Consider the following 72,089-nt stretch of genomic DNA (forward strand, 5'->3'; position numbering starts at 1 on the left):
CGGAGCCCGAGGACACAGGTCCACCACGAGGATGCCGACGCCGCCACGCCATCCATGCTTGAACAGACTGGTTTCCAAATCCATCCCCAACCATAGGACTGATGGCCTCGTCGGGGAAGGATCCAAAGAATCTTTATTCAGCGTTGTCATCGTTGCCGCCGAAGCAACAACAATGAACAACCTAAAAACCTAGACTACGAGGGAGTAAAAAGTAATTCACGCGCGTGGATCCGGCGACCCCCCTCACCACCGACGACCGGGGTCGCCGACGGAGGGGAGCCACTGGAGAACGGCGTTGGAAGATCGGCTTCCCTGACGGCGGCTAGGGTTCTAGCCGCACGGACGAGAGGAAAACCCCTACAAGTTTGGAACCTCAATGTCCGCCTAGTTTCAATAATGTCTTGTATCATTCAAAAAAAATCAACCTGTATCAGCAAATGTTCCACGTATATATGAAAAACGTACAATAAGCATTGAAAAAAGTAGACACGTGCTGAAAAAGGAAAGAAAACCGATGAAGAAACAAACCGGAGAAAATCAATGAGAGGAGCACATAAACCACCCAAAAAACAAAGCAAAAAACCTTTCAAAAACCCCGCACAAAAAACGGCTTTTTATCATTTATGTCACTTCTTGTGTCTCATTACTCAGTTTTGCCACTCGGAACGTCAATTGCTCAAAAATGTCATCGCTTCTTTAGGCGCTTACTCAAAAATGCAATTGGCCACCATCACTGTCAGCTCAAAACTCCTTGTGATTTACCTGTTCCTATTAATGTGATTGTATAAATAAATGTTTATCAAATTCTGTTTGTGATTTGCCTTATATTTTGATGAGAAGTTTAGATTGAAGTGGAACTAGTTCAAAAGATAAGTAAATTAAGGTGACTGGTTATCATACAAGAAGGTTGGACGAAGGGGTGCTTGAAAGAAAAATGAAACATGGAACCTTACGTTCTTTTTAATTATACTAGAACAATGCCCGTGCGTTGCAACGTGATATAAATATTGTAATACGTTAGCTTGTGATTTACCTATCAATAATAATGCGATTGTGTAAATAAATGTCCATTAAATTCTGACCGTGAATTACCTTATATTTTGATTAGAAGTTTGGTAAGTAAATTAAAGTGAAATTGATTCAGAATGTAAGTAAATTAAGGTGATTGGTTATCATATACATGAAAGGTTGTACAAATGGGTGGTGGGAAGAAAGGTGAAATGTGAACCTTACGTTCTTTTTAAATAGTAGTAGTATAGATGTAGATATAGATAGATTATAGAGAGTTCCTCAAAAAAAAATCAAGAAAGTATAGTTTTCTCCTTAAAACCCTTCTGATGGATCAATATCCCCTGAACTCTAAGACGGGATCATTTACACCTTGAACTTATACAAAAACTGGATCAATGTGGCCCTCGGCAGTTTTGGGAAGAACTAAAGGTGGTTTCATTGTAATGATGTTGACTGAGCACGCTGAGTTAGCCAAAAGTGTTTCAGGTTGTTTCAGGCTGCTTCTTCGTCTAAGGAAAGTTATCGTTGTTGCTTCCTCATCGCCCCTTCGTCGTCATCGCGGGGAAGGAAGGATCCTCCGTCTTTGATGTTGCCTCCTCCGCTGTGTTGCCATCTCATCCGTTGGACTTGGCTGAAGAATTGCATCTTGCATCTAAGCAAAGGCATTGATAAAAAAAGCAAAATAATAACCAAGAAACCCAGATAGCATTTACCTAAGTATCACCTGCACATTAAGATGGGGGAATGCATGCAACGCTACATACTCCCTTTGTGTTGTTGCAAGAGAACCAAGACCAGTTAGATACCAGGTGCTTTGAGGTTGCAGTTTCCCCAGAACATTAGTCTCGCTGCTGCAAAGACGCCATAAAAAGAATAATAAGACGACTGAAAGTACAGGATTCAGTTAACAAATGTACAGTATAAAACAATAGATGAACAATCAAGTATAGATTTCCTAAAATCAAGCAATGTTAGCATAGAATATGAGTTGAACCTATCAGCCTAACAGCTAAAACCTACAAAAATAAATATGCCCATGATTACGACAAAGCCTGTTAAGATAAGAGATGTTTAGTTGGAATGTAGCTTAAATTCATCCAATAATGCAATAGGCTGCTATAGTTGTCACTTTATCAGCATCAAGTACAAATTAGGAAGCTACAATGAGTTGCAGAGCAAACATTGCATGCATGTCCAACTGTTCAATTTAACTGTGATTGGAAAAAATAAAAACTGTGTTGTTTGCAAAACGTAACCATTGATACAAAAAATACAGAAAATCTCATTTAGTGTTAACACTATATGCAAGCATGGTAGGAGCAGAGTGAAGTCTTAATGAGCAAACAACATCAGCGACAGTATTAACTTTCAGAGTGACATAATCTTAGAAAATGAGAATTCACAATAATAAATCCATTTGCAAAGAACTAGCAGCAAGGTTCCAATAAAACCAAGTTCATCAAATGCTAGTTCAAATGCATCCAAAACGTGGTTTTATCAGTGCAAGCCAGCTAACAATCAAATGGCAAAGATATCGTGAACATCAGATTGCCAGCTAGAATCGGATGAATTCCCAACATAAAACGGATAACTGCTCCAATGGGATCACGCGTAGCATTAGGCATATGGTAACGGACTCTACCAACAAGCCATCCACACTCTGACTCGGCATCTTCATTTGAACCGACAGTCTTCCTATTAGTATTACTTGAGTGTGCAGCTAAAAAGCAAAGAAATGGGTACATAAGTGCAGCTCTCAGAATACTCTAGGGAGCAGCCCGGTGCACGTAGGTACTGCTTGCGCAGGGTCCGGGGAAGGGTCCGACACTTTGGTCTCAGAATACTTTCCTGAGAGTAAAAAAATCTGCACACTTAATACACAACTAAACGAGGAATACAGTAGAGCTACCTGAACCAGGCCGAGGGAATGACAAAATTGCGACCTATCCTTTAAAAATCTAGTTATATCCATGTGCTGGTAGAACAACACCATACCATCCTGAACACATCAACCATAATTTGGTCAGGCAATTGGATCGGGGAACGAGAGCGCGCCATTTCTTATTATGTTTACTACAGAGCATGCCATCCATAAAAAAGTGTATGTCTTTCATGCAATCATGCCTATCCACGGTTCCAACGCACACCATTACATGTGCATCCCTTGATACAGCCACAAGAGACTCCTCATAGGAACTGTATAGCTGAGCTCTGCATTCCTCAAAAAGCAAAAGCTCAAAAACTCTAATGTACTCACAGATTCAAAGCTTCCAGGAACAAACTGAAGTTCAGACTCTTCTGCTTAGATGAACATAAAATGCGCTTTGTCAAATTAAGGGCACAAGCGCAAACAGTGGTCTTTCCATCGATAATGAAATAGTGAAGACACAATCATCAGGTACAAGACATGCAATCAAATAAGTTAGTGCCAGAGTATCAAGACGAAACAGACTAAACTCTACTTTGAGCAAACTATAACAACTTTGAATACAGAGCACAAAGCAGCGAGCTGTATAATTTTTCAGATTAAGCAAGCACATCAAACACGATTCGTTTTCTCATCATAGATTATATAATTTTCCAGATTAAGCGTTGTGTTACTGCTATGGTGTTACTTAAAACTAAAGAGATCCAAAAGAAACATGGATAATGTATGAGAATTAACCTGGATTGTGCCAGAACTTATCACTTGTCACTTCCTGTAGAAGTGGTTCAATAGATGTGTCATGATACTGTGTATTAGTTACTGAAGCTTGTCTCTTGGAAACAAAGAGACCTCCTGTTGGCTCGTTTCTCATCTGCAGTGCTCAGTCCTGTTACATCTGCTCTCTGATAAGAGACTGGTCAGACCATCATCTGTTTGACAACACCATTGCATTCATCATTTTGGTCACTCGGGCCGGCACTTCATTCTGAACCCATCATTTCAAATTGCCGCTGGTCCCTGATGACCAGCTGGTTTTGTGTTTCTGCATCTCCTTCACCAGCACCACGAGACTCTCCTGGGGTGTTGATGTAGTCATTATGCCAGCTTGCTTTGCGTCCTCATCATTAATTACCACAGTTTGCCTGGCTCGCTTTTTACCCAGCATTGCTACTTCGTATTCATCCAACTTAAATCTCTTTGGAGGGTTGTCCGCAAGCTTCAAAGCATAACTGGCTTCTACTCCTCTAATATCCTTTGATCTATTTTGCAGGTAAAGTATCCCCAGGTTGATTTCCTTCGCATTTCAAAGTTTTGATGGTTACTTGTTCTGCCAGACACAATGTTTTGATTGCAGCCAGCATATTCTTCAGTAAGATGCAAAGATCTGAAAACCTTACACTTCAGTCATAAATTGATCGCTATCACACGATAATATGTTATACTCCTTGCATAAGAGATACATAAAGTAATCAAAGACAGGGCAAACTAAAATGAAAAGGAGCCAAAATGTTTGATTGCTGACACTATATTCTCCAGTGACTCTCCTTACACAGAAATTCATATTAAGCATGATCAGGGTTCATAACATATTACTGGCATTAAAAAGAAGGGTGGATTGCTCATAATTTGGGCATTGTTCCTCACCCTCACCTTCAGTCTGAAATTAAGCTAGAGAATTATAAACTATATATTGATCTGAGAGGTATGAGACAGATATTTTGGTCAAACTTGATCATGACCACAACAATCTGACATTATGCAGAACGGAAAGTGAGCAATCTGAAAATGGTTCATACCACCCCTTGACCGTGGTGAAATCCAGCTCAGTCCCCAGTACATGCCGCCCCCCGCTTGCGCAGGGTCCGGGGAAGGGTCCGACCACTTTGGGTCTATTGTACGCAGTCTTTCCCTACATTTCTGCAGGAGGGCCTCCAGTTTCTTGTTTGCCTATGGCAGCAAAACATGGTCGCAGGGAAGTGTCTCCCCATAGGTACAGGAGAAACAGAGGACAAATCATTATATAATTCTTTCTTACCCTTAATTCGATGATTCAGTCACCCTGTGTGAAGGGGTTACAGCTAAACATAGATACCCTAACTGATTTAGTCTCGCTAGCAGTGAAAATGTGATTAATTTAATCTACTCTATAAGTTGTGTTTAACTCGATGTCCTAAAACTCGGGTCCCCTCTCTCCAAGACATTTTTCTTTCAAAATTCTTTTGGAGCACCCACGCAAAGCAACAGTATACAATGCCAACATTTTTTGCTGGGATTCAACTGGACATGACACTCAATTTCTGTATTTTCTTGATATTTATACAACTTTAATCTCCTTTTTGCCAAACATGCCCTTAATCGGCAAGGGAAATGGATCCTAGTCTTAGCAATGGCCGCCAGCCATTACTGCCTCATTGGGGCGGACAGCCTGGGTCGCTTGCAGTATAGTTATGGCCCCACATTAGGATACCTGGGTTGACGTGTTTATAACTAGTCATAAATACCTAGACTTATATGTATGTGTTTTTGACTTACTCTCCTTCCTATTGAAGAGATTTTTGCAGCAAAGAAACTGTAAATATTTTCGTATAAGTAACACACTTGCCTTTGCATCCTCGAAGTAGAGCATGAAGCTTTATATCTTCAGTTCGATGAATCCGCTGCAGAATGGAAGAGCACCCACTGTAAAGTTATGCTCACCTAACATAAAGAATGTGACTTCCTATTCTCTACCAAATTTTTCTTAATCTGCAAATCTTATTAGTAATTACCTGCTGGCAATCTGATAATTACGTGTTAAACCACTCTCCTTGCTTATATGACACAAGCTCGGGTGAGGTCTGACCAATTAAGCATTTGACACATGATTAGAAAATTATGAAAGCAAATTGCACATTGCAGTACTGTTCTATAAAAGTAACATGTATATATTCCATGGATAAGCCTACTTGATCCATGCAAAACAGAGCTCCACATCAGGAATAAAGTTCAAGGTCCACTAACACAATGGTCCCTTGGTGCACGAAACAAGAAACATAATTCAGCCAAGTCATGTTACAGGGTTTCTGCTTGCAATGCGCCATCTTTCAAAGTTCCACTGTAACCTGAACACAGTAACCTGAAATCTGCTCAAGTTCGACGTGCCTACTACCAGGCACGTCTAGTGAATCTAGTGAGTATGATTTACAGGCCAAGTGTCAAATATCTGTGTATCTCAGTCTCATAGCAGCCACTTCATCCTTCATTGCCTGACAGTATTTTTCTGCAGCTTCTACTTCCTTCTCCAAGCTGGCTAGATTGATTCCTTCACTCAATTCATTATGCACAGATGCACTATGATCTTGCTTATTTCCATCCAAATGCCTCTCCATTGTTAGTATATTGTGTTTCAGCTTACTCAAATGGTTTGAAAGTGATTTAACACCTTCCGATTCTTGTGCTTTAGTCCGGGCATACTCAAGCCTTGCCCTGGAATTCTGAAGCCTTCTAAGTCGGGTCTGTGGCTCCTTCAGACGGGCAATGAAGTGCTTCACATTGAACCCATTTTGTTCCAATTCCCGAGCTTTTTTCAGCAAATATGCAACTTCCAGAGCATCAGTGTCACATGATGTCTTGAGCACCTCCCTTGCCAAGCCAACCAATAATAACCACATCCCACTGCAGGCCAGATCTCGTAGAGCGTCATCGTTGTTCACCAACCCTCTGTAATGTGGTCTCTGGGGAATGAGCTCAAAGAACACACGGTACTCTCTCATGGCTGCTTCAGCATAAGGGTCATTGTTGCTATTCTTCAGTGATTCTTGCTTCCTTCCACCCACTTCATCTTCATCAGAGCTTTCCTCCCATTGTGAGAAAAGCCCAGAGCGCACAAACTCTTCTAGCTCCAGGACAAGTTGCCTATCATGATCTTCAGGATCAAGGAAACTCTCTTCCTGATCATCATCGAGGTTTATTACTTCACATTTCTCACCATGTGATTCAAGAACAACACATTCATCGTCACTCTCAAGCTGTGCAACACGTTTATTAATGTGAGAATTTGGATCTTTTTGGAGGCCACAGTACTTCCGGCCTTCAAGCCCATCATCACATGCCTGGAGACCTTCATGGCCACCAAACACCTTGTTTCTCTTATTCCAGTCACCATTTCCAGAGAGTTTATCTAACCTTTTCTTCTTCTCAATTTTTCCTTTCACCGCAGTTGCACTGCAGTCTGTATCACTTGAACTAAGGTCTAGGACAACCACCTCCGTTTCGTTCTCCTGAGGTAGCAGATCTTCTACGCTGCATTTTCTGCTATCTGGCATGGTACTTTCTCTACATTTATCACCTGCCGTATCTGCAACATTTCTGTTAGGTGAATTCGGTGGAGATGAACTAGCACTGTTTTCCTGGTGTGCAATTTCTGACCTACCATATTGCTCAGCATCCTGGTGCCCCACAAAGTGCCCATTCAACCATGCAAGATATTCCTTGCTGGCCACCCCGCGTCTGCAGATACCAGGTATCCACACCTCGATTCCCTTGGAGTCAAACCCATGGACAATAGGAAAAGGAACGTCCTGATCATAACCGAGCTGCCTTGCGACAATGTGGGGATTGTACATTGTCGAGTTATACATGCCATCACCGCACAATCCAGTCAACGCCGCTTGCCTTATAATTGCAAGGTAATCCTCCAACCACTCGGGCTTATGCTTACCTCTAGAGCTCACCAAGACGGTTTCCTTGCTGAACCACTCAGGTTCAGTCCAGTTGAGAGAGTTGTGCAGGTAAGGCCTCCACTCGAAGCAATTATCCTCTTTCTGCAAAACCCGTAAAGACTCCTCATGTGTGGTCTTCCTCCTCCTCCGAGCCCAAAAGAGCACGCGCACATTCGAGACAGGGAACTCTGGTGCTCTCAGCTCTGGCGGCCGCAGGCGGTCGTAGCGCTCCCACATCCACGCCTGCAGCAGCCAGAGCGGCGCCCAAACGTCCTCGCGGCCACCCGCCACCCCGGAAGTAACAATCCTGTCCATCTCCGCATAGAGATTAGCCACCAACGCCGGGCCGAGGGCAATGCGCTCGCCAAGACAAAGCCGGGCGGCGAGTGCAAAGAGGCACTCCGGTAGCTCCCAGCCCTTGCGCCGTAGGCGTGGGGTGACAAAGAAGGCCAGCCAGTAGGCGAGGAACCCGAGGTGGCGCAGCTCGTCGTCCTCCCCGGGCCGGATTCTGCTGTCGAACCACTCGAGCCAGAGCTCCGCGGACACCCGCCGGGCTTTACGGGCGCACGGGTGGAGCTCCCTGATCTTCTCCTTCTCCACCACCAGACGGATGCGGAGGTCCTCCTCGGCGGGAGTGAGGGGCCGGTCCAAGGGGGCGCCGGAGGGGGGCAGGCCGGCGAGGAGGAGCGCGTCCTCGAGCGAGAAGGTGGCGGGCCCGGCGGCGAGGCGGAAGGTGTGGGAGCCCGGATGCCAGAGGGAGAGGAGCGCGGAGAGGGCGTGGCGGTCGGGGATGACGGCGGCCGTGGAGGCGGCGACGGCGTCGGAGATGGCGGCGGAGCGGAGGGCGGGAGCGAACCCGGGGTCGGAGAGGGCCGCGGTGACCCAGGCGGACCAGCGCGCGCAGGGCGAGAGGTGGCGGAAGGAGAGCGGCGGGACGGGCCGGGGCGGGGAGGAGGGGCTGCTGGGCTGCGGGGTTGGGGCGTGTGGGGGGAGATGGATGGGGAGGACGGAGGGGACTTGGACGCCGCCGTGGCGGCTGTCGCAGCCGTCGGGTGCGGGCATCCTGTGGCCGCACGTCAGGTTTCTTGTCGCCGCCGGGGTGTGAGGGGGACGGGGAAATCTTGAGGTTCGTTCGGGGGTTTCGGGAGAACAAAACAACTCATGCGTATTTCAAAACTTAATCCAAATTAGTCTTTTTTTTGCTATTCATCAAACATCACACCTAACGACAACTATAAGCACTAGAGCGAATCGAAGAGGCGCCGCGTCCCTTTGTCACCGTAGCCGAGACAAACCTTATTGTAGAAGAAATCGTTATGCTAAACCCCAAAGGACCAACGCTTAGAACAGCACATTCCACTGATGAATGGAAGCGTAAATCAAAAGAACCCAATCCGAAGACACAAAGAAACAGACGAACGAAGACTGGATCTATACAAAAATTGAAATTGAAAACATGTACATAACAAAAATTGAAAACGAGTATGTTTTTTAAAATTACTGAACATGTTTTAAAACACGAACATTTTTTTCAAATTGTGAACAAAATTTGAAAACATGAATATTTTATGAGATTTCTAAAAAGACTTTTTGAAATACAAACATTCTTTGAAATTCTGAAGAATTTTTTGAAAACAAGAACATTTTTTTGAAATTACTGAACATTTTGCAAAATAGGAACATTTTTTAAATTGCGAGTAATTTGAAAACAAGAACATTTTATGAAATGCCACCTCGGTTAATTTAAACTATCGGCGGTGAAAAAAGTAACTTTTTTTTGAAATTTCGAACTTGGTTATCTTTTTTCTAAAATTAAATATATTTGAAAAAACAAACATTTTCAAAATTTGATAACAAACTTTTCAAAACACGATTTTTTTTTTGCAAAACCTAACATTTTTGTAAAACGTGAACAATTTTTAAACAAAATAAATATTTTTTGACATTGTGAATATTTTCGAAAATAAAAACATTTTCTAAAGTTGCTAAACATTTTTTTTTGTAACACAAACATTTTTCTGAAATTGTAACAAATTTTCAAAAGACGAACATATTTTGACATTCCTGTACATTTTCTGAAACATGAACATCTTATGAATAAAATTCTGAACAGGTTTTTAGAAAGAGAACATTTTTTGAAATTCCTAAACATTTTATGAAAACATGAACATAACAAAAATTGAAAACGAGGAAGTTTTTTTGAAATTACTGAACATTTTGCAAAACACAAACAATTGTTGAAAATGTGAAGAAATTTTGAAAGCAAGAACATTTTATGAAATTTCTAAAAAATGACATTTTGAAACACGGACATTTTTTTAAATTCCGAACACATTTTGAAAAGGAGAACAATTGTTTGAAATTACTGAACATTTTGCAAAACATAAACATTTTTTGAAAATGTGAACAAAATTTGAAAACAAGAACATTTTATGAAATTTCTAAAAAGGTTTTTTAAACACGACCATTTTTTGAAATTCTGAAAGAAACTTGAAAACGAGAACTTTTTTTAAATTACTGAACAATTTTCGAAACACGGACATTTTTTTAAAATTGTGAACAAAATTTCAAAAGGACATTTGATGAAATTAAAAAAAAGATTTCTTCAAACATGAACATTTTCTGAAATTCTGAACAAAATTTGAAAACAAGAACATTTTTCTGAAATTACTGAACATTTTTTAAAACACAATTTTTTAAAAAAAACTCTAAACAAAATTTGAAAAAATTAATATTTTATTAAATTTATAAAAAGAGTTTTTGAAACACAAACATTTTTTGATATTCTGAACATAATTTGAAATGAGAACATTTTGTTATATTTCTGTTTTTTTTAATTTAGGAGCAAATTTTGAGAACGAGAACATGTTATAAAATTCTAAATAAATATTTGAAGCTTTCAAATAAACGAAACATGAAAAATAAAAAAAATAAAGTGCTATGAAAAGAAAAGAAGATAGAAAAGCAAAAATTAAAACGCAAAAAGAAAGAAACAAAAAAAGAAAGACAAAAGGAAAAGGGGAAATAGAAAAGCCAGTTCAGGAACCTTCTAGAAGGTTCCCAAAACGAGGAAAAAAATGGCTGAAAACCACCTAGAAGATTCCCCAAAACCGGAATCGCTCAATTGTTTGAACAGGCCGGCCCTTTCCAACGCTCCTCGATGTGCCCCTGTGCGTTGCCTAGACTACTTGCCGCAACGAGCGGCAAATAGAAAATTTTGCCTAGACTACTTGCCGCAACGAGCGGCAAATAGAAATTTCCCACCCGAACATCAACCGCCCACCGATGAAGAGAAATGTAGATTGAAAGGATCCAATGTAAAGATACACGAACGAAGACTGGATTCACGAAAATCTGTTGAAGACCAACACCGATAGAATACCACGTGATCTATCAGGGAGACACCCCAACACGCCCTTTGACAACACTAGACACGCTGTTAGGACGTGATCGAGATGAGGAGGATTATATTCCATCTTCAGGTAGCCGTCACCGCCTCGTCTTTCTAAGCAGAACACCAATCCAAATCGACCTAAAAAACTAAAAAGCAGAAAAGAGAAACCACCCGCCGGCAAGGGCCGAGATCCACTGCGCCTCCGTGGCCTTGATAACACCAGACGAGGCGGATCGACGGTGGTGCGGACGGGAGGCAAAGAAATCCGGGTTTCCCCGGCAGTTGCGAGAGAGGCCAAGGGGTACGCTGCTCTTGATAGTACTGTCAATTCTCGCAATTCTTATTAATGATGAAAAGCCAGAGGTCTGGTCGGTTGCTAAAATAAAACAAATATGGACACGGAATTTTTGGTCAACTTGAGAATTTTAACCTGAGGAATCATGCTCTAGTATAAATTAGGTATAAAGAATTGCTGGGCGTTTCTGCACCCGAACGAGGTCCAGTGCTCCCTTGTCGTTGAGCTTGTTGCTCTGCTGGTGTTCCATGTAGTCCCTGTACTTGACCCCCCTGAACTCGAGGCCGAGACCCAGGGGTGGCACGGCCAGCTCCGGCACTGGCTCGACGACGGCGTCCAGGCACGGCCCGATGAGGCTCACGCACGACATCCTCGCCTGCTCGCGGTCGACCAATGCGCGGTGGAGCACGCCCTTATACCTTCCATTGCTCACAATCTGCATGCGCCGATGGATGGACGTGTAAGAGCAACGCATGAACCAACATGCAGACTCAGATTTTTCTTGACATCTTCTCATAATAAGATCCAATAAGGAGGAGAGAGTCACCTCGAGCTGATCGCCCGCGATGACGAAGAATGCGCCGGGGATGGGCTTGGCGAGGAGCCACCGGCCGTCGTGCTTGACCTGGAGGCCATCGACGCCGTTCTGGCAGAGCAGAGTGAGGAGGCCGTGGTCAGAGTGAGCCGGCAGCCCGACAGCCCCATCGTCGTCGTCGCCCGGGCCGGCAGCGCACGGCGGGTAATGGTTGCCGACGAGGATCTGGAAGCAGGACCCCAGGTCGAGGCGCTCAGCGACGCGGCCGGCGTGGAGCCCCAGGCTCTCGGAGATGGCCGCCGTGAGGTCCAGCAGCAGGGCCCTGGTGCGCGCCGCGTACTCCGCGGCCACGCCCCGCAGGGCGTCGGGCTTGGCGGGGCAGTGGAGCTCGGGGTGCGCGAACATCTTGACGTAGTCCCGCCAGTACCTGGCGCCGTCGACGGCGGAGTTGAAGCCCGTGCCGACGCGCACGGGGTCCATGGGGCCGGCGTCCATGAACTCCGCATTTTCCTCCGGTGGTAGGCCGAACAGCTCCCTGCACGCGTCCATCATCGCGCTCTGGAGAGCCTCGGGCACCCCATGGTTGGTCACCTTCATCATGGATTTATCATTTTATCCAGACTTGAGAATCGACCTATGCATGCGTTTAGCGTTTGGGTCGTACACAAGTAATAATAGTGCAATCGTACCATGAAGAAGCCCCAGTGTTGGCACGCCCGGCCGAGGTGCCGGATCGCCTGCGACCGTTCGCCGGCGTCGCCGTTGAGGAGGACGGCCAGGTCGACGACGGGGATGCCGTCCTGCTCACTGGAGGCTCCGCTCGGAGGAGAGGCCATGTCCATGATTTGAGTGTGCATAGCAAGTGGTTGCCGGGGAAGATCTGTGGAGGTCACGCAGGTGGTTGCCGTGGCTCAGTTTGCTGTCTGTACGTCGTGGTACATGGTTCCGTGCGGGACATGGCAAGTTCACCTCGTTTGGCTCTTCCTCCAGATATTTTTCGGGTTATCAGTTATCGCTACCGTTCACGGCACTTGTGATGTCAAGTGAAGACGAGCACAAAGCCTCTTTCCACGCCGAGATGGGAAGCAATATAGCATACGTAATTTGCGCCATTGATTGTTCTGGACTTGCAGGAACTTGATGTCACCATTGATTGTTCTGGACTTGCAGGAACTTGATGTCACCCTCCAAAGAAATTCATGTACTATGATAGTATATATCTATGATGAGTTTCAAAACAACTGAAGTAATTGCAAGGAATCAAATGGTGGATCCCAATTAATTTGATGTCGGTTTCAATCTCTTTTTAGTCCATATAAGAGAAGCGAGACCGGCGGATGATCTAGATAGCTGCAAGCAAGCGGCTCAGAGATGAATAGTTTGTAGTATGATAGGATGCACTCCTATAACTTTGGCATGGTAGGCTTAAGAGGCATCGGGAGCTTAGAGCTTCTCCAGCCGTTGGTCCCTCAGGAGGCGTTAAAAATCGCCTTTTGGAGGCGTACCGGCGCAAATCGTGTGCTGGGGACGTGATGCCCGCCCAGTCCCGGCGCCCACGTTTTTTTTTTGAAAATTTAAATTCCAACACAAACACGGCGCAAATTCAACCAAACTTCGACGAGTTCGTACATATTTAAAATATTTTAAAAAAAGAAAAAAAAATGCTACTAGGCTGCTCCTCGCCGCTCCTCACCGCCCGCCGCCCTTACAGTTCTACATGCCGAGGATGCTGTAGAACCGCGTGTAGTCGCCGCCGCTGCCGCCGCCGTCGTCACCTCCTCCGCGGCCGCCACCCCTGTTGCAACCCTCCCCCGGTTGGCGCGGCGGGTTGGACGGTCCGGGGGCGTCCTCGTCGTCGTCGCTGTCGAGGATCACGACGCCGTGCTCGTCCTCACGCCCACGTTTGTGGGCGGCTATCTCCTTCAGGGCCCGGTGCTGTCCACCGTAGGGCGTCCTCGTCGGAGAAGCCACGCCGGGCTGTCTCCTCGAACTCCGCGGGGAGGCCGGGCTCCGGCTTCGGCCTGACGAGGACGGGGCGGCCAGAGGCGGGGGCGGAGTCGTCGATGCGGACGCCAGAGCTGCGGGTGTGCGCGCTGACAGGCGTGTCCTGGGGCTCCAACTTGACGAGGCGGAGGCAGGGAGAGTCGGACGAGCGGCCGGACGAGGAGGAGGACTTCCGCGGGTCCATGCGCCTCGGCGTCCACGAGCTCCCACGCCGGCGAGAGATGGACGGGGGAGCGGGGTACTCCAGCCTCGGCGTGTTGCCGCCCTCGATGTACTCGAGGACGGCCTCCAGCGTGCGGCTGGGCACGCCCCACCATTGGCGCCGGCCTTCGGAGTTGAGTCTGCCGGAGGGCACGACACCGCTGGTGGCCCCGAACTGCTCGGCGTGGCGGCGGCGGAAGTAGGGCTCCTAGAGCGGGCTGTCGGGGACGTACCGTGGACCTTCCCTCGCCGCCCGCGGCAGAGAGGCGCGGATACGTGCGATCTCCGCACGCCGCGCCGCCCCGGTGGGCGGCGGTGGCACCGGGAACCCGCCGGCGCTGATCCTCCACGACCCGGGCACCTGCATGTCCGGCGGGACCGGGTACTCGGCCTCAAAGAGGAGCCGAGTTTTGTCCTCGTGAAGGTGGCGGCGACCGAAGCCGTTCGCCGCCGCGCCGTCGCTTGGGAAGCGCTCGGCCATGCTTTGAACTGGAGACGACGAGAGGAGAGGGAGGAAAAGGGGAGAAATGGCGCGTTGGCGGTGGAGACTCTGTGCGTGTCACCGGCGCGCTGGCGGGCGAGGGGACGCGCGTCGTCCGGTCTTCAGTGCGCCGCCCGTGAGGCATCAATGGAGGAGGCTGACCGGCGCGGCAGCGCGCGGCAGATTTGGCATTGATTCGCCGCGGGAAACGAGGCGATGAGGACGACGAAGCGGCGAGAAGAGAGACGAGTCGCTGGCAAGGAGGGCCCGCGGCTGTTTCGCGCCAAAAATGATTCGCCCGGCGCCCCCGAGCGTCCCCCAGCGCGCCGGGTTCGGGTTTGGTCCGCCGACGTCAATTTTGGCCCGAACCGGCGAAAAATGGGCTTTTGGAGGCGCGACTGGGCCGATTTTTCGATGCCGGCAGCCGAAAAGTCGCCTGGAGGGCCTTGTTGGGGGCGCGGCTGAAAATGCTCTTAAGCATCACAATATCAAAGCAATATGGAACGAGAGAGACGTTTGTGTCTTCCGCCATAAAAGTACACCATCACCAATCCTTCTAAATGCAATCGTTGACGACGCTAAGCTTTGAGTTACCGCGGGTGAAAAACGCTAGGGCTTATTGTATTGTGCGAGTAATTGGCATGCCTTTTTTTTCTCCATTGAGGGCTTTGTAACAATCTAAAAACTTTTTTCTCCCTTATTTAACGAATGAGGCAAATCTTTTACCTTCATTTCAAAAAATAATAATATCAAAGCAATATTTTCACCAAGCCACTTCATGATTAATCCCTATACCCTATAGACATAGTGATGTACAGTATCAATTACAGCATGTAAGGGCATCTCCAACAGTAACCCACAAAAAATCTTCCGCATTCGTCCGTGGACAGGGAGAATCAATCCGCGGACATGGATGCAGGAGGCAGCCATCTAACACTAATCGCATACATTTCAAACTATTTTTCAGCAAACCGGATTAAATTTATGCAAACACGGGCGGATTTCGTACGGACATTATGGATTTCATACAAACATGACGCATTTAACTACATTTTGAACATTCAAAACAAAAAAAAGCGCCCCTAAACCTATCCTACGGCGGTGGCGCCTAGCGTCCAAACCGGTGTCGTCCTCCTTCTACCGTCTTCATGAGCACCGGCGATAAGACCGATGAAGTGAAGGTACATACGGTCTCCGGTGATGAAGTGAATGTTTGGTCACCTTCATCATGGATTTATCATTTTATCCAGACTTGAGAATCGACCTATGCATGCGTTTAGCGTTTGGGTCGTACACAAGTAATAATAGTGCAATCGTACCATGAAGAAGCCCCAGTGTTGGCACGCCCGGCCGAGGTGCCGGATCGCCTGCGACCGCTCCCCGGCTTCGCCGTTGAGGAGGACGGCCAAGTCGACGACGGGGATGCCATCCTCACTACACGCTCCACTGGGTTGGCCAGGGGAGCGAGGAGGAGAGGCCATGATTGTGCAGTGGAGGCATGGCAGAGTGAAGATCTGTGGCAGTCATGCAGGTGGCTGCCGTGGCTTAATTTGCTGGTCCACCTCCTGTCGTCCATGCATGGTTCCGTGCTCGTGCTGGACATGGCAAGTTTAGCTCGTTTGGCTCTTGTTCAGATTTTTTTCGGGTGCGGTCATGTCTATCGCAACTGCTCACGGCACATGTGAGTGAATGTAATCACGTACAAAGCCTCTTTTTTTTTCAACGCCGAGATATAGAAAGCCTTCATTAATTGTTCTGAACTTCCAGGGACTTGATGTCACCCTCCTCAAACAAATTCGTCTAGTACTCACTCCATCCCAAAATATAAGAATATTTTTAACACTAGCATAGTGTCAAAAACGTTCTTATATTCTGGGATAGAGGAAGTACTATATATCCATGTTCATTGTACGCACTTGCTTCTTCTCCACAGATTATTTTTCGTTGAACGCATTTGTTTCGTATGTGGTCTACGCTAGAACGACCGGAGTACCAATCGTTGTTCAAGGCGGTGTGTACGCGGTTGGAGCATGCGGCTATGGAAGTTTTTTTCCAACATGGGTGGCATCACAACCTCCGAATCGATCTACCTTCATTTTTGACATAGGCATAGTGTCGGTCTGTAGGACTCTACTGTTGTCGACTTGTTATTTTTATTACTTTTTCCTTTTGATAGGCTTTTGTTGTTTGGTTGTGTGCATCCTAGTTATGCAGAGGTCGGATGATATTCATGATGTTTTGTATCCGCTTGATGCTACATTTTGAGTTAATAAAAAGCGCCCTTTATTGAAAAATATATCCATGCCCATACAACTGGAGTACCCTGACTACAGATTCTGAATAATTGCAAGGAATCAAATAGTACATCCACATTAATTTCATGTCAATTTCGAACTCTTTCCAGTCCATATAAGAGAAGGGAGGCTGCAAGCATGCAGTTCAGAGATGAATAGTTCGTACGTACCACCATATGATGCACTTCCATAACTTCTGCATGGTAGGCTTCGGAGGCATCGGGAGCTCGTGCATTACATTGTGACAATACCGTTCTGATGAAGCCACTTCATGACTGATGCCTGTACTCTAAAGACATAGTGATGTACCAATTACAGGCATGTAAGACAATATGCCAATGGCTATCAAGCTCTTTCTGGCATTAAGCACCAAAACGACAAGCATCGCAATACAAATTAGAAGCTCTTGACAAAACAGAGGGATATGCGATGAAATATGGAGCCAAAAGGTTTTGAGATGAAGTGGCTCCTTGAGACTTATGCTTATATGATGTTTCTGACGATGATGGACCAACTGAGGTAGAGTAAGAAATGTCATTTTAGGGACACATACGTACAGGTCCAGATGGTTCCCGAGAGACATGTCCAGAATTTTCACTGGATCAGTTGATGAATTACTCAGATAGGGCTCCTAGTCACCCCAAAGAGGAATAACCATTAGCCCTGTTCCTCCTGATGCGTCTAGATTGTTGTTTTTTATACAAATTGCATAATCCTTTGCAAGTTATCTACTTTAGTAGTATCAGTTTGGCTTTGTGATTTTGATATTCACTTCAACGGCACAACATGTTGAAACCGCAACCCTCTAGCTAAACTCTTCTCTCACTCGAACGGAGGTGAAAAAGAAAAACAATAAACACAGGATTTTCTGACCGATGACGAACGCCGCCACGGGCGCTCAAACGCCCCAATCTTTTTTTTCTTTACAATGGCTACATGGCTTACACTCGGCTCCCCTCGATCAATACATCAGGGGGCCTTTTATACCCGGCTGCACACACAGCATCCGGCCACCACACTGGCCACTCCACGCACGCACGCACTAGTCTGGCTAACAAACTCACTAAGCCAGCTACATGCACGGCGTCCATATCCATGATGCATGCATGCACTAACCAACTAACCTGCTAACTACGGTGCATGCACGTACACGGGAGACCTGGCCATGCGGGCTAGCTAACGAACCAACGCACCAGCCCTCCACTCTCGCCAACGGCCGCTGCCTTACGAGCCAGACCTGGAGCGCATACCCGCACGCGCGCGCCAATCATCACCTGGAGGCGTGGTTTACTCCCGACACAACGATGAGGAGCATATGATGGTTGGTCACACAAGTCTAAATTAGTTAATTACAAGATTAAGGCATCATAAGTTTGTAAAACTTGCATGTTCCTAGTTTCATGTAGCCTGCCACTTCCGCTTTTGGCGTCAAACAACAACTCTGTTTCAGATATTATAGTTGCTCCTATATCATTTTTTTATGATGTCAGGAGTGATTCCTTTTTAGGGCTTCTTTGATTCAAAGGAATTTTATAGGATTTCTGGAGGATTGAAATCCTTAATTTTTTTTTCTATATTGGTCCTTTGATTCATAGGATTGGATCCCATAGGAATTTTTCCTATGGAATCTTTTGTACTACATTTTATAGGAAATTTAACATCCACTCCAACCTCTTTTTACAATTCCTTTGTTTTTCCCGTGGCATCAAACAATCATTGCTAAGGGCCTCTTTGATTCACAGGGTTTTAAAAATGTGGGAATAGAAAAAATATAGGATTGAAGTGTCATGCCCACTTGAATCCTATAGGATTATCAAGGAGTGTTTAATTTCACGGAAAAAACAAAGGAACTGTAAAAAGAGATTGGAGTGAATGTTAGATTTCCAATGAAATATAGTATAAAAGATTCCATTGAAAAATTCCTATGGGATTTAATCCTATGAATCAAAGGACAAATTTAGGAAAAATTCCAAAGGATTTCAATCCTTCGGAATTCCTATAGAATTCCTTTGAATCAAAGGAGCTCTAATTCTACAGGATTCAAATAGGCATGCCACTCCAACCCTACACTTTTCCTATTCCTACGTTTTCAAAATCCTACGAATCAAAGAGGCCCTTATTAAGAGAAAAAACAGAGGTTTATATATATAAGAATTAAGAAGGGATTCCATAGAATTGAGGTGAAACCTAGAACCCTTACAAAGGAGAATCGCTACTCGTTTAGCTGATCACACTTTATTAACTAATGGAGCAAAATCCATCGGACGCTCTGCGAAGTTGTGATTATATATTATGACACGGAGACTAGAAGATATATTTCTCTTTTTTTGTAAACAAATATACTAGACCAATTTTAAATAGCAGATTGACGAACACGCATTGGTAGGTGCACACTGAAGTACGCGACACGTCGGTGATGGAACCACTTCTAGATGTCATCGGTGATTTGTTAGCGTGGTAAAGTAGTTCCGCATCACACATAACTTGTTTTTGTCCATCCATATTTTACATGTGTGCAAGTCAATAGCTAGAGTGCGAAATTATGACACAAGTGAGGTGTTGTTATGTCTATGAGGGAACTGACTTCTTCGTTCTGGCTATGGTCATCTTGTGGCTGAAATTAAGGAGTTGATGAAACATAGGGAGTTTATTCCTCAGAAGTTGAATAAGGATCAAAACAGAGTTGCCGATCGTTTGGCAAACTATAGTCGTATAGAATGTACCACGGTTGTGTGGATGCATGTAGGACCATCATGTATTGAGGATCGTTTACCTCTCGACTATAACTGTCTCAATATGGAATAAAACTCATTTTCCCTTGCAAAAAATAAAAATAAAAAATAGCTAGAGTGTGTGATAACCTTAAAACGAGATATTTGTTCTTAAAAATAGTAGATTAATATATTTCAAAACGAGATATTTGTTCTTCAACATAGTAGATTAATATATTTCCACTATTCTGTAGAAGTTTCTCACACTTATATGATTTAGAAACACACGTCCATATGTTAAGCGAAGTGGTTTATTTAGTACTCCCTCCATTCTGTAATATAGTGCTCATTGATTATCATGAAATTCAAAGTTCACAACCTTGACTAAATTTATAGAGAAAGTTATCCATATCAGACAAGTTGGTACCACACCACTTCCACAACCACGAACTGATAGATGTGTGTGCATGTCGTGCGCACTGAGGGTCTGTTAGGCTAGTTGACGCTCTCAGCTCGCCATGAGGCGGCTTGGCGAGGACACCGGATTAGATGGTGTGTGTTGATGCGAGGTCAGAGCACATCATTAACCTTGTAGGTGTAGCGACGAAGATCTTCAGAAAGGTGGTTTCAGGTTTATCCATGTATTTATTTCTGCCAGTCTCTGTTGAATAATTTAATATAGACAGCTCTGCAGTCTTGAATGCAAAGGCCAGGGGTTTCAACCTCTTTTTCAAAAAAATAATAATAATCAAACAAGGTGGTGTCAGACCACTTCCACAACCACAAACTGACAGAATTGAAGAAGACTCAGCCTCCAACTTTCTCTAGTTCCATGGAACCCATGGATGTTTTGAGATCACTCAATATTATCCGTGCATGACGATGTAATGTTATGGCCGTAATATTTCAACTTGTGAACTGTGTGTACTAGTATTGTGTAGGCTAATGCAATGGGTTGACTGTATATTCAAATACTTTGTGTCCGGATCATCACACAAACCTTGGCTAGTGATGCATCCCCCCTTATTCGACCTCCAAATCTCTGTGCGTAGAAATCTAGCTTCTCCATGATTGTCTTCTCGAATTGAAGACGGTCCGATCCACTGTCCTCCCAAAAAAGCCATATTTCTCTCTAAAAAGAAGTAAGGCCTATAGTGATACAATGGCAAGTAGGGTGTTTTGAAGGCAGAAATTTTGGAAATAATAATTTAAAATTCAAATGTTTCAATTTTAAGAAATTCTGAAAAATAATATACACGTGTACAAGGATGTAGTGTGTGTGTGTGTGTGTGTGTTTCACAATGAAATACCTAGAAATGTGAGCTGCGCAAAAAATAATTATGGACTTTGAGAATGAACAGTGCATGTGCTAGTTCTTCTACATTCAAGTCTGGCAGTAGCTTGATGTTCTGAAGCAATGATTATCTTTTATGTGCTTCGTTGTAACCAATATCTACAAAGATGTAAAAACTTGGTTCTTTGATGCCCAAAGTAGCATATTGTTCAGTAGCATGCATATAGATGTCATATCAAATGCATCTCGTTTCTCTTTTACCGTTGTAGATTAGCGCAATATGACCCCCTGCATGGCTGCATATTGCTTTGCTGAGATCTACCAAATGCTGGCTGTTACATGTCTGATGCAATACTGATGATTTTCTCGTACTATTGTCCTGAAAACAACAAAAGCATTAGCAGTTTAACCGGACACTAGTTTCTGCCTGCTATTCACATTGTGATCCTAGGCTCTTTTTTTATCATGTACCCCCTGTAAACTTCTATAATTAAGATCGTCTACATCACTACTTTAAAAGTTTACAGAGGGAGTACTCCTGCATTTATACATTCATTTCAATCTTTTGCAGAAAGATACTAGTATTACTAAAAAGATTATTTACAGCCAGTTCAAGCTTTTACAGAAATATACTAGTAATACTAAAATGTTTTCAAAAAATACTAGTAATACTAAAAAGAATTAGATTTGTTTTATTGCAGGATTCAGTAGTACATATAGGAGACCGAAATGTTGACATTAAAGTAACTCCAACTCCTTTAGCGGTACCGGCAGTTCGAAAGCATGCAAGTTTATCTTAGGTAACGGGAACTATATGTAATACCATGTTCTCATGCAGCAGCTAAAAAAATAAAAACTTCTCATGTAGATCTGGTAGGAAAAATATCTTGTGTTCTTCATTTCAGTTAAATTTTCCAAATATTGTGCTCAGACTGCATAGATACATTGCTATTGTTCCGTTGTGCTACTCATTACTACTTTTGGAAGTGCCTCGCATGATATGATATAGAGTAGACCCCCGGGGCATGATCGTTTCCATTATTATATGTCTAGAGAATAGTCTTTTTTTAATTCATTGTTTTATGAAATTATTATTTGACTTGTTAGTTGAATTTGAATTTGAATTTGATCTCAGTTTGAAACAGCGAGGTTTAGCAAAGTTTAATTATGATGACCTGGCATAATTAGCAAGGGTTTACTGTAGCTTAACTATTGGGTTGTCACAGCCAAACTAGGCCTTAATAGTGCTGCGGGTAGGGGGCCCGCGCTGCTGTTACTTAATAGTAGTGCGGGTACAGACACCGAGCTACAGGTACAACACAATAGCAGCGCGGCTTATGTAGTACCGCACTACTACTAAGTGGGCCGCACAGTACCTCCCGAGGCAGGCCACAGTAGCAGTGTTGGGTATATGTCACGCGCTCTAACTAGGCTGATAGCAGTATTATGGGTTTATATGACCCGTGCTCCTACTATGGACACACGGGCCAGCTGTTGGGCTCAACTAAATAGCAGCGCGCGGTCGTACACACGCGCTATAGGTATTGGGCTTAGCTGTAGCGCAGGTCTGTTGCCCCGCGCTACTATTGGGTTAAATATCATTTCATACCAGTAACATTTTGTATGATTACGATCACATTGGAGAGCTTTGCAAACGGAAGCACATTGGACACATGTAGAGATCGATTGTGGTATTATTTATTAGTTTTTTAAAAAAACTAACTAAATGCTGTACGTTGCTTCGGGATGAGACAATATTTAAAAAATGTTGTTGTCTAACTGGTTGTCCTTGGTTATCACCGTTGTCATCGATGACGGGGTCGGAACCCTCGAACCGTCAGCACTTGTCTGTCCTCGAGCGGACGACCATCAACTTTGCCCATAATGGTCCGGCAACCGTCATCGCATGGACATTCTACAGAGCATGGCCGTCCTCCATCTTGGCGAATGCTTGGTCGCCTACATCACGAGCGCTTATTGGTCGTTGTCCATGTTGTGATGTAGGGTGGAACCCTAGATGGCCGATATTTCACGAAAGGAGCGGATCCCGCGAAGAAGACGAAGAACACGAGGGGGAAAACGAGGGGAATCGCGGGGGGAAACACGAGAGAAACACTAAAACCAACAAGATATGGTCACACATATGCTAGATCCTCGAAACACGAGAGGAGATACAAGATCCAAAGTCAACAAGGGACGATACAAATGGTAACCGGTCTTCTCCGTGAGGAGGTCTTGAATCCACAAGGGGATCTTCCCATAAAGGGGTCTTGAATCCAAGGTGGATCTTCTTCGAAGAGGGGCCGCGGTCTCTCTCAAGGAGTAGATCCGATATGGATGAGCGAAGCTCTGTCTCACAAATGAGCTAACACAACGCTAACCCTAACTAGGAGGAGGTGGAGGAGTATATATAGTCTAGGTCCACGAAGGGGTAAGCGGGAGAGGGATACATGGGCCTCGGGCCCGATCTCTGTACGCAGACAGGTACCGGACGTCCGGTGGTTCGTGGGCTTCCGGACGTCCGGTAGTCGCCGAACTTCCGCTCACTTTGGCTCGGTTGAGGTGGCACCGGACGTCCGGTAGCTGGCGGTCATCCGGTCACCGGACTTCCGCTCACTTTGGCTCGGTTGAGGTGGCACCGGACGTCCGATAGCTGGCGGTCGTCCGATCGCCGATCGTCCGGTGTCATGGTCTTCCGCTGATTTGGCTCGGGTGTAGATGTGTCGGTCGTCCGGTGGGGGCCGGACGTCCGCTCGCTGGGAGGGGTCGGTCGTCCGGTGTCGTCCAGACGTTCGCTCGCTGGAGCTCCTTTGGCAACTCTTCTTCTTGCGTCTTTGTTTCCACGCTTCCCTCGCGGTTGGTGTAGTTGTACACTTGCGCTCGCACTCCTCCTCGTCATCCGTGAAGTTCCCACAATACCTATGCATGCACACGAGAGGGGTGTCAAGTAGTATACCATCCTCGAAGGGGTCAAATGAGCATGTGTAAAGGAGATGATTCACCTTTGTGTATGTGAAGTAGATGTCGCACGTGTCACTTGCCAAACGGACTCTTGACATGGTGATGCCCGTAGGATGATCCGCATCATCTCCCCTCCCTTGGGAAAGATCCGACCTCAGATCGAAAACCAAATCACCATGGGAAAGAGATGGCTTCGCCGTGTAGAAGCGGACGTTCACCAAGTAGCCATCATCTTCAAGCTTGAAGTGGGCACTCTCCAATGTCGCACCGTCTAGTGATTCCTTCAAAATGAGCAAGGACAACAAACACTTGGAAAAATAAATGTGGTTAGTGTTAGTGCAAAACCAAGCATTCAAGAGGTGATTCACCAAACAAGTGTCGTCATCATGCAAAGCATATGGTTTGACAAAGGATAGTGACATATCATGTAAGCACATAAATTGAGCACAAGCAAATATATCATGGGGACAAGCATGTAAATGTGATGTAGTGATGCAAATATGTGTGACAAGGGAAGAAGCATCTACCTCAAGTTCATAGCAAGCATTCACAAATTGCTCAATGAAAGGTCTATGGTAGGCATAGGAATCATTCACAACACCAAATAAAATGAAGTGTCTAAACACATGGGTCAATTGCAAGACAATCCAAGCATAATGTGCATTAGGTGTAGTGAATATCGTGTGGCACTCAACACAATAGAAAGAGCAATTGTTCATCATGTGTGAGGCAATCAAGGCAAGCATGTAGCAATCAATGGGACATGGCATATGTGAAGTGATGACATTGCTGCAACCAAACATATGTGAGGAGCAAGTAATCCAATAATTGGATGCAACACACAAGGCATATATATCATGATGCATGGAATGGTGAAAATGACAAGTCAAAGCAAGATCTCTAACAAGTGTGCAATCAAGTGGTCCAAGATGAATAATAAGTCTCATGGTGCAAGCAACACAAGTAGTATGATCCTCAATATCCATGCTCAAGAAAGATGTCACCTTGAAGGCGTGTCCTTGTTCATTCTTCACAATGCCGAAGCACAAGCAAGTGCAATGTAGAATCGTCGTGGTAGTAGGTGGTTCGATCTCAAGAGCTCGAACGGTCAACTCACGTGAAGTGGAAGTGGAAGTCGAGACGAAGTCCAAGTATTCTACACATGCACACAACAAAACAAAGAACGTATGCGCATGGTAGATAAACACATCATCCATCATGATGGTTCTCCGCTCTTGCACATAACCATTAGTAGCACAAGTGCATGAATAATATGATGCAATAATGGCTATATTCATGGCACTAGGTATATGGTGCAAAGAGGCAAGACAAGCATGCTTCACAAGAAATATGTCAAAATCTCCAAATATATGTGAGAATGCTATGGGGGCAATCTCATGAGCAAAATTAGAATCATTGTTGCACTCAATACATGGCAAATTGTCTAACATGAGAGAGGCAACACATGGAGATATATGAAAAGAACCAATAACAATTATGTCGTGCAAAGCATGTAGATGGTTGTCATCAACCGCATGAAATGACCAAGTATGAATCATCGGTGGTGCAACAAGGCAAGCAATCATAGTAATCAAGTCGTGCAAACTAGTGGAGCGAAAATGCACCACACTAGAGTAAATCATGGTAATCATGTCATGTGAGCAAATAATAGGCATAGACAATGCACATGACATATCGCAAGCACGAACACAAAGCAAGATCATAGTATCACCATAGGAATGGGACACAAAGAAAACATGGCAATAACTAGAAATATCTCCACCAAGCTTGCAAATACACATACAAGTATGAGAATCAATCATTATGTGTAATGCGAAGCATGGGTCACAAATGCATGGCAAAAGCATAGGAATGAGCATATCATGCAAAGTGAACATGGCAAGATGAGCAAAGGATATATAATGGACAACAACCCATAGCCAAGTGAGGGCCATGTAGAAGAAATGCGCGAAGTCTTTGCGCGAAGAGAGCGGTGAGAAAGACAATCCATGGGATCTCAAGTCATCATTGCTCTCTAGAGCTTGTTTTGTCAACTCATGGGATTGCGAGATTGACAAGAATTCATGGGTACCTACACAAACGAAAGAGATTGTGTGTGTGTGGTAAATGTACACATCATCCATCATGATATGTATGTGCACGTGAGAGTTAGCACAAGATAAGCATCGCTCAAATAAATTTGATGCATGGTATAAGAACATGTCATCCATCATGAAAGAATAATTGTTGTGTATAACACGACGGGGACACAAATTGAGAATGCAAGTATATGGCACATCAATAGCATGTTTATTCATGAGGAGCATATTGTGCAAATAACTATGAGGATCATGCAATGAATGGGATGAATCAAAATCTCCTAAAATGTATGAGGAAACTATGGGGGTCTCCTCATGAGCAATGTTGGAAACATCATTAGGAGAAAATGGACAACATCCAAAGCAATGCATATCCGAAGCTAGGTGGTCATGGCATGGCATATGAGATAAATGATGCAAAGGGAGCATATCAATATCATCACAAGAAAAACAAACGCCAATAACCATGGGCTTGTCATCTATGCCATATGTGCAAATTGGGTTTATTTTAATGGCATATGCATAGTCACTGAGATGAGATTGCAAATATGGCATATGATTTATCTCATGCATAGCATATGACAAGTCAAGCGGATTGTCAAACATGATGTGACTGAGAGAATTAGCACAAGAAATCCTATGTAACATGGCATCGCAACTAATAGACTCCACATGGAAATCATCATACTCATCATAAATGGATAAATCATCACATGGGGAAGTCGCACTAGCATGAAACATGGTGATAGGTTGATCAACATCATGCAAGCAAGCAATGTCAAGAATGTCCACTAGCGGGACTAGAGCATCACCGTCACCTATATTACCGTTTGTCATTCCACTCATGTGGTGTAGGTGAGGTGGCAAAGACCAAATGGTGGTCATCATCATCTTGATGGAACCATGTGGGGGGTGCATCATATTCCACCATGGCCATCGTCTTGTCCAAAGGGAGGACGTAGTCGTCGCGAATCAGCGCGTCACCATATATGGGACCTAGCACCAAATGAGAAGACACAATAGAGGTAGAGGTCAAGTTGTTAGAAATGCAAATGGCCTCACATGCCCTATCAACTATCACACTCTCTCTATATTATGGTTCACTCACTCCCTCAAGGTAGGTGCACTCATTCTCACATATGGTGGAGTCACTCATCCCACTCAAGTGGTGGGGGTTGTGGCTCTCCTCACATGGGAATTGGGGCAACTCGTCATATATGGGGATAGTGGTGAAGTCACTCTCACTCTCAATATGGTGGCACAAGTCACTCAAGTCATCAAATGTCGCCGTGGTCGAGGTGGAATACTCAACCATCTCATCGCCGTCGCCGTGGATGAAAGCCAAAGATGGCACATCATCACTCTCGCCTCTTGAGATGGAAGCATCATCCTTTCTCGTCACCATGTCGCTCGCCTCCAAAGCTTGGTCCTTGATGGTCTCCATAGTCGTAGTCGTCGCTGCACCATCTTGAAAAGAGTCGAAGTAGACTCGGCATCATCAATGCCACAAAGAGGGATGGCAGTGAAGTCGAACTTGGGAGCATCGTATTGGAGCTCGTCGGGCTTGGACATCGTGGTGGTACTAGCCTCATGCTCGCCGTCTTGGAGCTTGGTCTTAGAGAAGTGTGCTTGGGGTCGAGAAGCCTTGACCTTCATGAGTTCTTGTTCCGCCTTGAGAGAACCAATGTAGTAGTCGTCGAGGGACTTGTAGTTCTCGAGGAAGAGAGTCTTGGAGATGTCGTTGTGAAATCCCATCATGAAGTGGAACTTCATCGGAATGGGGTCGTCCACGCTGGCTCGTCGCAAGGCTTTCTTCATCTCCTTGAAGTACTCGTTGATGGACTTCGATCCTTGGATGGTGTTCTCTAATTGGCGTAGACGTTGTTCCGTGTAGGTTGGATGCATGAAATCTCGCCACATAGCTCTCTTCGTCTTGGGCAAACTCATGTTGTAGGTCTCCGAAGGTGCGTGAAGCCACCATGTGGACACGTAGTCGTGGAAGTTCCTTGTGGCGCACTTCACTTGATCTTCGGGAGGAACTTGATGTAGCTTGAGGTAGTCGTCCACCAAACGCTCCCACTCGAGATACTCCTCGGGTTCTAGAGTCCCATAGAAAGGAATCTCATGGTTGGTGTCGAGGTCGTAGTAGCTCGTGGAAGTCACAGACTTGAGCTTGGGGAGCTTCTCTTGAGGTGCTTGTGGGCGAAGATGCCGTATGTCTGTAGGCGAAGATGCCAAGGGATATGGTGAAGTCGTTGAGCGGTTGTTGGTGTTGACCTCTTGACCTTCACGTCTTTGTTGGTGATGGTGTCTATGCCAATGTGATTTTGCCGGGGATGGTAGCTCGGAGATATGTGCTCTTGAGCGTCTTCTCGGAGATGAGGAAGATCGCTTGTAGGACTTGATGAGGGCTTTGATCTCCTCCATTTGAGCTTGCATCTTGGCATCGGTGGATTTGTTCGTGGCATCGAACTTGTCGTTGTTGTTGTAGACCGAAGATGAAATGCCTTGCCTATCCATCACAAGACTCGAGAAAATATGAGTGGGAGAAATAGAAGAACTATATCAAATGTACCTTGGCCGATGTTGAAGATGGATAAATGATCACTCAATGATGTAACAAGGAAATAGCACAATTGGTACCGATCTTGTCAATTTCTCATACCTACACAAATAAGGCTTATAGTGGAGCTCGGTGAGGATAGTGGCACAAAAATTTGATGCAATATGTTAGCAAGAGTCAATAAAGTTGAAAGAGATTCACAAATTTGCAAGTGAAACAAGTAGACCAATAGCAATGAATGGCACACGGAAACACACACACGGATAGATAAATGGGGTCGTGCAACCAAGGAATGAGCACAAAATGTGGAATCCATGAAAAACACTCGTGTTGCATAACTCAAGAGAGACGCTAGCACGATTGCTCTATAGGCGGATACGACACTTGTGCACAACCTATAAGATGCAAAATGTATGAACTTTCTATCCCAAGTATGCTATGTATGTATGTCCCGGTGGTATGATCCAAGATGATCGGATATGACAATCTTATATGCAATGTGGTATGATGCTATGGATATTGCTTACAAGCTTCTTTGCTCTTTCTCTTTTGCTTAAAATCTTATTCTTTTTTTTGTATGGCCACTTTTGCACAATGCACAAACCAAGATAGCGATTGTGTATATACGGTAACAATTGATACGTCTCCAATGTATCTATAATTTTTGATTGTTCCATGCTATTATATTATCTGTTTTGGATGTTAATGGGCTTTATTTTACACTTTTATATTATTTTTGTGACTAACCTATTAAACGGAGGCCCAACCCAAATTGCTGTTTTTTTTTTGCCTATTTTAGTGTTTCACAGAAAAGAAATATCAAACGGAGTCCAAACCAAATGAAACCTTCGGGGGCATTATTTTTGGAACAAATGTGATCCAGGAGACTTGGAGTGGAAGTCAAAAAACAATCGAGGAGGCCACGAGTCAGGGGGCGTGCCCACCACCCTCGTGGGCCCCTCGTTGCTCCACTGACCTACTTCTTCCTCCTATATATATATATCCATATACCCCGCAAACATCCAGGAGCACCACGAAACCCTATTTCCACCGCCACAGCCTTCTGTACCCAAGAGATCCCATCTTGGGGCCTTTCCCGGAGCTCCGCCGGAGGGGCATTGATCATAGAGGGTCTCTACATCAACTCCATGGCCCCTCCGATGATGTGTGAGTAGTTTACTTCAGACCTTCGGGTCCATATCTAGTAGCTAGATGACTTCTTCCCCTCGATTCTCTTGGAGATCTATTCGATGTAATCTTCTTTTACGGTGTGTTTGTCGAGATCCGATGAATTGTGGGTTTATGATCAAGTTTATCTATGAACAATATTTGAATCTTCTCTGAATTCTTTATGTATGATTGGTTTATCTTTGCAAGTCTCTTCGAATTATCAGGTTGGTTTGGCCTACTAGATTGATCTTTCTTGCAATGGGAGAAGTGCTTAGCTTGGGGTTCAATCTTGCGGTGCTCGATCCCAGTGACAGAAAGGGAAACGACACGTATTGTATTGTTGCCATCGAGGATAAAAAGATGGGGTTTACATCATATTGCATGAGTTTATCCCTCTACATCATGTCATCTTGCTTAAGGCATTACTCTGTTCTTATGAACTTAATACTCTAGATGCATGCTGGATAGCGGTCGATATGTGGAGTAATAGTAGTAGATGCAGGCAGGAGTCGGTCTACTTGTCACGGACGTGATGCCCATATACATGATCATGCCTAGATATTCTCATAATTATTCGCTTTTTTATCAATTGCTCGACAGTAATTTGTTCACCCACCGTAATACTTATGCTATCTTGAGAGAAGCCACCAGTGAAACCTATGGCCCCCAGGTCTATTCTCCATCATATAAGTTTCCAATCTATTTTATTTTGCAATCTTTACTTTCAATCTATATCATAAAAATACCAAAAATATTTATCTTATTATTATTATCTCTATCAGATCTCACTCTTGCAAGTGGCCGTGAAGGGATTGACAACCCCTTTATCGCGTTGGTTGTGAGGTTCTTATTTGTTTGTGTAGGTACGAGGTGACTCGCGCGTGGTCTCCTACTGGATTGATACCTTGGTTCTCAAAAACTGAAGGTACTTACACTGCTTTACTGCATCACCCTTTCCTCTTCAAGGGAAACCACATAGTGCTCAAGAGGTAGCAAGAAGGATTTCTGGCGCCGTTGCCGGGGAGATCTACACTAAGTCAAGACATACCAAGTACCCATCAGAACTCTTATCCTTCACATTACATTATTTTCCATTTGCCTCTCGTTTTCCTCTCCCCCACTCCACCCTTGCCGTTTTATTCACCCTCTTTTTCCATTCCCCCTCTCTTTTTTAATTTGCCTCTTTTGCCTGTTTCTTGTTTTCTTGTGTGTTGGATTGCTTGCTTGTCACGATGGCTCAATATAATACTAAATTGTGTGACTTTGTCAATACCAACAATAATGATTTTATTAGCACTCTGATTGCTCCTCTTACCGATACTGAATCTTGTGATATTAATACTGCTTTGCAGAATCTTGTCATGAAAGATTCGTTTTCTGGCCTTCCTAGTGAAGATGCCGCTACCCATCTAAACAACTTTGTTGATTTGTGTGATATGCAAAAGAAGAAAGATGTGGATAATGATATTGTTAAACTTAAACTATTTCCGTTGCGCTTAGAGATCGTGCTAAGGCTTGGTTTTCGCCTTTGCCTAAAAATAGTATTGATTCATGGAATAAGTGCAAAGATGCTTTTATCTCTAAGTATTTTCCTCCCGCTAAGATCATCTCTCTTAGAAACGATATTATGAATTTTAAGCAACTTGATCATGAACATGTTGCACAATCTTGGGAGAGGATGAAATTAATGATACGTAATTGCCCTACACATGGTTTGAATTTATGAATGATTATACAAAAATTTTATGCCGGATTGAAATTTTCTTCTAGAAATCTTTAGATTCAGCCGCGGGAGGCACTTTTATGGAAATCACTTTAGGAGAAGCTACCAAACTCCTAGATAATATTATGGTTAATTATTCTCAATGGCACACTGAAAGATTTACTAGTAAAAAGGTGCCTGCAATTGAAGAGATTAATGTTTTGAGTGGAAAGATGGATGAACTTATGAAATTGTTTGCTAATAAGAGTGCTCCTACTGATCCTAATGATATGCCTTTGTCTACTTTGATTGAGAATAACAATGAATCTATGGGTGTGAATTTTGTTGGTAGGAACAATTTTGGTAACAACGCGTATAGAGGTAATTTTAATTCTAGGCCGTTTCCTAGTAATTCCTCTAATAATTATGGTAATTCCTACAACAATTCTTATGGAAATTATAATAAGATGCCCTCTGATTTTGAATCTAGTATTAAATAATTTATTAGTTCGCAAAAGAATTTCAATGCTTTGATTGAAGAAAAATTGCTTAAGATTGATGAGTTGGCTAGGAACGTGGATAGAATTTCTCTTGATGTTGATTCTTTGAAACTTAGATCTATTCCACCTAAGCATGATATCAATGAGTCTCTCAAAGCGATGAGAATTTCCATTGATGAGTGCAAAGAAAGAACCGCTAGGATGCGTGCTAAGAAAGATTGCTTTGTAAAAGCGTGTTCTTCTAGTTTTCATGATAATAAAGATGAAGATCTAAAAGTGATTGATGTGTACCCTATTAAATCTTTGTTTTTATAATGATGGGACTGGAGATGAGTCAACTTTAGTTAGAAGGCGTCCCAAAAATTCGGAGTTTTTAGATCTTGATGCTAAAATTGTTAAAAGTGGGATTGAAGAGGTCAAAACTTTAGATAGCAACGAACCCACTATCTTGGATTTCAAAGAATTTAATTATGATAATTGCTCTTTGATAGATTGTATTTCCTTGTTGCAATCCATGCTAAATTCTCCTCATACTTATAGTCAAAATAAAGCTTTTACTAAACATATCGTTGATGCTTCGATGCAATCTTATGAAGAAAAACTTGAGTTGGAAGTTTCTATCCCTAGAAAACTTTATGATGAGTGGGAACCTACAATTAAAATTAAAATTAAAGATCATGAATGCTATGCTTTGTGTGATTTGGGTGCTAGTGTTTCCACGATCCCAAAAACTTTGTGTGATTTGCTATGTTTCCGTGAATGTGATGATTGTTCTTTAAACTTGCACCTTGCGGATTACACTATTAAGAAACCTATGAGAAAGATTAATGATGTTCTTATTGTTGCAAATAGGAATTATGTGTCCGTAGATTTCATTGTTCTTGATATAGATTGCAATCCTTCATGTCCTATTATTTTTGGTAGACCTTTCCTTAGAACGATTGGTGCAATTATTGATATGAAGGAAGGGAATATTAGATTCCAATTTCCGTTAAGGAAAGACATGGAACACTTCCCTAGAAATAAAATTAAATTACCATATGAATCTATTATGATAGCCACTTATGGATTGCCTACCAAAGATGGCAATACCTAGATCTATCTTCGCTTTTATGCTTAGCTAGGGGCGTTAAACGATAGCGCTTGTTGGGAGGCAACCCAATTTTATTTTTATTTCTTGATTTTTGTTCCTGTTTAGTAATAAATAATTTATCTAGCCTATTTTTTGGTTGTGTATTTTGTGTTTAATTAGTGTTTGTGCCAAGTAGAACGGTTGGGAAGACTTGGGGAAAGTCTTTTTGATCTTGCTGTAAAAAACAGAAACTTTAGCGCTCACGAGAATTGCTGCCATTTTTTATTGGAGAGTGATATTTAGTTAATTTTTTTGCAGATTATTAATAGATAAATTTCTCACGTACAGAAATTTATTTAGAATTTTTGGGGTTCCAGAAGTTTGCGTTAGTTACAGATTACTACAGACTGTTCTGTTTTTGACAGATTCTATTTTTCGTGTGTTGTTTGCTTATTTTGATGAATCTATGGCTAGTAAAAGAGTTTATAAACCATAGAAAAGTTGGAATACAGTAGGTTTAACACCAATATAAATAAATAATGAGTTAATTACAGCACCTTGAAGTGGTGTTTTGTTTTCTTTCGCTAACGGAGCTCACGAGATTTTCTTGTTAAGTTTTGTGTTGTGAAGTTTTCAAATTTTGGGTAAAGATTTGATGGATTATGGAAAAAGGAGTGACAAGAGCCTAATATTGGGGATGCCCAAGGCACCCCAAGGTAAATCCAAGGACACCAAAAAGCCTAAGCTTGGGGATGCCCCGGAAGGCATCCCCTCTTTTGTCTTCGTTCATCAGTAACTTTACTTGGAGCTATATTTTTATTCACCACATGATATGTATTTTGCTTGGAGCATCTTGTATGATTTGAGTCTTTGCTTTTTAGTTTACCATAATCATCCTTGCTATACACACCTTTTGAGAGATACACACATAAATTGGAATTTATTAGAATACTCTATGTGCTTCACTTATATCTTTTGGGCTATATAGTTTTTGCTCTAGTGCTTCACTTATATCTTTTAGAGCACGGCGGTGGTCCTATTTTGTAGAAATAATTGATCTCTCATCACTACTAGGGAAAAGCCTAGCAGCAGTGCGGGTTTTGGGCCTATTAGCAGCGCGGGGGCCGACGCTACTAATAAGGCGCTACAGCTAATGTATAGCAGCAACGCGGGTGCCACCCGCGCTACTACTACATCCGTTAGTAGTAGCGTGGGTAAAAACCCGCGCTACTACTAACCCGCGGAATTTTTTTTTGAATTTTTTGCGTGAATTTTCAATTTCTGAATTATTTTAACCTCTAATCTCTAATCACCCTCATTGCTGCTCAATTTAATCTCTAATCACCCCTCATCATTCCAAATCATCTAACTTTCCGGACGGTCACCCATCCTCTCACTACTCCATCCTAAGCACGCTTAACTTCCGGGTTCTATTCTCCCTCGATTCCAAGTCTGCACTTGTTGTTTTCCTGACAATAGTAAGATGTCAATCCTATTAACCCTCGGGAGTTTAGCTTGAGCATGAAGTCACACATTTCGCTGTTTGAGTTTAAAACTATTGTTCTAAAAAACAATAATTATTTAGTAACACTAATATTTCTTTAATAAGGAGTTTGACCACATTTTGACCAAAGTTTGACCACAATTTGACCAGATTTGACCAAAATTCCAAAAAACTGAAATAATTATTTAGTAACACTAATATTCTTGAATAATTATTTAGTAACACTAATACTTGGATAAGTAGCTTGACCACAGTTTGACCAAATTTGACCAAAATAAAAAAAAACTAAAATTTGAGCATAACTTTTTTCCTTTTAGAATTTGAGGATTCTAAAAATTTGCAAACAGGTCGTAGGCGGTCTCCATCGTATGCGGATTTTCATGCTGAACATTTTGATATATTATACGTTTTTTTTCTGACATCGTATGCAAAAGTTATAGCTGTTTTACATTTTCCCTACACTTAAAAACATGTCCAAATTTAAGTTTTTAAATTTTCCTAACTAGTAGATTTAGTAACATAAATACATCTCGAAGGATTTTAATTTTTGAAACATTTTGATATATTATACGTTTTTTTCTAACATCGTATGCAAAAGTTATAGCCGTTTTACATTTTCCCTACACTTTTTGCAAAACATGTCCAAATTTAAGTTTTTAAATTTTCCTAACTAGTAGATGTAGTAACATAACTACATCTCGAAGGATTTTAATTTTTGAAGTTTTTATCATTTTCTTTTGCTTTTTACAAAACCGAAAAGGCGATCCACCGGGGGGGGGGGGGGTAGAGTTTCAAAATAGGACCTTTAGTAGTAGCGAGGGATTTTACCCCTCGCTACTACTATGGCATGTCCCGGAGGGGCACGGTTGAGACCTCTTAGTAGTAGCGAGGGGTAAAAACTTAGTAGTAGCGCGGGTTTATAACCCTCGCTACTACTATGGCATGGCCCAGGGGCACGGTAGAGACCGCTTAGTAGTAGCGAGGGGTAAAAACCAGCGCTACTGCTATCAACTTAGTAGTAGCGAGGGTTAAAAACCCGCGCTACTACTATGGCATGTCCCGGGGGCACGGTAGAGACCGCTTAGTAGTAGCGAGGGTAAAAAACCAGCGCTACTGCTATCAACTTAGTAATAGCGAGAGTTAAAAACCCGCGCTACTGGTAAGATTCTGTGTATAGGCTTTTCCCTAGTAGTGCATGCTTAACTTATATTATTTTGAGAGTCCTTTAGAACAACATGGCAATTTGCTTTTAGGCATTATAAAAACTTTCATATAAGTGCATTGAATACTAAGAGAAGTTTGATACTTGATGATTGTTTTGAGATATGGAGATGGTGATATTAGAGTCATGCTAGTTGAGTAGTTGTGAATTTGAGAAATACCCGTGTTGAAGTTTGTGATTCCTGTAGCATGCACGTATGGTAAACCGTTATGTGATGAAGTCGGAGCATGATCTATTTATTGATTGCCTTCCTTATGAGTGGCGGTCGGGGACGAGCGATGGTCTTTTCCTACCAATCTATCCCCCTAGGAGCATGCGTGTAGTACTTTGTTTCGATAACTAATAGATTTTTGCAATAAGTATGTGAGTTCTTTATGACTAATGTTGAGTCCATGGATTATACGCACCCTCACCCTTCCACCATTGCTAGCCTCTCTAGTACCGTGCAACTTTTGCCGGTACCATAAACCCACCATATACCTTCCTCAAAACAGCCACCGTACCTACCTATTATGGCATTTCCATAGCCATTCCGAGATATATTGCCATGCAACTTTCCACCGTTCCGTTTTCTATGACACGCTTCATCATTGTCATATTGCTTTGCATGATCATGTAGTTGACATCGTATTTGTGGCAAAGCCACCGTTCATAATTCTTTCATACATGTCACTCTTGATTCATTGCATATCCCAGTACACCGCTGGAGGCATTCACATAGAGTCATATTTTATTCTAAGTATTGAGTTGTAATTATTGAGTTGTAAGTAAAAAGAAGTGTGATGATCATCATTATTAGAGCATTGTCCCAGTGAGGAAAGGATGATGGAGACTATGATTCCCCCACAAGTCAGGATGAGACTCCGGAAGAAAAAGAAAAAAAGAAAAAAAGAAAAGAGGCCAAAAGAAAAGAAAGAAAGAAGGATCAAACAAAAAAAAATGAGAGAAAAGGAGATAAGGGACAATGTTACTATCCTTTTTCCACACTTGTGCTTCAAAGTAGAACCATGATCTTCATGATAGAGAGTCTCCTATGTTGTCACTTTCATAAACTAGTGGGAATTTTACATTATAGAACTTGGCTTGTATATTCCAATGATGGGCTTCCTCAAATTGCCCTAGGTGTTCGTGAGCAAGCAAGTTGGATGCACACCCACTTAGTTTCTTTTGTTGAGCTTTCATACACTTATAGCTCTAGTGCATCCGTTTCATGGCACTCCCTACTCACTCACATTGATATCTATTGATGGGCATCTCCATAGCCCATTGATATGCCTAGTTGATGTGAGACTATCTTCTCCTTTTTGTCTTCTCCACAACCACCATTCTATTCCACCATAGTGCTATATCCATGGCTCACGCTCATGTATTGCGTGAAAATTGAAAAAGTTTGAGAACATCAAAAGTATGAAACAATTGCTTGGCTTGTCATTGGGGTTGTGCATGATTTAATATTTTGTGTGATGAAGATAGAGCATAGCCAGACTATATGATTTTGTAGGGATAACTTTCTTTAGCCATGTTATTTTGAGAAGAGATGATTGCTTAGTTAGTATGCTTGAAGTATTATTATTTCTATGTCAATATTAAACTTTTATCTGAATCTTTCGGATTTGAACATTCATGCCACAATAAAGAAAAAATACATTGAGAAATATGTTAGGAAGCATTCCAGATCAAAAATTCTGTTTTTATCATTTACGTACTCGAGGACGAGCAGGAATTAAGCTTGGGGATGCTTGATACGTCTCCAATGTATCTATAATTTTTGATTGTTCCATGCTATTATATTATCTGTTTTGGATGTTAATGGGCTTTATTTTACACTTTTATATTATTTTTGGGACTAAACTATTAACCGGAGGCCCAGCCCAAATTGCTTTTTTTAGGCCTATTTTAGTGTTTCGCAGAAAAGGAATATCAAATGGAGTCCAAATGGAATGAAACCTTCGGGAGCGTTATTTTTGGAACAAACGTGATCCAGGAGACTTGGAGTGGACGTCAAGAAACAATCAAGGAGGCCACGAGGCAGGGGGGCATGCCCACCCCCCTGGGCACGCCCTCCATCCTCGTGGGCCCCTTGTTGCTCCACAGACCTACTTCTTCCTCCTATATATATCCATATACCCCGCAAACATCCAGGAGCACCACAAAACCCTATTTCCACCGCTGCAACCTTCTGTACCTAACAGATCCCATCTTGGGGCCTTTTCTGGAGCTCCGCCGGAGGGGGCATTGCTCACGGAGGGCCTCTACATCAACTCCATGGCCCCTCCAATGATGTGTGAGTAGTTTACTTCAGACCTTTGAGTCCATAGCTAGTAGCTAGATGACTTCTTCTCTCTCTGGATCTCAATACAAAGTTCTCCTTGATTCTCTTGGAGATCTATTCGATGTAATCTTCTTTTGCGGTGTGTTTGTCGAGATCCGATGAATTGTGGGTTTATGATCAAGTTTATCTATGAACAATATTTGAATCTTCTTTGAATTCTTTTATGTATGATTGGTTTATCTTTGCAAGTCTCTTCAAATTATTAGTTTGGTTTGGCCTACTAGATTGATCTTTCTTGCAATGGGAGAAGTGCTTAGCTTTGGGTTCAATCTTGCGGTGCTTAATCCCAGTGACAGAAAGGGAAACGACACATATTGTATTGTTGCCATCGAGGATAAAAAGCTGGGGTTTACATCATATTGCATGAGTTTATCCCTCTACATCATGTCATCTTGCTTAAGGCGTTACTCTGTTCTTATGAACTTAATACTGTAGATGCATGCTGGATAGCGGTCGATGTGTGGAGTAATAGTAGTAGATGCAGGTAGGAGTCGGTCTACTTGTCATGGACATGATACCTATATAGATGATCATGCCTAGACATTCTCATAATTATTCGCTTTTCTATCAATTGCTCGACAATAATTTGTTCACCCACCGTAATACTTATGCTATCTTGAGAGAAGCCACTAGTGAAACCTATGGCCCCCGGGTCTATTCTCCATCATATAAGTTTCCAATCTATTTTATTTTGCAATCTTTACTTTCAATCTATATCGTAAAAATACCAAAAATATTTATCTTATTAGTATTATCTCTATCAGATCTCACTCTTGCAAGTGGCCGTGAAGGGATTGACAACCCCTTTATCGCGTTGGTTACGAGGTTCTTATTTGTTTGTGTAGGTATGAGGTGACTCGCGCGTGGTCTCCTACTGGATTGATACCTTGGTTCTCAAAAACTAAGGGAAACAAGACGATGCCCCGCACGTTGCTACGAGAATATTTTGCACTATATTTCAAAGATATTGATTTTATGAAAATAAGAACATTCGAAGAAATAATATGAGAGCTAAAATTAAAAGTACATATGGTTTATTATGCTTGATTACTGTATTTTTTAAATTATTTATTAAATGTGTCACGCATGTTTGCATGTTGAGGTGAACCTTTTCCTATTATTCATTGAATGTTTAAGGGGCCTTTTCTAATGCATGTTGCTTGATGAGGTGTCATGTTTGCATGTTGAGAGAAATATGTTAGTGGGGGCTAGCTATTTAGATATAGAAGATACTTATGCTGCTTTACTGCATCACCCTTTTCTCTTCAAGGGAAAACCAACGCAGTGCTCAAGAGGTAGCAACAATCTTGTGACACAAGGGATGATATGATACCAATATGATATGGTATGTATGCAATGGGACATGTAGATCACTAATGTACACAAGTAATGTTGCCGGCAATACTCAAAGGCTAGTCTCGATAGGTAAATGACGCAAAAAGGGCTAGGGGTTATCAATGCAATGGTAAGGGAATATACAATGGAGGGATACCACGATACCAAGATGATATATGGAGGTTACCGTACATGTCGATGATGAGTGGCGGTGATCTTGATGGAGATACCAAGATGATGGAGACTCGTCCCTAAGTAGCCGAAACACCCTAGGAAACGGAAAAACCGTGAAATCAAAATCTCAAATGTCAAAATGGTGGTAGCGGGATGCGGTGGTGGTTGCGAAGCTCAATGGGATTGCGGAAACGGAGGGTAGGGTGGTGGACTATACATGGTGTTGGAGTTGGAAGCACGGTCCCTAAGTAGCCAAAACACCTTAGGAGACACAACTCACAACACAAACACAATTGGGTTAAGTTGGGGTGGCAAAAGTATATGGTGGACAAGCCTATGTGATGTAGGGTGAAACCCTAGATGGCCGATCTTTCACGAAAGGAGCGGATCCCAAAGAGAAACACGAAGAATACGAGGGAAAACACGAGAGAATCACTCAAACCAACAAGATTCGATTACACATGTGCTAGATCCTCGAAACACAAAGAGATACATGATGATCCAAGGTCAACAAAGGATGATACAAGTAACCGGTTCTTCTCCTAGAAGGAGGTCTTGATGGGGCCGCCCAAGAGGGGGTCTTGAATCCAAGTTGACCTTCTCCGAAGAGGGGCCACAGTCTCTCTCGAGGAGGAGATCGGTATGGATGAGCGAAGCTCTATCTCGAAATGTGAGCTAAACCAACACTAACCCTAGCTAGGATGAATGGGGGGTCTATTTATAGTCTAAGTGCAAAAGGGGGCGAAGTGAAGGGGTACATGGGCCTCGGGCCCGAATCTAGACGCAGCCAGGTACCGGACGTCCGCTGGGGACCGGTCGTCCGGTGTCTCAGGAGCTGTCGGACGTCCCGTGTCCTTCGGTCATCCACTGGTTCTGCTCTGTGATGGGGGTGCCGGACGTCCGGAGGCTCCAGACTTCCGTTGATGTTGGCTCGGGTGCTGGTGCGCCGGTCGTACGGTCCGGACCGGACGTCCGCTCGTTCGCTTGGGGTGCAGGGGCACCGGTCGTCCGGTCTGGGCCGGACGACCGCTGGCTGGAGCTCGGCTGACGCTTCAGGCGCCGGACGTCCGGTCCCGGCCGGTCGTCCGGTGGCTGGGAAATTTCCTGCAACTCTTCTTCTTCTCCGTCTTCTCATCCATCTTCCTCTTCTTCTTGTCCTCACTCCTTAGCTTCTCCATTGTACCTGAGTATACACAAGGTATCCATATGAGGTAGTAGCCATGCTTCATGTGCATCGAAGTGGAATTGTGAGAGGAGAGATGTCACCTCGGTTTCAAGGGCTCTTGCACGTGATCGAGTCATGGGTCCGGTAGGCACTTGATGAGACGATGGTAGGTCCATGGGGATGACCTTGGGATGATCCGCATCATCTCCCCTCCCTTGGGGAAGATCCGGCCTCGGATCAAAATCTTCATCACCATGGAAAGGAGAAAGATCTTTGACGTTGAAGATGTCGCTCATGTTGTACTTGTCGCGTGGAAGGTCGATCTTGTAAGCATTGTCGTTGTAGCGTGCAAGCACCTTGAAGGGTCCATCCGCTCGTGGACGAAGCTTGGATTTGTGTTCTTGTGGGAAGCGGTCCTTGCGAAGGTGTAGCCACACTCAATCACCAATGTTGAAGACCATAGGTTGCTTGTTGAAGTTGAGCTTGGTCGCAAGCCGTTGAACTTGGCGCTCGATGGTGTTTCTTGTATCTTCATGCATCTTCTTGAGATGTGTCACACGTGCACTTGCGTCCAAATTGACGTGCTCTTGGAGTGGTAGAGGAAGAATGTCCAATGGTGACAATGGGTTGAATCCGTAAACGACCTCGAAAGGCGACTTGCCGGTTGTTGAGTGTCTTGCTCGGTTGTAGGCGAACTCGGCGATAGGTAGGCACTCCTCCCACTCCTTGATGTTCTCCTTGATGAGTAATCGAAGTAGAGCGGAGAGTGTGCGGTTTGTCACCTCCGTTTGGCCGTCGGTTTGAGGATGGTAAGCCGTGGAGAAGAGTAGCTTGATTCCGAGCTTGGCGCATAGAGTCTTCCAAAAGTAGCTAAGGAACTTGACGTCGCGGTCCGAGACAATTGTCTTTGTTACACCATGGAGACGCAATATTTCCCGACAAAAGAGATTAGCAACATGTGAAGCATCGTCTATCTTGTGACAAGGAATAAAATGTGCCATTTTGGAGAAACGGTCCACAACTACAAATATGGAATCTTTCCCATTGCGAGTTTTTGGCAAACCAAGTACAAAGTCCATGCTTATGTCCTCCCAAGGTTGGTATGGAATTGGTAAAGGCATATAGAGACCATGAGATTGAGCTTTGGACTTAGCTTTGCGGCATGTCGAACATCGGTTGGTGAAGCGATTGACATCGCGAAACATCTTTGGCCAAAAGTAGCTCTTCGAGAGCGTGGCGAACGTCTTGTCGCGTCCGAAATGTCCCATTAATCCTCCTCCATGCGATTCCTGCAAAAGCAATAAACGAAGGGATGACTTGGGGATGCAAAGTTTGTTAGCTCTCATAAGGTAACCATCTTTGATGTAATAGCGTTCGCATGATGTATGCGACAAACACTTGGCATAAGGAATGGCAAAAGTCTCATCATGCGCATACAATTGTTTGATATGCTCGAAGCCAATGACATCTAAGTCAAGTTGCGTGACTAGCATGCATATGCGGGAAAGAGCATCCGCGACAATGTTTTCTTTACCCTTGATGTACTTGATGACATAGGGAAGAATTCACTCCATTTAGCATGACGGTTGTTCAACTTAGTTTGACCCTTGAGATACTTGAGGGTCTCATGATTAGTATGAATGATAAACTCATGGGGACGAAGGTAATGTTCCCATTCATGTAAAACACGGACTAAAGCATATAGCTCTTTGTCATAGATGGGATAGTTGAGTTGCGCTCCGGAAAGTTTCTCACTAAAGTAAGCTATGGGGCGCTTCTCTTGCGTTAACACACCTCCTATGCCATTACCGCTAGCATCGCAATGAATCTCAAAAGGCTTGTCGAAGTTGGGTAAAGCAAGCACGGGAGCATGAGTAAGCAAATTCTTAAGCTCATTGAAAGCAATATCTTGAGATGGTCCCCAAACAAAAGGCGCGTTCTTCTTGCTCAAAGCATGCAAAGGTGAAGCAATGGTGCTAAAATCCTTCACGAATCTACGGTAGAAACCGGCTAAACCAAGAAAACTACACACTTGTTGCAAATTGGTTGGTTGGGGCCAAGTTTTAATAGCATTGATCTTGGACTCATCTACATGAACACCCTTAGAAGAGACAACAAATCCTAAGAAAACGAGCTTATCAACACCAAAAAGGCATTTCTCCATATTAGCATAGAGACGCTCTTTCCTAAGAGTTTGCAAAACGGTGCGGACATGGGTGACATGCTCTTGGATAGATTTGCTAAACACAAGAATGTCATCAAAGTAAACCACAACAAATATACCAATGTAAGAGCGAAAGACATGATTCATAAGGCGCATAAAAGTGCCCGGTGCTTCTGAGAGACCCATAGGCATGACTAACCACTCATACAAACCAAACTTGGTTTTGAAGGCGGTTTTCCATTCATCACCCTCTTGTATGCGGATTTGATAGTAACCACTCTTAAGATCAATTTTGGAAAATATAGTGGCACCGCTAAGTTCATCAAGCATATCATCAAGGCGTGGAATGGGATACCTATATCTAACGGTGATAGCATTGATATGTCTACAATCGGAGCACATGCGAAAGCTACCATCACGTTTTGGCACAAGAATGACCGGTATGGCACAAGGGCTCAAACTTTCACGCACATGACCATGGTCTATGAGATGCTTTACTTGCCTTTGGATTTCTTTGGTTTCTTCGGGATTGACGCGGTATGGAGCTTTGTTGGGAAGCGACACTCCAGGGATGAGATCAATTCGGTGCTCAATGCCTCGTAGTGGAGGTAGACCCGGAGGTAGCTCATCGGGGAAAACTTCTTGGAATTCCTGCAATAGAGAAGATAACACCAAAGGTAGATTGTGAGAGTTGTTAGTTTTTGTGACCTCGTCCTTGCATAATAGGACATAGTGTAGGACACTTGATGGGTTCTCACACACTTCTCTCATCTCACGTTTGGTGGCAAATAGAACGAAGTTCTTGTTTTCGCTCATCGTGGAGGCACTCAATTTGGGCTTGTGGCGCTCACTCTCTTTTTGGTGGCTCACTCTCTCACCATTCTCTCCACGATGGGTGGCTTGCTTATCAGCGATCACTTGGCTTGGAGACATGGGTCGTAATACAAACTCCTTTCCTTGCATCTTGAAGCTATAGTGGTTTGTACGCCCATTGTGGACGACTCCTCTATCGAATTGCCATGGCCGTCCAAGGAGAAGATGGCAAACGGTCATTGGGATGACGTCGCATTCCAAGGTGTCTTCATAAGCACCGATTTTGAAGGATACTTGTACTCGGTGCTCGACTTGGATAGTGCCGGAGTCACTAAGCCATTGCACTTTGTATGGATGTGGATGCTTCGTCTTGGGCAATTGGAGCTTGGAGCAAAGTTTTTCACTTGCGAGATTGTGACAACTCCCTCCATCGATGATGACCTTGACGGATCGTCCATTGATGCCGGCCCTTGGTGTGGAATATGGTGCATCTTTGGTCTTCTTCTTGGTGATGTTGGAGGGTCAAGACTTTTGAGACAACAAGTGCGGGACTTGTGTCTTCATCACAAAAGACTTGTTCTTCTTCATTGTTCACTTGGCAGTGCATGGCCACTTGCTCAAGGGCTTCCATTTCTCCTTCGCTCATGGAATCATAAGTGCCATCGTCATTGAAGATCATTGTGCCCTTGTTGGTGCACTCATAGGACTTGTGGCCTCGGCCTCCGCAAGTGAAACACTTGAGGGAACTCGTCTTGACGGTCTCATCGGTTGGGGTAGATGAAGATGAAGCTCTCGTCTTGAAGTTGCTCGTAGGAGGATGACTTGTAGTTGACGAAGTTTTCTTGGAAGTCGGCTTGTCGATGTTGGAAGTAGACGTTCTTTTAGTCGGTGTTGGAGTCGTTGAAGCTTGGTTATTGGAGAAGCCGTAGGACTTGGATGAGAACTTGGCGTACTTGAAGTCATCTTGCACTTGGCGTTCCGCTTTGGTAGCTTGGTGCACAAGCTCGATGAGATTTGAGTATGGTTGGAAGTCGGCGATCTTCTTGATGGGATGATTGAGTCCATTCAAGAAACGTGCCATAGTTTTCTCACCATCTTCCGTCACATTGGCTCTTATCATTGCAATCTCCATCTCCTTGTAGTATTCTTCAACGCTCTTGGTTCCTTGCTTGAGTTGTTGGAGTTTCTTGAAGAGGTCGCGGTTGTAGTAGGTAGGCACGAAGCATGCTCTCATGACATCCTTCATTTGTGCCCAAGTAGTGATGGGTGGATTACCTCTTGCCTCGCGGTGCTCAATGACTTGTTCCCACCAAATGAGGACATAGTCTTGGAACTCAAGGGATGCCATCGCGATCTTCTTCTCTTCTTCATAATTGTGCAAACGGAAGATCTTGTCAACTTTCAATGCCCATGAAAGGTATTCTTCGGGATCATTGCTTCCGTTGAACTTGGGCATGGTGAACTTGAGCTTGCCGTAGCGTTGTTCTTCATTGTGTTGGGGTCGGGGATGATGATGCCCATGTTGTAGATGATTGTCCAACTCGTGGGTACTCTTGACGTGGAGGGTTATCAACCTCGTGTTGCTCTTGCCGAGGATTGGGTCCATTGTCTTCTTGTTCTCGATGGACTTGATGTTCTTGTCTCGCTAGAGGGGGAGCTTGTCTATCTTGACGAGGCGCTTGTCTATCTTGACGAGGTGCTTGTCTATCTTGACGAGGAGCTTGTTGACGCACACGTCTTTGGTAAATTCTTTCTTGAGCTTCATCGTGAAGTGCTTCTCGATGTAGTCGAGCTTGTCGGCCTCGGTCGGCTACAGCACGACTTGATGCATGAAGGGCACGTTGCGCTTCAAGTGCTTGAGCTTCACGTAGTTGTTGTTCTTGGCGTTCCGCCTCGGCGTCTTGTGCATCTTGATGTTGTCGCGCTCGCTCCTCTTGTTCGTGTTGACGTTGGCGATGCCGTTCCCGAGCTAGCGCAAAGGCTTCTTCGGCTTGACGTCGTCGATGTTCTTGCGAGTCGGTGTCTCGAAGTGGACTGAGGTTTGCTTGACGCTCGTTGCGCGCGGCTCGACGGAGAGTGTTCGATGACGGTGTACTTGAACCGGAGATGGTGTCGTCGGAGTGTCGACTTGAACGGCTCCTTCTTGAAGTGGAAGAAGAGCGGTTGAGCAACAAAGCGCGAATCTCGTCCATCCTTGCGTCATTCTCTTGCTTGTGATCGTCGAGCTTGTTGTCAAAGTAGTCCCTTGTACGTTGCTCGGGAAGTCGTAAGTCGGCGGCAAGGTTGTCGATGCGTTCACTCATAGCTTGTTGCTCTTGATGCAAAGCACGTTGTGCACCAAAGAGGTAACTCTTGGTGACGAAGGAGTTCATGTCGTCGTCTTGCTCCATGAAGAGCGGGTTGGTAGAAGTACTTGGCCTATCCATCATTCCAAGACAAGTGTGAGTGGAAGAAAGGGAAGAACCAATATCAAATGTACCTTGACCGATGTTGACAATGGATCAAAGATGACTCCAATGTGTAACAAGGAAATAGCACAATTGGTACCAATTCTTGTCGGTTCTCACACCTACACAAGTAAAATCTTTTGGTGGAGCTTGGTTAGGATGGTGGCACAATTTTTAATGGGAATGTAAGCAAGATTCAATAATGTTGGAAAAGATTCACAAGATGCAATGTAACAAGTAGACCAAGCATATACGGTACACGGAAACACACACGCAAAAAGATAAGTGGGGTTGAGCAACCAAGGGTGAGCCAAAATGTGGAATCCACAAAAATGCTCTTGTTGCACAACACTAGAGAGACGCTAGCACGATTGCACGATAAGCGGATACAAGAACTTGTGCACAACCTACTTAGCAAAAATGCAATGACTTCTATCCCAAATATGTTTTATGCAAGGTGTTGCTATGATAGGATCCAAGATGATCGAGTATGACAATCTTAATGTTGTATGATGCTATGGTTCTTGCTTAAAGCTCTTTGCTTATCTTTCCTCTTTGCTTAAAAGCTTGGTTGGCTCTTTGATGTTTGAGCTCTTTTCTTATGCGATGCTTGACGAACCAAGATAGCAAGTGAGTATGCGATGACAACTTTGTGACACAAGAGATGATACCAATATAGGCAACAATGATGTATGTATGTATGCTATGGGAAGTATGATCACTAATGGGCACAAGTCTCGTTGCCGACAATACTCAATGGCTAGTCTCGATGGGTAAGCAACACAAAGGAGTAAGGCGATGATGGCTAACAATGTGATGGCAAGAGTGATATGTCCAATACCAAGATGAGGTTACCGGTCTTGCTTCCGGTATGGTGTCAAAATGGTGGCACGAATACCAAGTCGTAGTCGAGGTGGTCGTTGTTGATGACCGGTGTTGATGACGCGTCCGTGGCGAAAATGAGCGGCGGTGATGTCGATGTCGAACCGTACCTAGATAGCTGAAACACAAAAGGATACGGTACCACAACTTAAATTCTCAAAACCAAAGGCGACCAAAATCGTCGAAGTAGGTGGCGGTTCGGTGGTGGTGTGGGTAGGGATATTGGGACGGTTTTGCGGAAGTTGGTGGTGGTGTAGCGGATGATGTTGTGGAAGTAGCGGTCGTCCGGGCGCGGACGGATGTCCGGTCGCCGGTCGTCCGGTAATGTCGGACGTCCGGTGCTTCCTGGGTCGCCGAACGTCCGGTGATGTGACGGTCGTCCGGTGGTCGGGGTCAACACGAGATTTTAGATCCGGGAGCTGATTTTGGGGGGAATATGGGGAATTTGGGAGGGATTTCGAGGTGGATATGGTGGGGGAAGGCTAGATCTATTTGCAACGCAACAAATTCACGGATCAAAACCAACAAAACATCATCACAACTCACAAAACACAAGAAAAATTTGGGGCTATTTTTGGTGGAGATTTTCGGATTAGGACGAAAAACAACAAAATTAGGCTAGCAACACAACGGGGAAGCTCCGAAATCGTGATCAACCTTGCTCATGATACCAAGATGATGTAGGGTGAAACCCTAGATGGCCGATCTTTCACGAAAGGAGCGGATCCCAGAGAGAAACACGAAGAATACGAGGGAAAACACGAGAGAATCACTCAAACCAACAAGATTCGATTACACATGTGCTAGATCCTCGAAACACAAAGAGATACACGATGATCCAAGGTCAACAAAGGACGATACAAGTAACCGGTTCTTCTCCTAGAAGGAGGTCTTGATGGGGCCGCCCAAGAGGGGGTCTTGAATCCAAGTTGATCTTCTCCGAAGAGGGGCCGCAGTCTCTCTCGAGGAGGAGATCGGTATGGATGAGCGAAGCTCTATCTCGAAATGTGAGCTAAACCAACGCTAACCATAGCTAGGATGAATGGGGGGGTCTATTTATAGTCTAAGTGCAAAAGGGGGCGAAGTGAAGGGTACATGGGCCTCGGGCCCGAATCTGGACGCAGCCAGGTACCGGATGTCCGCTGGGGACTGGTCGTCCGGTGTCTCAGGAGCTGTCGTACGTCCGGTGTCCTCCGGTCATCCGCTGGTTCTGCTCTGTGATGGGGGTGCCGGACGTTTGGAGGCTCCGGACTTCCGCTGATGTTGGCTCGGGTGCTGGTGCGCCGGTCGTCCGGTCCGGACCGGACGTCCGCTCGTTCGCTTGGGGTGCAGGGGCACCGGTCGTCTGGTCTGGGCTGGACGTCCGCTGGCTGGAGCTCGGCTGACGCTTCAGGCGCCGGACGTCCGATCCCGGCCGGTCGTCCGGTGGCTGGGAAATTTCCTGCAGCTCTTCTTCTTCTCCGTCTTCTCGTCCATCTTCCTCTTCTTCTTGTCCTTGCTCCTTAGCTTCTCCATTGTACCTGAGTATGCACAAGGTATCCATATGAGGTAGTAGCCATGCTTCATGTGCATCGAAGTGGAATTGTGAGAGGAGAGATGTCACCTCGGTTTCAAGGGCTCTTGCACGTGATCGAGTCATGGGTCCAGTAGGCACTTGATGAGACGATGGTAGGTCCATGGTGATGACCTTGGGATGCTCCGCATCACTATGCGGAAGTGGTGGTGGTTGATGAAGAAGCAATCGTCCCTAAGTAGCCGAAACACCTTAGGAGACTCAAGTCACAACTCAAACAACCGCTAATGCGAAGGGAGCAAAATTGGTTAGGTTGCGGAAGTCGGTGGTGGTGTAGCGGATGATGTGGTGGAAGCCTAGGCAAAGATGACAAAGTTTGAAAATTTTATGGATTCAAATGATGTTAGTGGTATTTTTGTGGGAAGGGGGATGTCAAGAGCTTCAAAACGAGCTAAAGAACGTCAAAATCGGAGTTCGGATGAATTAGTTACGGCCGAAACAAGAATCAGCCGAAATCTGAAACTACAGTTTACAGACGTCCGTAAAAGGACGGATGTCCGGGGCCCGGACGTCCGGTCGGTTCGGAAATCCATAAATTCTGCTCGGGTTAGGGGGTTCCGGTCGTCCGTAAAGTTGCGGACGTCCGGTTGTTCCAGGGGCTCCAGACGTCCGTAAAACGTCGGTCGTCCGATGGATCGGGGTCAATGCGAAATTTCAGATCCGGGACGCGATTTTGGGCGGAATTTGGGGATTTTGGGGTCAAAATTAAGGAGATTTCATGGATGAAAGATGGAGAAATTTGGGGAGATGCTAGATCCACTTGAAACCAAGCAAATCCATGGATCAAAGTCAACAAAACTTCTTCAAACAAACAAATCACCAAAAAGAAATTGGGGCTAATTTTGGTGGGGATTTTCAAATTGGGGAAGAACACAACAAAATCAAGCTAGAAAACAAAGAGGGGAGGCTCCGAAATCGTGATCAACGTGGCTCATGATACCAAGATGATGTAGGGTGGAACCCTAGATGGCCGATCTTTCACGAAAGGAGCGGATCCCGCGAAGAACACGAAGAACACGAGGGGGAAAACAAGGGGAATCACGAGGGGAAACACGAGAGAAACACTAAAACCAACAAGATATGGTCACACATATGCTAGATCCTCAAAACACGAGAGGAGATACAAGATCCAAAGTCAACAAGGGACGATACAAATGGTAACTGGTCTTCTCTGTGAGGAGGTCTTGAATCCACAAGGGGAGATCTTCCCGTAAAGGGGTCTTGAATCCAAGGTGGATCTTCTCCGAAGAGGGGCCGCGGTCTCTCTCAAGGAGTAGATTCGATATGGATGAGCGAAGCTCTATCTCACAAATGAGCTAACACAACGCTAACCCTAACTAGGAGGAGGTGGAGGAGTATATATAGTCTAGGTCCACGAAGGGGTAAGTGGGAGAGGGATACATGGGCCTCGGGCCCGATTTTTGTACGCAGACAAGTACCGGACGTCCGCTGGGGACCGGTCGTCCGGTGGTTCGTGGGCTTCCGGACGTCCGGTAGTCGCCGGACTTCCGCTCACTTTGGCTCGGTTGAGGTGGCACCGGATGTCCGGTGTCGTCGGTCTTCCGCTGATTTGGCTCAGGTGTAGATGTGCCAGTCCTCCGGTGGGGGCCAAATGTCCGCTCGCTGGGAGGGGTCGGTCGTCCGGTGTCGTCCGAACGTCCGCTCGCTGGAGCTTCTTCGGCAGCTCTTCTTCTTGCTTCTTCGTTTCCACGCTTTCCTCGCGGATGGTGTGGTTGTACACTTGCGCTCGCACTCCTCCTCGTCATCCGTGAAGTTCCGACAATACCTATGCATGCACACGAGAGGGGTGTCAAGTAGTATACCATCCTCGAAGGGGTCAAGTGAGCACGTGTAAAGAAGATGATTCAACTTTGTGTATGTGAAGTTGATGTCACACGTGTCACTTGCCAAACGGACTCGTGACCTGGTGATGCCCGTAGGATGCTCCACATCATGTTGGCAAGTGTTGGTTGGCCTTATGGCGTTAGCCTGCTGGAGGTTCTCGCGCACGAGCGCTTTCAAACTGATTCTGCGTGATTAATTGTCTGATTAATTAATTAGTTGTCTGACTCAATAAAAAAAATCCCTATTCTAATTATGTGCAGGTCTAATTAATTAGTTACATAAATGACTTAGATTTTAAATTGATTTGGTGCAAAAATCTTTGTTTAAATGGACCTAATTAATCACACATGTAATTAACAGTCTGGCAAACTGGTTGTATTAATGCCTTGATTTCCAAATGGATTCGGCACTAGATTTCCAATTACTTTTGGAGGTGGATGCATGACTAATTTGATGATATTAATTTTCTACCTAATTAATTAGTTGCCTTCCTAACTGAAAAATAGGTACTTCCAACTATCTATTAATGAATCAATTTTCAAATTGATTAGGCGTGAAAAAATCTCTATTTAAATGGATCTAATTAATTGCACATGTATAACCGTCTGTCTAATTAATTGTATTAATGACTTCATTTTTAAATTGGTTCGCACTATATTTTTTTGCAATAATGGTTGTGTGCGAAGGACTACATACATATTCACAGTTAATAGTAGAGATATGCACAACATCACAAGGTCATACTCCGTATTTCTATAAATTGAGATGTCTTTGTTCAACCTGTGTACAAGGTCTCTATCTACTAGGCTGGGAGTCTAACCACCATGGAATCTCTTGAGGAAATCTCACAGCAGGAAGAACCAATTATTGAGGTCAGTTCCTCTGCTAGTTCTTCTACATTCAACTCTACCAGTAGCTTGAATTTCTGAAGCAATGATTCTTTTTTATGTGCTTCGTTGTCACCAATATCTATGAAGATGTGAAAACTTAGTTCTTTGATGCCCAAAGTAACATATTGTAGCATGCATATGGATGTCATATCAAACGCATCTCGTTTATTTTTTTACTGTTGCGGATTAGCGCAATATGACCCCCTGCATGGCTGCATATTGCTTTGCTGAGATCTAACAAATGCTAGCTTACATGTCTGATGCAATACTGATGATTTTCTCTTAATATTGTCTTGAAAACAACAAAAGTATTAACAGTTTAACCGGACACCAGTTTCTGCATGCTATTCACACTGTGATCCTAGGCTCTCTTTTTTATCATGTACTCCTCCTGTAAACTTTTATAAGATCGTTTAAATCAGTACTTTAAAAGTTTATAGAGGGAGGCACTCCTGCATTTGTACAGCCATTTCAATCTTTTGCAGAAAGATACTAGTATCACTAAAAAGAATTATTTACAGCCATTTCAAACTTTTGCAGAAATATACTAGTAATACTAAAAAGAATTAGATTTGTCTTATTGCAGGACTCAGTAGAACGTATAGGAGACCGAAATGTTGACATTAAAGTAACTCCAACTCCTTTAGCGAAGCACGGTACCGGCAGTTGGAAAGCATGCAAGTTTATCTTAGGTAAACGGGAACTATATGTAATACCATGTTCTCATGCAGCAGCTCAAAAAAATAAAAACTTCTCATGTAGATCTGGTAGAAAAAAATATCTAGTGTTCTTCATTTCAGTTAAATTTTCCAAATATTGTGCTCAGACTGCACATATACATTGCTATTGTTCCGTTGTGCTACTCATTACTATTTTTGGAAGTGCCTCGCATGATTTCATATAGAGTAGACCCCGGGGGCAATAATCGTTTCCATTATTATATGTCTAGAGAATAGTCTTTTTTTTTCAGTTATATCTAGAGAATCAATCATGTTGAATTTGCTTAACAAGTAACAACCAACAAACTACAGTAACTTACTACACTAAAGTTTCTTTTTTTTTTGTCTCAAATGAAACAACTTTAACAATGGAAACGATCATTGCCCCCGGGGTTACTGTATGTGTGAAAAAACTTTCGGATATTTTGGAGCCGGCAGTAATTACACGTGAGTTGCGACTTAATTACACTGCATGCAGCGACGGAGTGCTTCGAGGAGCTAGCATACTATGGGATCCAGTTCAACCTGGTAACCTTCCTCAAGACCATCTTACACGAGAGCAATGTGTCGGCAGCAAGAAACTACACGAATTGGCAGGGGACTTGCTACGTGGCTCCCCTCGTCGGAGCGATCGTGGCAGACTCCTACCTGGGAAGATACCTGACCACACTGGCCTTCTTCGCTGTTTACCTAATCGTAAGCACCACAAGCTAATCCCTTCGATAATCATCCCTCAGATGGAATTACCAAGTTTCTTAATAGTTCTATATATTTTTGCAATTGCAACGACACAAGGGAATGGCTGCAATGTCAATTTCAGCATCGTTGCGGCCGGATGGCTCGTCGTCTTCTCCTCAGTCCGTCATCTTCTTCCTTGGCCTGTACATGATGGCCATCGGAGCCGGCGGCATCAAGCCCTGCGTCTCCTCCTTCGGCGCCGACCAGTTCGACGACACGGACCCGACGGAGAGGCTGAAGAAGAACTCCTTCTTCAACTGGTTCTTCTTCTCCGTCTACATCGGCAGCTTCGTCGCCGGCACCGTCGTTGTGTGGGTGCAGGACCACTACGGGTGGGTGATAGGCCTCTGGATCCCCACCCTGTTCATCGCATTGGCCATGGCGAGTTTTTTCCTGGGATCCAGTTCCTATAGAGTGCAGAAGCCTCTCGGAAGCCCACTGGTAAGCGTTTGCCAGGTCATCGTCGCGGCTGTCCGGAAGCGGAATGTAGATTTGCCACGTGATGCTTCTCTTCTTTACGAGCTACCTGAGGATGTGCCAATGGCGGAAGGTACCAAGAAATTGCAGCATACACCGGTGATCCGGTAAGTGGTTTTCTTTTGAGTCTGTCTAAAGCACATTTGGATATTTTTTAGTCCTCATAGTTATTGCACATTTAAGTACTCGCATGAATCTTCGCATAAAATTAATAATATATGACTTAGATGTGTAATATTTAGGCCATGTTTGGTAGTCGCCCGCTCCCGGAATCTGCGGAGGGGGGAATTGCAGCTCCGTCGTTTTAAACTGCTCCGCCAACTCCGCTCCCAGAGTTGTGGAGCGGAGTGGTACCGAACAGGGTCTTAGGGCACATCTAAATGTGTTTTAGCGAAACTTTTATTTTTCATACATACATAGGCTGTCTGGAATCTGGATCGATCTGTTTGCTGTTAGCTGATTGAAGGTATTTCTTGGCCAGTTTCCTGGACAAGGCTGCAGTGATCTCTTCGGCCGAAGAGCTTTACTCTGCTCCATGGAGGGTTTGCACAGTCACACAAATCGAGGAGCTTAAGATCGTGATCGGCATGCTCCCGATCTGGGCCACCGGTATCGTGTTCTTCGCCGTCCTCGCGCAGTTCTCCTCGACGTTCCTGGTGCAAGGGAGGATGATGGACACGATGGTCGGCACCTTCGCCATCCCTCCGGCGTCCTTGGCTTGCTTCGACGCCGTGAGCGTCATCCTCTTCGTGCCCGTCTACGACAGGGTGCTCATCCCGACGGCGAGGAGGTTCACCGGTAACGAGCGGGGGTTCTCGGAGCTACAGCGGTTCGGCATCGGCCTATTCCTCTCCATCCTGGTCATGGCGGCCGCTGTGGTGGTGGAGACGCGGCGGTTGGCGCTCGGCCGGATGTGCATCCTGTGGCAGGTGCCACAGTATCTCCTGGTCGGCGCCAGCGTCGTGTTCGCGTGCGTCGGGCAGTCGGAGTTCTTCTACAATGAGGCTCCGGAGTCCATGAGGAGCCTTTGCACCGCGCTAGGGCTCCTCACGGTGTCGCTCGGGAGCTACCTCAGCTCGCTCGTGGTAACCCTGGTGGCCAGCATCACGACGAGGGGCGGTGAGCCCGGGTGGATACCTAACAACCTGTTAAAAGGGAGAGAGGGATTTGGTGGAATTGTTGTTGTATTGCTTGAGCCTCGTGGGCATATATATAGGAGTACATGATCTACTTGGAGTACAAGGCAAGCCAGAATATTTTCTACTCTAACCTATGTTTCCTAATACAATCACGTTACTCAACATCCCCCCGCAGTCACAACGGTAGCGACGCAGACGGTGAGACTAGAGAAGAATCCGAAGGCAAGCCGACGGACACCCCCCACAGTCGTAACGGTCGATGCATCGCGGAAGTCGTGGCTGGAGTAGAAACCGACGAGGTTGCTCAAGCAAGCGGTAGCCCTTTGTGCCATTTGTCGATGTAGCCGAGAGCGTGGGTGGTGGAGCCGTAGTCGAGGTAGCCGTGCGAAGAACACCGTGGTCGGTGTCGAGTCAGGGTTCGTCGGTGTCGAGGTAGTCGCCATGGAGCCGCGAAAGAAGAGCAGCGGCGGCGGCGGCCTAAGGAGGCGGCGGCGGCTAGAGAAGGAGCGCGGCGGCGGTGCTCGAAGTAGGCGATAATGAACCCGACAGCATGACGAAGACCAGCGCGGACGGTGACGTTCCCGCGCCAAGGGAGGCGGCGCGGCGCATATCACGTGGAAGTCAACGCGCGTGGACGGCGGTGGATCGCGGGCCGCAGTGTTACGGCCCGAAGAGGCGACGCAACGGCGGCGGACAGGTCGGGGCAACGGCGGGGAAGACCTCAGGGCGGTTGCAGGGATCGCGTGCCACGCTCGCTATGGCCCGACGGGGTGACATAGCGGCAGCACGAGGGTCGGTGCAGCCTCGGGGACGGCCTGGAGCGGACGGCCTCGATGCGGCAATTGACCGCAAGCCGCGGCACTACGGCCCGAAGAGGCGACACAGCGGCAGCGCGCGATATGGTGCAACCACGGAAACAGCCTCAGGGCGGCGGCGGGGACCACGTGCTGTGGCGCTACGGCCCGAAGAGGCGACACAGCGGCGGCGTGGATCGGTGCTGTCGCGGGAAGAACAGTCCATATAGACGACGCAGTTACAGCCCATGCTCAATCGGTGGATAGGCGCACAAACTGTACGACGATCTTCATGTAATCCGGCACGGCACACGTCAGACACCGGACGTTGCAACAGCCTGCAACCAGGCTTGGACACGTACTGCAGGAAGGCATAAGAGGAGTCTCCACTAGCACGGGTAGCCAAAGTGCATGCATCCGGAACGTGGCCACGCTGTGGATCGGTGGGCTGGGGCGGGCGATCGGGCAGCCAACCACGCCCGCGCAGGACGTGTGACTCACGGACCAACGCGGCGAGGACGACGAGTCACGCACGACCACATGAGCGACCGCATCTGGCTCGGGCATGAAGTCCGGGGCGCCGTGTGACACCCGATCCAGTCCAAGTCGATGAAGATGTTGATGTAGTAGTCGGGCATTGTTGACGACGAACGGCGGCGAGCGACTCAACCCGATCTATAGATCGGAGAACCAAAAAAGAACACCGATCAAATGATCGACGAGAGAGAAAAAACCCGGATTAAGAATCGGGAAAAAGACTCTAGGGCACCCGGTCAACATGACCGGCGGACGAACCCTAGGTACGGGCGGCGCGGCCCCCGGCGGCGGTCATGGAGGCCGACCGCCCCGGGGGCGGCGCGCGGGTGCGGAAGCGGCGGCGGCTAGGGTTTAGAACCCGGAAACTGATACCATGTTAAAAGGGAGAGAGGGATTTGGTGGAATTGTTGTTGTATTGCTTGAGCCTCGTGGGCATATATATAGGAGTACATGATCTACTTGGAGTACAAGGCAAGCCAGAATATTTCCTACTCTAACCTATGTTTCCTAATACAATCACGTTACTCAACATTGTAGAAGTGCATGCTCTAGCCAATGCAACCAAAAGACCAATCTAAGGGAGAGGGCCGGACGACATTACACTCCAACACTCCCCCTCACGTCTATGCTTCTTTGAAGCTATATGACGTGGGCAGCGGAAGCGGGGGCAGGCCGCAATTATTAATTGCGATTACTGGGTTTTGAACCCTGAACCTCTTGGTTGTAAGTTTATGCACCTAACCAGTTCACCCATCAGACCGATCTGATGGAAGAGACTAGGCAGCACATTATACGTCAACACTTCCCCTCACGTGTGGCTCCCTCAGGCCTAAACATGGACCGAAAGTGGGCTGCAATTTTAATTGCGCCAACCGGGTCTTGAACTCAAGACCTCTTGGCTCCGATACCATGTAGAAGTGCATGCTCTAGCCAATGCAACCAAAAGACCAATCTAAGAGAGAGGGCCGGACGACATTATACTCCAACACAACCTAACGTGGGCCACCTCGACCGCTTCTTCTGGCTCGTTGCTGCGCTTAGCTCGTTGAATCTAGCGGTTTTTGTCTGTTGTGCGAAGAGATACAAAACCTCGAAGCAGGCTTGTTAGATATAATCTTGATTTTTATGTATCTGCATGTTTATTTGTCCGTCTTGCTAAGTCTCAATCGACTAAGACTTCGTTAAGTCTCAATCGATGTTATATCCGTGAGATCCTATATAGATTCATGCCAAAAAAATTAGTTTTTTTTCTCTCTTGCATGTTATATCGCTTGACTGAGACTTGGTTAAATTAGCCAGGCCTTTTATTTACTGTGTGAGTTAGTCATGTAGGGCCAATGCATATTAGGTGACTCGGCTGGCATGTATTGAGGAGTTGCCGAAGTGCCGTGTGACGCGGGCAACAACGCCTGTGTGTGCGTGTTGTAAAGTAGTTTGGGAAGCGTAGAATCCTTTGTCTCGGGCTGCGTTGTATATATTGAGGCAATGCCTTGGTGCACACGTTTACATAGAGAAACCGATCGCGCGCGCGAGAGAGAGAGAGATCGGTTGAGAGGAGATCGACCAGGAGGAGGTCGTTACAAGGGATAAGGAGAAGAAGAGATAGAGTTGAGATACAAGTTAAACACCTCTCCTATCCCTATACAATAATTCTAACACTCCCCCTCAATCTAAACCTCAAGCCTTGCTACGGTTGAGATTGTACTTGAACTCGTCTAGTCTTCTCCCGGTCAAGGGTTTAGTGAACCCATCCGCAAGTTGATCCCCTGTGGGAATAAACCGGATCTCAAGCAGCATTCGAGCTACTCTCTCTCTCTGACAAAATGGAAATCCACTTCAATATGTTTTGTTCATGCATGAAAAACATGATTTGCTGAAAGGTAAGTTGCACCAATATTGTCACACCACAACCATGCAGCTTTTGGAGCTTTAATCCCAAGCTCATAAAGTAATGTTTGTATCCACATCACTTCAGCTATAGCATTCGCCAACGACTTGTATTCAGCCTCCGTACTGGATCTTAAAACAGTAGCTTGCTTTCTTGCACTCCATGACACAAGATTAGATTCGAGAAACACAACAAAACCACCAGTAGATCTCCTATCATCAGCACACCCTACCCAGTCTGCATCAGAATATGCAGTAACAAGCAAGGAAGAGGACTTGCCAATCTGAAGTCCAAGCCCTTGAGAATACTGGAGATACCTTAGAATTCTTTTAACTAATGCCCAATGAGTAGTTCTAGGAGCATGCAAATATTGACATACCTTGTTTACTGAATAAGAGATATCAGGACGTGTAAGAGTCAAATACTGCAAGGCACCTACAACACTTCTATAATTTGTTGCATCCTCTGGACCCAGAGCTTCTCCACTGTCAACTATAAGCTTTTCTGAGATGAAGATTGGTGTACTGACTGGTTTGCAATTCTCCAATCCCACCCTCTTTAGAACATCAGCTGTATATTTCTCTTGTGATAGAAGTATTCCATCTCTGATCTGCTTTACCTCTATGCCAAGAAAGTAGTGAAGATCACCTAGATCCTTGAGAGCAAATTCAAGCTTTAAATCCTTAAGCAAACAAGTAGTGGCCTCTTGACTTGAACTAGCAACAATTATATCATCAACATAAACAAGGACAAAAACAGTGATATTGCCTTTGCTATAAAAGAACAAGGATGTATCTGCCTTGGATGATGTGAAGCCAAGATGCTGTAGCTGCATGCTCAACCTAGAATACCATGCTCTTGGAGCCTGCTTCAGGCCATATAAGGATTTATCCAACTTACATACATAATGTGGTGTGCTGTGATTTTCATAACCTGGTGGTTGCCGCATGAACACTTCTTCCTCAAGAACACCATGAAGAAACACGTTCTGAACATCCAACTGTCTTAAGCTCCATCCTCTGGAAACAACAATGAACAAAACAAGACGGATAGTAGTTGCTTTAACCACAGGACTAAAGGTATCATCATAATCAATTCCAAACCTTTGCTTGAAGCCCTTTGCAACCAACCTTGCCTTATATCTGTCTATACTGCCATCTGATTTACTTTTAATCTTGTATGCCCATTTACAGTCAATTATATTAGCACCATGTTGCGGTGGTACTAGATGCCAAGTCTGATTTTTTATGAGTGCATTATATTCATTATCCATGGCTTCCTTCCAATCCTTATTAGCAAGAGCATCATGCAGATTAATAGGTTCACCAGTAGTGGCAAGAAAAGCACGCTTGGTCGGATTATACCTTATTGTACCATCACTCTATTGTTTTTCTTTGACAATACCTGACCGAGACCTGGTGTTTCGACGAAGAGGTGAAGGAGCCAGAGAAACAGTTTCTGTTGGTTGTGGCGCAGGAGATCTTGCTGATACGGTGTTGTGCACAGAAGATCCAGGCAGATCGGGCTCCTGATCCGAGAAGGATTGACGCTGCTGGTGCTGCTTCTCATCTGATGCGCAGCCAGAGCCGACCGGCGAATCAGAACCACCTGGCGGGTCCCGCGTTGTCACAGCAGAACTGGCAGGACCGGTCGGTGGGTCCCAAGGCGACGTGGCAGCCAGGGACTCGCCCCCCCGCACCTCGCTCGATGGGCGTCTCGGGGCGCGCTGGCGGAGATTGGCGCGACGCGCCTGGACTGGTGCGACCCACCTGGTCGGCTGCGCTGCTGTCGGCCACCAGGGGGCGCAGGAGCGGATCTGCGCTGGATCGCGCACCTGTAGTCTGACGCGAATCCGGCTCGGATCACGCGCTGGCAGCAAGATCAGCATCGGAGTCCGGTGCTGTTTTGTCCTGTGTGCACATAAAATGACAGGTAGAATCTGCACAAAAGGTATTAGAAACGCAATTTTCTTTGGATTTTTGCACATGATCATGATCAGTTAATTCACCCCTGTGATCAGGACGTGTATCAGAGTCGGAGAGAAGTGCAATTTCTGCACGAAGCAAAGCACCCGCATTGGGTTGAAGTTTGGAGAAAGGAAATAGTGTCTCATCAAAAATAACATCCCGAGAGATATAGATGCGTCCGGTAGATGGTTCAAGACATTTGTAACCTTTATGAAGATTACTGTACCCAAGAAAAACACACTGTGTGAAACGAAACTCAAGTTTGTGATGATTGTATGGACGTAAATTGGGGTAACAAGCACACCCAATTTTTTTGAGATAATTGTAATATGGCTTTTGGTTACACAATCATTCTAAAGGGGTAGAATTTCCAGTAACCTGGGAAGACGATTGATAAGATATGTAGCTGTGATAAAGGACTCATCCCAATACTTGAGAGGCATGGACGCATGAGCTAAAAGAGAGAGACCAACTTCGACAATATGGCAGTGTTTGCGTTCAGCAGAGCCATTCTGCTGATGAGCATGAGGACAAGACACATAATGGGTGATCCCAATACTACGGAAAAAGGAGTTGAGTGTTTCATACTCCCCTCCCCAATCACTTTGGACTGCTATGATTTTCTTATCAAAGTGTCTCTCAACAAGTTTCTAAAATTCTTGAAAGATGGAGAAAACTTCAGATTTATACTTGAGCAAATAAATCCATGTAAACTTGTTGTAATCATCAATGAAGCTAACATAGTATTTTTTTGACCAAAAGAATCTCGGGCATGACCCCATACATCACTGAAGATCAATTGTAGGGGAGCATGTGAAACACTAGTAGACTTAGGATAGGGAAGCTGATGGCTCTTGGCACATTGACATGCTTCGCAAACAGACTCATTATTGGAACTAAGTGACAAAGGAAGGTTGTCTTTATTGATTATTTGCCTAACTATGACTGATGAGGGATGACCTAATCTTTGATGCCACCTCGCCAAAGAGGGCTTGATGACGGAGTAGACTCGACGATGCGTGTTGCGAAGTGCTCCGGATGAGATAGGGTAGAGGCCGCCAACACATCTACCGTGATAAAGAAGTTCCCTCGTTGCCCGGTCCTTAATGAAAAAATAGCGAGGATGAGTCTCAAAGAAAACAGTGTTATCAGTGGCTAAACGAGACATAGATGCAAGGTTTTTATCAGCTTGATGAACATGGAGAACATCCTTAAGAACTAGATCACGTTGAAGGTTAGGGGAATTAAGCGAAACTTGACCAATATGACAAATATCCATACCTTTACCACTGGCGGTGTGGATCTGATCGGTGCCATGGTACGTCTCGCGCAGGGCAAGTTGCTCTAACTTATTTGTGACATGGTCCATAGCGCTGGAGTCAACATACCAAACGCCATCCCCGCCTTACTCGCGCATAGCAGCTGCAACCAAACGAGCATCCAGGACGAAGTTTTCATCATACCGATGCCAACAGTCGATGACCTCGTGCTTCTTGCAGAGCTGACAGCGAGGACGACCACGTGATGAGGAGGGGCGGCGGCCTGTGTTGGAGTTGAAGCCGCCACCCCCATGGTTGTTGCCGTAGCCGCCGCCCTTGGTGTTGTGGCTGTAGGTGCCACCAGAGCGTGCGCCATCGCCCAAAGAGGAGCCACGGCCGCGACCACCGGCACGGTTGCCTCCCTGGTGACCACGGCCATGGCCGCGACCCCGTGAAGCGGAGTATGCAGATGATTGCCGGAGATCGCCGCCGTGGAGGAGGGTGAGGCGGGCATCAAAACTGAGGAGCTGACTGTGCAGCTCTGGAACCGTGATTGGTTCCACTCGTGCAGCAAGAGCAGAGACGACAGGGTTATATTCCATGTCAAGGCCAGCAAGGATCTTGGAGACAATCTCCGGATCGGAGAGCGCCGAGGCCGTGCACGCGACTTCATCTGTGAGCGTCTTGATCTTGCCGAGGTACTCTGCCATGGACATATTACCTTTTTAAGGTTGGTGAGCTCGATGCGGGTGTTGATCGCCTGCGCTTGGCTCTGAGAAGCAAACATGTCGTTGATGGCACGCCACACCGTGGCCGGCGTCTGGAGCGTGGCCACCTGAGAAAGAATCTCGCGGGAAAAAGAACCCATCAAAAACCCTTGAAGTTGTTGCTGTTGGGCATACCAGAGAGTGCGGGCGAAGTTGGCGACTTGCTCTTCTTTGCCATCCTTGGTGATGGTGAGCATGGCCGGTGGCGGTGGGCTTGTTGCATCGAGGTGGTGCTCCATCTGGGCACCCTTGATCTGGGGAAGCACGATGGCTTTCCAAAGGAGGAAGTTCCCCCTGGTCAGCTTCTCCTGTGGCGGCGATCCGAGAAAGGAGTTCGTGGCTGTGGATGATGAGGCAAAGGTGGAGGTGGAGGAGGTGGTGGTGATCGCGCCCATGGTGCTGGGCGACGTGGAGGCGGAGGTGGTAGACATGGCTCGGTCGCGTAGGTAGCTAGATGTGATCTCTTTCGATCTGATGAGGAAGAGGCTCTGTTACCATGTAAAGTAGTTTGGGAAGCGTAGAACCCTTTGTCTCGGGCCGCGTTGTATATATTGAGGCAATGCCTTGGTGCACACGTTTACAGAGAGAAACCGATCGAGAGAGAGAGAGAGAGATCGGTTGAGAGGAGATCGACCAGGAGGAGGTCGTTACAAGGGATAAGGAGAAGAAGAGATAGAGTTTAGATACAAGTTAAACACCTCTCCTATCCCTATATAATAATTCTAACACGTGTGTCATATAAGTTGTCACCATGTTTTCTTTGTGTTAAGAGAAAGAGAGAAGAAAAGAGCTCGGCTGTGTAATACAACAGCTCACCAAACATCCTTGTCTCCATTGTTCTTGAGTTGGCTGTGATAGGCAGTCGAGAGAGGACGGAGCTGAGAGAGTTAGCTCAAACAAGACTTTCGCCAGAAATGACTCTTCTAATGGTGCTGATACATAAAAGGCAAAGAATTCATTGTTGGTTTTTTAAGGGTTTGAGGGTTTCATTGTTGGATGTGGCTCGCCAATGCCTACACACCCGTTTGTACGATCAAGCGCCTATATCATAAATAAAATGACATCTTAAAAGGTGCGGCTGGTCTCTCATATGCCTTTCACAAAAAGAAAACACCCTGGTCTCCCCATGATATCTCTCCTGAGCCCACGTGATTTTGGGACGTTACCTAATAAATCAACCAAGACCGTGTCAATACTTTTTCTGATACTATATTTTCCTACCTGATGGAGCTAAATTTTATACCTTTGGGTTAGCTGCGGTTTGTTGGGCTATTTGAAATTGCTGCAACTGGGTTGCATTCGAGCATAAAGTGCTAAAGACTCCTTTTGATGTGGTTTTCTCTATTTCTGGATTTCTTACTTACTGGGCAGGTATGATGATTGGAGCTGACCGCGAAGGAATGGAGTATGGTGCCAAGATGCTTAGGGCCAATGTGTCGACTATGATGAGGATTTGTGCGGCTCTAGTTGATCCAATGATGGATTGATGCGAGCTTTCATACGCTGCTGCAACAGAGCCTTGCCTTACCTAGATGCATTTTGGTCTGGCGGTTTTGCCCCTACGTGGGCTTTTGCTTTTAGCTCACTTTGTGAGCCTTGTCTTTGCTTGCACCTTTTTTTGCTGGACTATCCCCTGTTAGGCTAGCTATTGGAGTACGTGTCACTAGATTTTCATGCATGGTGAGTTGCTCGATGACGAGCGCTCACAGTGGGTTTTCTGATGATGCTTGGAACTCGTTTTTCCCTTTTTAGTTTCCTTTGAACTATATTGGGGCAGTTGTATTTCCATAATTTCGTTATGAAAGTAATGAAAAGGGGTTATGCCTAGTTTAAAAAATAAATCAATCTTCCTTCATGAGGACCATAGTAGAGGTCGGTTACTTCTACTTCCACCAGTTACATATATGGAGCTGACGGTTCTGAGCAATAGCAGAGGTCGGCGAGACGGACACGAATGTGGAGAGAGACGCGTTGCCTTCCCTGCATCAGCGCCCATCGCCCCTCTCTTCTGGCGTGCCTTAGCCCCGCCGCTCTTCCATCGCTTCCAGTTCCAGTCCTCCGTCGACGCATCGACTGGGATCTATAGCAGCCACGCCTACACCGGGATGCACATCTTTGCACTCTACCCTAACACCTGCTCGTCCCGGAGACGCTCGACATCTTCTACTGTCAAACGCTCTGACTCAGCCAGCCCTCTCTGCTACCCTTGTTATTTCTGATTATTGTGAAGGTAGATACACTGGTTTTAAATTTGGGCAGTGATAGGCGCTGGCGCACCGGCCCAACTTTCGGCCGGTCGCCTGGCAGCCATCTGATCTGGCAATCCCAACGAAGCAGATTCATCCGTGTCTAGCCAAAAAAAAACCCATCGGCTTGAAGCACTAGTAGATCTGCCACCGTTTCCGTCACTGTAGCTCTCTGGCGTCTGCCAGGTCCGTCGCTGTAGCTCGCCGGCGTCCCCCACGTTCTGTCGCCGCAGCTCGCTACCCCTCACCACAGCTCGCCGTAGCTCTACGTTGCCGTCGTCACATGCCCTTCCAATCTCACCGTCATTCCCAAAGCCTAATGGCGCTTGCGGCCAAAGTCGGTTCCAGCAGCTCGCACACCCCATTCGAAGCACGGCGTCGCCGCCTACGGCTCACCGTCGTTGTCGATTATGCAACACTATATTTCAGCAAAAAAACAATCTCAGCAACTACGAAAAACAAAAATAGTCAATTGAAGCAAAATTTTAGCCAGTTCCAGCAAAAAAATTGCCGGTTCCAGCAAAACCATGGGCCTTCGTCGCCGGAACGTAGCAAAATTTTTGGCCGGTCGTAGCAAAAATAAAAGACAGTTCCAGCAATTTACTAGGTTCCAGCAAAATAAAGCTCTAGTTCCAGCAGAAAAAATCAGCAGGAAAAAAGCTCCAGTGGTTGTAGCAAAAATAATACAAGGTTCCAGCAAAAAAACACCAGTTCCAGCAAAAATCAAATTCAGTAGGGGAGAGCTCTAGGGGTCGATGTAGCAAAAAATATAGCTAGTTCCAGCAAAAAAAAAGTGCCAGTTCCAACAAAAACACCTCACAGGCAAATGACGGCTGACAGTTCCAACACTATCTCAAGCACCAGCGAACCCGCAGGTGGAGCTTTGCACCGCTAGATGCAGCTTGCCAAACGTGTGTTGCAGCTCCACCACCTATGGCTGCAGCTCCCATAGCAGCCGGTTGTAGCTCGCGCCCGTCGGCACAGCGCCGTCGGATACAACTCAAACAAACATTCGGTTGCAGCTCCGCCTACCCGAGGTTGTAGCTTCCCATCGCCGCAGTTGCAGCTCTGCTCCAGCGCAGTTGGTCGCCATTGCCGGCACCGGTGGTAGTCACGTCGTACTCCGGTGTCAGCTGAAGAAGTGGATGGGAGAGAGAAATGGTGGGGCATGCTGAGGAAAGGAATGGCTAAGCTGGGCACCTCCCGTGAAAGAGATAAGAATGGATGCAGAGAAAAGCAGTGCGTGGGACCCATGGCTACAGGAGGGGCATTGGGTTTGTTTTTATCTCACGAGGCGTGCGTGACCGGTCGAATCTTCGGCCGGCGCGCCGTCTGGAAACGTTTACCTTTAAATTTTGCTTGTTGTAAAGTTCGCATAGGATGGCTTCAGCTTCAGACCACAAAGACGGTTGCTGGCAACACACACAAAAACCTCATTGTTTCAGTCCTAGATTTTCACTGAATTAAGGGTTTAGGGTCTGTTGGGATTTGGGGATTTTCCTTTTGGATTCTGAAATACTATGCCCCTTTGGTTTCTGAACTGTGCCTGCTTCACAATTTGTGCTTGAAGGGAGGTCGGTGGCTTCCATAATTTCCTTGCACTTGTTTGGAGGTTCATCTTTGAAACTAGGATAGTCCAGAAGATTGCATTACTGTAGAACACAACCTTGTAGGTGCCGTTGCTTATTGATGCCACTGTGCAAACCCATCAGTACCTTCTCCATATTGTGGCTCAAAGCGCAAAAGAGAGTACTGATTAATTAGCTTTACAGGGTATCTTGCCGCAAAGAAAAAAAGCTTTACAGGGTATCACCAGTCAGACATGATTCCTTTTCTAAAGCATATATAGTTGTGCACTTGCAAGTATTTATTTTCATCACGTCGAGGAGTCAAAAATATTTCCTTGAAGAGGTAACTTATTATTTGAGGCTCTTTGGCCTAACTTAGGCCACGTTATTAGGCTGGTTCAAAATCACAACCATGCTTTGAGCTTTATTAAGTTCTTATCATCACAGCTAGATTATGACATTTTAGGCTCCTGAATTTAGCTTAGAAACGTAGACCAATCTGAATGTGTGTGCTTTTCGGTTCAAATAAGTTTTGTTGATAACTTTATTTACTGGTTCAGAAGGGAACCATAAGTGGACCGGTTACCCAGTATTTAAGTTCATTCGCCATGGTAGTACGACATGTTTAAGGCATCTTCTAACAAATTTCTAAATCATCAATCCAGCTTATCTCCATGTGGCCATACAGTTTTGTTTTGGCTAAAGAGACTTGCCATCTATTGAGTCATCTCCTTCTAATATTTCTTGAAAAGATCCTTGCTGGGCAATGAAAAATAAGATACCATAATATTGTGTTAATTAATCAAGTTGATAATGCATATCTTATGTTGAATCATCGAATCATTAAGTTGTGTAGATTCTCAAAATTAAAAGGAATCATAGTTTTGTTTTCTAAAACTTGAAAAAAGCTGAATTAGTTCCATATTTTGATTAATATTGCATCTACTTTACCTATACCTTGTTTTTATCCTCAACATCATGGTTTACGAAAGCTTGGTGGGAATGTCGTTCAAGGACCCCCTCACATGTTAATAAAAGTTTCAGTAAGGTTTTTATGCCATGTGATGCCCAAACGTTGGTTTCTTTGGATATTTGTTTCCAAACTTAAATCTTGTCTGTAAACATCTTTTTCAATTCTTCCTCGAACGAATATGTTCTTGTGTTGCTTATGCGAATTCATTAGAACTTTGAACAACCCTATGTTAAAATATATTGCCTAGCCCTTTCATCAGTTCAGACTTTTGGATGAGTTGGCTGGAGCTTGAATTCAATATAGTATCAAAGCCAAGAGGTCTTGAGTTCAAGACCCTGCCAACGCAGTATTAAATAAAAACGATTATGTGTCCTACATCGATCCCACGTATAGGGACTAAAATAGCCTAGTCGTGAGGGGGATTGTTGAAATATGTTACCTAGCTCTTTTCATCAGTTTGGACTTTGATGTCTACTACACAACCTTCTTCTTGTAGACGTTGTTGGGCCAAACCGTAGGAGGCGCAGGATGAAGATGGTCTCTCTCAAACAACCCTGCAACCAAATAACAAAGAGTCTCTTGTGTCCCCAACACACCCAATACAATGGTAAATTGTATAGGTGCACTAGTTCGGCGAAGAGATGGTGAAAAAAGTGGTATATGGATAGTAGATAAAGGTATTTGTAATCTGAAATAATAAAAAACAGCAAGGTAGCAAGTGATAAAAGTGAGCGTAAACGGTATTGCAATGTGTTGAAACAAGGCCTAGGGTTCATACTTTCACTAGTGTAAGTTCCCTCAACGATACTAACATAATTGGATCACATAACTATCCCTCAACATGCAACAAAGAGTCACTCCAAAATCACTAATAGCGGAGAACGAACGAAAAGATTATGGTAGGGTACGAAACCACCTCAAAGTTATTCTTTCCAATCAATCCATTGGGCTATTCCTATAGGTGTCACAAACAGCCCTAGAGTTCGTACTAGAATAACACCTTAAGACACAAATCAACCAAAACCCTAATGTCACCTAGATACTCCAATGTCACCTCAAGTATCCGTGGGTATGATTATACGATATGCGTCACACAATCTCAGATTCATCTATTCAACCAACACATAGAACCTCAAAGAGTGCCCAAAGTTTCTACCGGAGAATCATGACGAAAACGTGTGCCAACCCCTATGCATAGGTTCATGGGCGGAACCCGCAAGTTGATCACCAAAACATACATCAAGTGAATCACGTGATATCCCATTGTCACCACAGATACGCACGGCAAGACATACATCAAGTGTTCTCAAATCTTTAAAGACTCAATCCGATAAGATAACTCCAAAGGGGAAACTCAATTCATTACAAGAGAGTAGAGGGGAGGAGAAACATAAGATCCAATTATAATAGCAAAGCTCGCGATACATCAAGATCGTGCCAAATCAAGAACACGAGAGAGAAAGAGATCAAACACATAGCTACTTGTACATACCCTCAGCCCCGAGGGAGAGCTACCCCCTCCTCGTTATGGAGAGCACCGGGATGATGAAGATGGCCACCGGAGAGGGATTGCCCCCTCCGACAGGGTGCCGGAACGGGTCTAGATTGGTTTTTGGTGGCTACGGAGGTTTCTGGCGGCGGAACTCCCGATCTATTGTGTTCACGGATGTTTTTAGGGTATATGAAGATATATAGGCGGAAGAAGTACGTCAGGGGGGCCATGAGGGGCTCACGAGGGTGGAGGGCGCGCCCAGGGGGGGTGGGCGCGCCCCCTGCCTCGTGACCTCCTTGCAGATCCCCCGACGTGCACTCCAAGTCTTCTGGGCTTCATTCCTTCCAAAAATGAGTTCCGTGAAGTTTCAGGTCAATTGGACTCTGTTTGATTTTCCTTTTCTTCGAAACCCTAAAATAGGGTAAAAACAGAAACTGGCACTGGGCTCTGGGTTAATAGGTTAGTCCCAAAAAATGATATAAAAGTGTATAATAAAGCCCATAAACATTCAAAATAGTAAATAATATAGCATGAAGCAATCAAAAATTATAGATACGTTGGAGACGTATCAGCATCCCCAAGCTTAATTCCTGCTCGTTCTTGAGTAGGTAAATGATAAAAACCGAATTTTTGATGCAGAGTGCTACTTGGCATAATTTCAATGTGATTCTTCTTAATTGTGGTATGAATATTCAGATCCATAAGATTCAAGACAAAAGTTCATATTGACATAAAAATGATAATACTTCAAGCATACTAACTAAACAATTATGTCTTCTCAAAATAACATGGCCAAAGAAAGTTCATCCCTATAAAATGATATAGTTTAGTCATGTTTCATTTTCGTCACACAAGAATGCTATCATCATGCACAACCCCGATGACAAGACAAGCAATTGTTTCATACCTTAATAATTTTAAACTCATAAACTTTCACGCAATACATGAGCGTGAGCCATGGATATAGCACTATGGGTGGAATAGAATATAATGACGGGGGTTATGTGGAGAAGACAAAAAAAAGAAAGTCTCACATCAACGAGGCTAATCAATGGGCTATGGAGATGCCCACCGATTGATGTTAATGCAAGGAGTAGGGATTGCCATGCAACGGATGCACTAGAGCTATAAATGTATGAAAGCTCAACAAAAGAAACTAGTGGGTGTGTATCCAACTTGCTTGCTCACGAAGACCTAGGGCACTTGAGGAGGCCCATTGTTGGAATATACAAGCCAAGTTCTATAATGAAAAATTCCCACTAGTATATGAAAGTGATAACATGAGAGACTCTCTACTATGAAGACTATGGTGCTACTTTGAAGCACAAGTGTGGTAAAAGGATAGTAACATTGTCCCTTCTCTCTTTTTCTCTCATTTTTTGGGCCTTCTCTTTTTTATGGCCTTTCTCTTTTTTTGGGCCTTCTCTTTTTTATGGCCTTTCTCTTTCTTTTGGGCCTTCTCTTTTTTATGGCCTTTCTTTTTTTATTCCTCACTTGGGACAATGCTCTAATAATGATGATCATCACACTTCTATTTATTTACAACTCAATGATTACAAATCGATACTAGAACAAATTATGACTTTATATGGATGCCTCCGGCGGTGTATCGGGATATGCAATGAATCAAGAGTGACAAGTATGAAAGAATTATGAACGGTGGCTTTGCCACAAATACTATGTTAACTACATGATCATGCTAGCAATATGACAATGATGAATGTGTCATGATGAACGGAATGATGGAAAGTTGCATGGCAATATATCTCGGAATGGCTATGGAAATGCCATAATAGGTAGGTATGGTGGCTGTTTTGAGGAAGATATAAGGAGGTTTATGTGTGATAGAGCGTATCATATCATGGGGTTTGGATGCACCGGCGGAGTTTGCACCAACTCTCAATGTGAGAAAGGGCAATGCATGGTACCGAAGAGGCTAGCAAGGATGGAAGGGTGAGAGTGCGTATAATCCATGGACTCAACATTAGTCATAAAGAACTCGCATACTTATTGCACAAATCCACAAGTCATCAAAAACCTCGGTACTACGCGCATGCTCCTAGGGGGATAGATTGGTAGGAAATGACCATTGCTCGTCCCCGACCGCCACTCATAAGGAGGACAATCAAATAACACCTCATGTTTCAAATTTGTTACACAATGTTTACCATACGTGCATGCTACGGGACTTGCAAACTTCAACACAAACATTTCTCAAATTCACAACTACTCAAATAGCATGACTTTGATATTATTACCTCCATATCTCAAAACAAACATCAAGCATCAAACTTCTCTTAGTATTCAATACTCTATATGAAAGTTTTTACTATTCTTGGATGCCTAGCATATTAGGATTATTTAAGCAAATTACCATGCTATTTAAGATTCTCAAAATAATCTAAGTGAAGCATGAGAGTTAATCTATTTCTTCAAAATAAAACTACCACCATGCTCTAAAAAATATAGTTGAAGCACTAGAGCAAATGACAAACTACTCTGAAAGATATAAGTGAAGATCAATGAGTAGTCGAATAATTATGCAACTATGTGAAGACTCTCTAACATTAAAGAATTTCAGATCTTGGTATTTTATTCAAACAGCAAGCAAAACTAAATAAAATGATATTCTAAGGATGACAAACAACATGTGAAGAAGCAAAAACTTAGGATCAACCGAAACTAACTAATAGTTTTTGAAGAAGAAAGGTGGGATGCCAACCGGAGCATCCCCAAGCTTAGATGCTTGAGACTTCTTGAAATATTATCTTGAGGTGCCTTGGGAATATCCAAGCTTGAGATTTTGTGTCTTCTTAATTCCTCTCATGTCACGGTCTCCCTATCTCAAAAGCTTCATCCACACAAAACTCAACAAGGACTCGTGAGATAAGTTAGTATAAACCATTGCCAAAAATCTTATCATACTCTACTGTGGAAAATCACTAAAATTATTATTCAACATTGCATACTAAATGCCTCTGCATATTTAATAGTCCTATCCTCAAATAGAATAATTAAAGAAGCAAACATATGCAAACATAACAGCAATCTGCCTAAACAGGATAGTTTGTAAATAATGCAGCAACATCCATACTTCCCTAGCTCCAAAAATTATGAAATAAAATTTCCACTGTAGTTAATTTATCAAAGATTAATATTCAAAAGGTTTCAACATTTTATAACATTCTGACTTTTCTAGGGAATTATTGCAACAGCGGTAAACTTTCTGTTTTCAAACAGCAACATGTGTACTTGTAACATAGGCATAGTAAAGGCTATCAATGCCACTTTTATTGAAATAAAAGATGAAAAACATTGTTCTAAATAACAGAAATCAAATCCTAGCAAAATAAATTGACACTCCAAGCAAAACACATATCATGTGGTGAATAAAAATATAGCTCCAAGTAAAGTTACCGATGAACGAAGACGAAAGAGGGGATGCCTTCCGGGGCATCCCCAAGCTTAGGCTCTTGGATATCCTTGAATATTACCTTGGGGTGCCTCGGGCATCCCCAAGCTTAGGCTCTTGCTACTCCTTATTCCATAGTCCATCGATTCCTTACCCAAAACTTGAAAACTTCACAACACAAAACTTAACAGAAAACTCGTAAGCTCCGTTTAGCGAAAGAAAACAAAACACCACTTCAAGATACTGTAATGACCTCATTCTTTATTTATATTGGTGTTAACCCTACTGTATTCCAACTTCTCTATGGTTTATAAACTATTTTACTAGCCATAGATTCATCAAAATAAGCAAATAACACACGAAAAACAGAATCTGTCAAAAGCAGAACAGTCTGTAGTAATCTGAATCAAACGTATACTTCTGGAACTCATAAAATTCTAAAATAAATTGCTGGACATGAGGAATTTATATATTAATTATCTTCAAAATAATTAACTAAATAGCACTCTCCAAATAAAATGGCAGCAATTCTCGTAAGCGCTAAAGTTTCTGTTTTTTACAGCATGATCGACAAGACTTTCCCCAAGTCTTCCCAACGGTTCTACTTGACACAACACTAATTAAAACATAAAACCACATCTAAACAGAGGCTAGATGAATTATTTATTACTAAACAGGAACAAAAAGTAAGGAATAAAAATAAAATTGGGTTGCCTCCCAACAAGCGCTATCGTTTAACGCCCCTAGCTAGGCACGATGATTTCAATGATGCTCACATAAAGGATAAGAATTGAAACATAAAGAGAGCATCATGAAGAATATGACTAGCATATTTAAGTCTATAATACTTCCT

At 44.5% G+C, this 72,089-nt stretch overlaps 3 protein-coding genes and 1 long non-coding RNA gene across 4 annotated transcripts; 1 reads left to right on the forward strand and 3 right to left on the reverse strand.

Moving 5' to 3' along the window:
• Positions 1-1,216: 1,216 nt before the first annotated feature.
• Positions 1,217-3,642, reverse strand: LOC123102224 (uncharacterized). The gene is made up of 3 exons (XR_006448842.1): positions 2,921-3,642; positions 1,725-1,862; positions 1,217-1,642 (listed from the first exon to the last, which is right to left on the reverse strand). It is a non-coding gene; the product is annotated as an uncharacterized lncRNA (long non-coding RNA).
• Positions 3,643-5,960: 2,318 nt separating this feature from the next.
• Positions 5,961-9,182, reverse strand: LOC123102223 (uncharacterized). Its single transcript, XM_044523519.1, has one exon. The coding sequence runs from the start codon at positions 8,698-8,700 to the stop codon at positions 6,133-6,135; it is 2,568 nt and encodes an 855-aa protein (XP_044379454.1). The 5' UTR covers positions 8,701-9,182; the 3' UTR covers positions 5,961-6,132.
• A 2,169-nt stretch (positions 9,183-11,351) lies between these two features.
• On the reverse strand, positions 11,352-12,856 carry LOC123102225 (2-oxoglutarate-dependent dioxygenase 19). Its single transcript, XM_044523521.1, has 3 exons — positions 12,552-12,856; positions 11,875-12,453; positions 11,352-11,763 (listed from the first exon to the last, which is right to left on the reverse strand). The coding sequence occupies exons 1-3, from the start codon at positions 12,717-12,719 to the stop codon at positions 11,488-11,490; spliced, it is 1,023 nt and encodes a 340-aa protein (XP_044379456.1). The 5' UTR covers positions 12,720-12,856; the 3' UTR covers positions 11,352-11,487.
• A 2,840-nt stretch (positions 12,857-15,696) lies between these two features.
• Positions 15,697-56,772, forward strand: LOC123101203 (protein NRT1/ PTR FAMILY 8.3-like). The gene is made up of 8 exons (XM_044522762.1): positions 15,697-15,729; positions 15,829-16,152; positions 51,177-51,242; positions 51,847-51,952; positions 52,458-52,675; positions 52,775-53,301; positions 53,676-54,341; positions 56,658-56,772. The coding sequence occupies exons 1-8, from the start codon at positions 15,697-15,699 to the stop codon at positions 56,770-56,772; spliced, it is 2,055 nt and encodes a 684-aa protein (XP_044378697.1).
• The last annotated feature ends 15,317 nt before the right edge of the window (positions 56,773-72,089 follow it).

This window comes from Triticum aestivum, chromosome 5A (assembly GCF_018294505.1).
Source record: "Triticum aestivum cultivar Chinese Spring chromosome 5A, IWGSC CS RefSeq v2.1, whole genome shotgun sequence".
Taxonomy (NCBI): Eukaryota; Viridiplantae; Streptophyta; class Magnoliopsida; order Poales; family Poaceae; genus Triticum; species Triticum aestivum.

What these genes read in the sequence shown, in the direction of transcription:
- LOC123102225 (XM_044523521.1), bottom strand. Translation starts at nt 12,719, where the DNA reads ATGCACACTCAAATCATGGACATGGCCTCTCCTCCGAGCGGAGCCTCC. An exon ending in AACACTGGGGCTTCTTCATG is followed by an intron (nt 12,454 to 12,551) that starts GTACGATTGCAC and finishes TCCATGATGAAG; the next exon opens with GTGACCAACCATGGGGTGCC. An exon ending in TCGCGGGCGATCAGCTCGAG is followed by an intron (nt 11,764 to 11,874) that starts GTGACTCTCTCC and finishes CGGCGCATGCAG; the next exon opens with ATTGTGAGCAATGGAAGGTA.
- LOC123101203 (XM_044522762.1), top strand. Translation starts at nt 15,697, where the DNA reads ATGAGCACCGGCGATAAGACCGATGAAGTGAAG. An exon ending in AGGAAGAACCAATTATTGAG is followed by an intron (nt 51,243 to 51,846) that starts GTCAGTTCCTCT and finishes GTCTTATTGCAG; the next exon opens with GACTCAGTAGAACGTATAGG. An exon ending in TCTTCGCTGTTTACCTAATC is followed by an intron (nt 52,676 to 52,774) that starts GTAAGCACCACA and finishes CAACGACACAAG; the next exon opens with GGAATGGCTGCAATGTCAAT.
- LOC123102223 (XM_044523519.1), bottom strand. Translation starts at nt 8,700, where the DNA reads ATGCCCGCACCCGACGGCTGCGACAGCCGCCACGGCGGCGTCCAAGTC.